General features: G+C 41.7%; 3 protein-coding genes across 3 annotated transcripts; 1 reads left to right on the top strand and 2 right to left on the bottom strand.

Moving 5' to 3' along the window:
* Positions 1-20,133: 20,133 nt before the first annotated feature.
* Positions 20,134-22,082, bottom strand: nrarpa (NOTCH regulated ankyrin repeat protein a). Its single transcript, XM_079551711.1, has 2 exons — positions 21,810-22,082; positions 20,134-21,618 (listed from the first exon to the last, which is right to left on the bottom strand). The coding sequence occupies exon 2, from the start codon at positions 21,271-21,273 to the stop codon at positions 20,935-20,937; it is 339 nt and encodes a 112-aa protein (XP_079407837.1). The 5' UTR covers positions 21,274-21,618; positions 21,810-22,082; the 3' UTR covers positions 20,134-20,934.
* A 5,485-nt stretch (positions 22,083-27,567) lies between these two features.
* exd3 (exonuclease 3'-5' domain containing 3) lies at positions 27,568-63,063 on the bottom strand. The gene is made up of 19 exons (XM_079582588.1): positions 63,001-63,063; positions 62,154-62,315; positions 60,929-61,114; positions 60,799-60,852; positions 60,246-60,385; positions 60,049-60,155; positions 59,895-59,968; positions 58,637-58,675; positions 58,396-58,562; positions 57,984-58,137; positions 57,670-57,868; positions 57,475-57,584; positions 57,071-57,254; positions 56,289-56,443; positions 55,371-55,589; positions 53,891-53,944; positions 53,681-53,812; positions 28,059-28,125; positions 27,568-27,985 (listed from the first exon to the last, which is right to left on the bottom strand). The coding sequence occupies exons 2-19, from the start codon at positions 62,307-62,309 to the stop codon at positions 27,636-27,638; spliced, it is 2,547 nt and encodes an 848-aa protein (XP_079438714.1). The 5' UTR covers positions 62,310-62,315; positions 63,001-63,063; the 3' UTR covers positions 27,568-27,635.
* Positions 63,064-67,167: 4,104 nt separating this feature from the next.
* Positions 67,168-71,706, top strand: cdc37l1 (cell division cycle 37-like 1). Its single transcript, XM_079551714.1, has 7 exons — positions 67,168-67,502; positions 68,006-68,308; positions 68,379-68,478; positions 69,029-69,144; positions 69,383-69,505; positions 69,590-69,745; positions 70,627-71,706. The coding sequence occupies exons 1-7, from the start codon at positions 67,413-67,415 to the stop codon at positions 70,729-70,731; spliced, it is 993 nt and encodes a 330-aa protein (XP_079407840.1). The 5' UTR covers positions 67,168-67,412; the 3' UTR covers positions 70,732-71,706.
* The last annotated feature ends 383 nt before the right edge of the window (positions 71,707-72,089 follow it).

Raw genomic sequence — 72,089 nt, 5'->3', positions numbered from 1 at the left:
AATAGCCTGTCTGTCCATGGGAGGTGGATCTCTCCTTCCATCTGCTACTGCACTGTTGACAGTTGATTTGGATATTTTATTTGTTTTGTTAGTCAATGCCAGTGCCGGTTTCCAAACAGTTCCTGTGAAATCAGAAGAATTTGAAGCAATGTAGTGAAGCAACTGCTGTTGTGAAATCGGGCTACAATACCTTGATGTGAATGGCAGAACATCCTGTTAGCCAAACAAGACGGATGAAGTTGAACACAAGTCGTGGTGTTTTCAAAGTCACCCTCAAGTCCTCATTGACATGCTACTTAAAAGTGGGATAAGATGTAGGTTAGGCTAGGTTATTTTATTTGTACCTGTAGGTAAATTTGTCTTGCAATTCTGAGAACTAGTCAAACATTAAAACACATTATACAAAGATAAAACATCACATACATGTTTAAATATAAAGCTTGTGCTCCAGATACTAACAGGATGTGTCTTTATAGATATGATAAGCCTTTACTGATCTCACAATGGAGAAATTCACCTGTTACAGCTGCTCTAAAGAAACACTCTGGGTGTGCAAAAAAGACAGGAAGTGTGCAAACATTACAGTAAATATATATATTTATATAAGGGCAAAAAATATAATTGATAAAATTATACAGAATATCAAAATGTCAGCATTGGCAGCGCATAGTTTACAGTCATGGAGCAGGTGATTGATGAAATGGCCCTGATACAGAGGTTATTGAATGTGGTACTTTACGTTGTACTGTCTGACAGCAGTGCAGATGAAGGACCTGCTGTAGCATAAGTGTAAATGGTTATTACACTTTTTTTTAAATGATAATAAGGCTAATTCTAACTCATGGCCCGAACCCAGTCTGTAAATTACCAGGAATCATAGTTAGTATTTTCTTGGTAATAATAAGAAACAGGGATGCAAAGTTCATTATCAGTTATTGTTCCTCACAGTTCAACAGTCCAGGCGCTGGTGCTGGAGGTGACAATCACATTCAAAATCTCCAAAGACTTGAAAAAAACTAAAAAGGTAGAAGCACTTTCAAAAAGTCTTCTTAATGAGACTTTTATAAGACATAGGGGAGATCGGGTATGGTTGTAATACACTTTGCTTCAGCACCTGGAACTCACTGAATTTTTGAGCTAGAGTTCTCAAACATTTATTCAAAGTACCCACATTTGTTAACTACAAATGGCACTAATTCAAACCTCTGCAAGAATATCACAGACCTTGTGAGTTGATGCCAAATACATGGTGGTCCTGTGTTACAACCTACCCCACTACCGGGGTAGGTTGTAACACATGATGGGGTAGGTTGCAACAGTTAAACAAAAAATGCAAAAACGGAGGCCACGCCATGTGGTCTGCTTCAAATAGAGGTTTATTTAACCCTTGTGTCATCTCTGGGGTCAATAATGACCCCAGGGCCACTTTGTCGATGCGTATCTCTGTCATATTTTTATCAAATGGTCTGAATTTTCGGATATGCGTTAACATCCATGACTTTTACCAGTAATTTTTTTTTTTACATTTTTTGATTAAGTGATTACAATGTTATGAGAAAGAGTTACACTCGTGGTCACCTGGGGTCATTTTTGACCCCATTTTGTTTCTCTAATATCTCAGCCATAAAATATAATTTTTCAATAAGTTTGGGTTCTATCTTTAGTGTAGCTTCAGACTAATGGCCTGATACAATTTTTTTTTTTTTTTTTTTTTTTCAGTGTGTAGGCCTCGTTTATGTAAAAAACAAAACAAATCCTGAACAAACAACAGTCAGAAAATATCTAATTTTTTATCAAAAGTCAAACTTTTGTGTTAATGCAATTTTTCTCATACATTGTCATACATTGTCATACATACACTGTCAAACTGCACTGAACATTTAATATTTTGATAAAAGTTCATGAATTAAGATGTAAACTCTGCTTTGAGCAGATTTTTTGATGAGAATATAGAGACTTTCCTGAAATAAGAGAGTGAGAATCACATTTTGGCAATATTTCGCAACTGGGTTATAGCACTGGTTTTTGGGTCCTAAAACTATGAAAAAATGACTGAATTCAAAATTTGTGGAGTGTATATTTAAAAAAGTTATGGATTTGGAGTTGAAATGAAGTATGAAAGGCAAAAGTCAAAAATATAGCTGGAATCACAGACATGTAGGACACTGCCATTGAAATGAATGGAGAGCTGCTGCTGTTTTCAGGCTTTAGGCCCTGTAACTATTGTAAAAATATGTGAGTTCAAAATCTGATGAATGTGCATGTCAAGGAGGTCCTCTGGGATGGATACATAATAATGGTTTCATATCTGAAGCACAAATGAAGTCGGTACAAAAGGTCAAAGACAGAAAACATGCAGGATCGGCTCATGTCCATTGAAATGAATGGGATTTTGCCGGGGTCATAAATGACCCCAGAGACCACGAGTGTAACTATTTGCTCTCATTCAAAAATGAAACATGTCCCACCGACCCAAAAAATAATAAAAACTGGTAAATTTACAATCAGTGCATTTTTATGAAGTCAAACTAAAGATAGAACCCACATTTATTTCAAAATGTTATTTTATGAGTGAAATATTAGGGAAACAAAATGGGGTCAAAAATGACCCCAGGTGACCACGAGTGTAACTATTTGTTCTCATTCAAATGTATGAGAAAATGCAAAAATTGCATTAACACAAAAGTTTGACTATTTCCACTTGGAAACTGACCAGATAGTCCGAGTTATCCTCAGAATTCGATTTTTGATATTTTCTGACTGTTGTTTGTTCAGGATTTGGTGTTTTTTTTTACATAAACGAGGCCCACACACTGAAAAAAAATAAAATACACATTTTTTTTGTATCAGGCCATTAGTCTGAAGCTACAATAAAGATAGAACCCAAACTTATTGAAAAAGGTTATTTTATGGCTGAAATATTAGAGAAACAAAATGGGGTCAAAAATGACCCCAGGTGACCAAGAGTGTAACTCTGCATTATGGGGCACACAAGGGTTAAATAAAAGAACAATCCAGAACAATGTCTCTCTCTCTCTCTCTAGCCTGTCATATGCTTAACCTCAGGTGCAGTCAGTCCATAATACAGGTCTGTGTCTGAGTCAAAGAGTGAGCCAACACTTCCTCCTGCACCTCAGAGAGAAGGCTGTTGATGCTTCAGTGTGACCTACACTGGGAAGATCACTGGACCCTGCTCTCTCAGCTTCTGCTGTGTTTTGCAGTATCTGCTCAGTTTTCCATGGCAGATCCCATGTGCCGTAGTACTTTTGCAACTGATCTGACTTGCCCTTCTTTCTGACCTCATCAGATGCTTTGCAGATGCACAAAACAGTCAGTCTTTCTTTTTATAAGCATTCTGTAAAAGTATTAAAATCAAGTAAGTGTTATTAACTGTAACTAGGGGATGATTGAACTTTTACTTTCTTACCTCAAAATATTTTTTTTTCTCTATAGAATCTAACCTGTTTACAACCTTGACAACCACCATGTGGGATCAGGGAGGAAGTGGGTAAACACTGACATGTTTACCCACGACTGTCTTATCCCTGAGTGGTGGAATTGGTGGTGTTACAACCCTCCCCATGGTAGAACCATACCTGGTCTCCCCTATCTGTGTGTTTTTGCTTCCCATATTTTTTTGTGAATAATGTATAAATACTGACAGTGGGTCATTATTACACATAATGTCTCAATTTTAGAATTATAAGCACAATTCCTCATCATTTAGTTTCATAACATCCTACATGATACAGATATCTTCTTTTTAGTCAGATAGAATTTGTTGTTTTCTAAAAGTCTTCTAAATAAATGAGTGCGCCTCATGGCATATACACAAAGGGCCAAAAGGGGGCACTGTTGCTCAAGTTTGTCTGTATGTTTTAATGTGAAGCTAACCTGACTTGAGAACACACTTAGAGAAATTGCACTGGCTGTTTTCAGAAGAATACCGCTTTCCCTTATTTAGTGAGTCTTCTCTCCTCTCCACAAACAATTGTTTCTGGGCAAAACAAAGAGGACTCACAGAGCTGTGTGGAAATCAGTAAATAGACATGCATGTTCTCTCTGGTTTGCTAAGGAGCCAGGCTTCCTGCTTTTAGTTCTCAGAGTTCCCCAAGCCCTGTTCCCGCGGCTGGCAGGAGAATGCTGGGAATATCCGTAAAGGAAGGGGAAGTGACATCACTGCAGTGACCTTCCGCACTGGGCCATATCACCTGGTGCTGTTGGGCCTGGGCCTCCGAGCTCAGACAGAGGGAGGGAGAGCTGGGATCAGGTTCCCATGAAGACAGAGAGGAAGTGATAACTGAGCTGCTCATGCAGAAAACTTTCCAATACCTTTCCAACAGACAGCCGAGGTAAACACCGCTCAACACAGCTGCTCCTCCAATCAGATAAAGAGCACTCTGCATCTAACAGACTCATGCTCAAATCAGCAATAAACCGGTAGTTCCCACAGCTTTAGGGAAGAGAAACATTCCTGAACATCAGACCCGGAACACGTCCTGACTTTTATGAAGTAATCATACTTTTACAGTTGTTAAGGATAACCACTAGTGAAAACATACAGTGATAGTGCCTCATTGTGTGACCTGTTGGCACTGCAGGCATTACTCTTTGTTTCACTTATATTAGGGATGGATGTAACGGTTCAGTTCACGGTGCAGGACCCACGCTTCAGTGCATCAGAGTGCAAGTATAATATATTAAAAAATCGGCAGTATTTACAGTCGTAGAATAAAATTGGCAATGTTTTCAAAGCTGAAAACACTTGGTGGTGCACTTGGTCATCTGGGAGAGAAAATATTACAAAGCGATGCTCATTTCATGTGTTTTTGGAGGACGTAACTTTACAGGTCTGGAGTGTGTACAGCCTTCAGTTTAGCGTGAGTGATGACCACACACACACACAAAATCTTGTACTGCTATCTTAGTGAGGACACTCATAGACATAATGTATTACCCAGACCCTAACCCTGAACCCTAAATCCCTAACCCTAACCTTAATCCTAGCCCTAATCTAAACCCAATTATAACCCTAACCCTAAAACCACATCCTGTCTCTCAAACAGTCCTTCAAATAAGCGAGGACCACCCAAAATGTCCTCACTTTGCAAAAATGTCCTCACAATGTCGTAATTACAAACACACAAACAAACAATAATCATTTGTGTGATCATTCAGAAAAACGACTTTCATCAACCCGTGTTTTCACTATTGTGCAAAATGCTCCTAAACTAAACTGAAATAATTGGATTTTGATTTTAGAAACACAGTAAATTCCAACTATTAACACAGTTTGCTCTGTAGCAGTCAGCATAACACTTTGGACTTCTGAGGAAAGACATGGAGTGAGTTGGGACGGCGCTGGAGGGAAAGAAGCAGAGTGTGTGGTTGGGACGTCATTGTAAGAGATGACAAAAGAATAAGGGATTCTCTGGTCAGCTGCTGCCGCTTCTGCCACTGTCTATTGTCCCGTCACCCCTGCACCCCCCTGCATGCACCCGAAGGCCGCCGCTTGCACTCTCTAATGTCGTGTTGGACATCACTTTCATTCCTTCTCCAAGTTCAACTCTGATTACATGGCTGACCAACTGGCAGCCCACTCCCCTTTCTCCTCCCGCGTGAGCCCAGCTGTGTCATCTGGGCTTTCACTGACTCTCATACGCAACAGATGTTTGGGCAAAACGATGATATTACTGACAAATGTATACATGCTGAAAAAATGTGTTGTTTCGTAAGGAATCTGTACTTGTTCCAGAGGAGGGGGTAGACTCGCAGTGCGATGAATAAAGCTCCATTCTTCCCTTTGTGAGCGCAGTCTATGTATTCGCCTCACGTAGTTGCCAAAGGTGCTGAGCTTTGCGTTATCCTGTGCCCCACTCTGTTTGTCATATTTGTCCCTCAGTTTACCATGTTTTTACAGCACATGTGCACTTTAGTCGTATAGTCCACTCCACACACACAAACAAGTACGTTTGCAGACGTGGGGTCAAATGATGACATTCGCTGCGTGCTGCAGAGTGTGTGTGACAGGCGTACTGCTCTCATTGACCTCTGAGTGACACACTGCACATATGACCACTCAGTGACACTTGCAGACAGACACTGTGAAAAGAGAGAGCACATTCCTTTCCCCAGGTGGCAGAAGCTGGGGTCAGATCAATGGCCTAATGGGCTCACACCAGTGACCAGCCATCATTGACCCCCAGCAAGTGTCAGCTCCTTGTGGAAGAGGCCTTTGTATGTTGGAATACAGAGTGCTGTCTCCCATGGAGCTGTTTAACCGCTGGTCCAGAGGTCTAACGCAGGGCAACATAGAGACGCTTGAAACATGTGTTTCTTGACCTGGGCAAGGAGGAAAGAGGACCATTGATCCTTACGCTTTGTACAGAGCAAACTTATACGGGCAGCGAATTGCAAAACCATAAAAGTGTAATAATTATCTTTACATCACATATCTGCAAGTTAATAAGGCAACCTAATATTTCATTTTACACTGTTCTACTTTGGAGAGCTGCTTTGGTGAGTAAATTGGTGAGTAAAGTGTTGCCCTTGTGAGTCTATCAACTGCTATCAGTTTTACACTAAAAGGTGAAAGGCCATAGGCAAGTGGTATCCGACATTTATCCTTCATGAGCCATAATTTACTGTGCATAACTTCAAATCATAACAACGCTGCCCAGGAAGTGACTTGTTTCAATCCAGCACGCCAAAATAAAAGCACACAGCTCGTCTCATTGATTACTTTAGAACTAATGAACTGCTGAACTAATGAATAAGCTTGTGCTTTTATTTTGGTGTGCTGGATCAAAACAGGAAGTCCCTTCTTGGGCGGCGTTGTTATGATTTGAAGGTATGCACAGAGTCAATTCTGAAGTAAGAATGGCAGTTGTGCTGATTCTTGTTAAGGGGCAAAGGCCAGGTACACCCAGGACATTTCAACAAAATGAAAGAGAATGACTTTAGTTTCCTCATATTTCTTTTCATTTACTGAAATATTTACAGATTGTCTTCGGAATTCCATAATTTGGTGGCCAAAGATAAAATGTTTCTATAAATGTGACTTGATATATGAGTCTGTTTATCAACATAACTCTGGTTTGAGTTTTCAAGCTTATATAGAAATGCTGTAATCCTTTGAGGAGCCACTTGGGCTGGAGAGCCACTAACGGCTCCCGAGCTACAGGTTGGACACTTCAGCAACAGAGAATATTGGCCCGAGCTCCTAGTGGAACCCTGAGGTTGTATTCTTTTCCTGATCACCTTCTCTTCCTCACTCCACCCCCACAGCTTGGATTCTCATTCAGGCCCAGGCTGCTCCAGGCCCTATGTGCTCCTACAGCTGTGTGTGCAGGACTAGTGCTGCGGGACAATGGCCGCTGAGGGGCTGCCTCAATGGGACCATTGAGTGTGCTCAGCCAAACAGAAAAGCATCTCCCATCTCACTTCAAAACTCGTAGTTTCACTGTGTACAACTAGGCCTTTATTCTCCATAATTACCCTTTACATGTACACACGTCTATATCTGTGATTCTTGAGAAACATATCCTCTGTATCAAACATTTGCATTAAAAGGATATCTGTATCCGGAAGCTGTTTACAAGCACAGATTTTTGTTTGGTCCCCGTTCATTTTTGTGTCCTGCGCAATGGTTTGGTTTTTCACCAGCTCAAAAAAGCAGCTGCTTTGAATGTCTGATCTGAGTAACTGGTAATGTATAATATCTTTATTGATCTCACTATGGAGAAACTCACTTTACCGTCAGTTCTCAAGAACAGTCAAGGGGTGCAAATAGTCAGTAAAATGTGCAATCAAAGAAGAACAGCATAATAACATCAATATATAACACTAATGAATGTAGCAGGCTTCTGAAAAATGTGTTGTCCCGCATAAATTAATGGTGGGTTTTGATTAATTTTACTTTCAGTTAGGACTCCATTGTTTCAGGTGGAGATTTATTAATAGATCGAGTAGTCTGAGCCTGTGCATCCAGCCGGTTAGCGTGTATGTGCCAAGATGATTGTGCCCTATATAGCTATTCTATTCATCAGTATAACACCTCTACCCAAAATCTGTCACTGTCACTCAGTACAATTAATTTACAATCCCATATAAACCTAATTCCAGGTCTGCAGTAGAAAATAACTGCACAGCTGCGTCACAATATGTGCTAACAACCTAATTCACAGTAAGCCTTAAATGGGTATTATGAAGAACAGAGCAGACAGCAGCAGTGTCAGCCACTGTGTGGTCAGTGTTACTCTGAGCCAGTTAAACAGCTCCAGCTCGTTAGCCTATATATCCTCAGCACACTGGAGCATTGTGCCTGCAGAGCCTAATCCACACAGGCCAGGCAGCAACTCTACACCATGGGCTCAGTACAGATGGATGCTCAGCGTGATACATCAAGCCATATGGTAGTAGAGTGCTGAAGAAGAAGAAGAAGAAGAAGAAGAAGAAGAAGAAGAAGAAGAAGAAGAAGAAGAAGAAGAAGAAGAAGAAGAAGAAGAAGAAGAAGAAGAAGAAGAAGAAGAAGAAGAAGAAGAAGAAGAAGAAGAAGAAGAAGAAGAAGAAGAATGTGCACTTGCTTTGATGATGGTGATGATGATGATGATGGTGATGATGGTGATGGTGATGATGGTGGTGCCTGCTTCCTTAAAAACGTTTAATAAGCTATATGTGTGTGTTAATTTGCCATTTTTCAATAAGCTAAAGCAAGAGTAATTTTGTCTCCTTTGGCTTATCAGGGCTTTGGTGTCCAAGCTGTCTACTGTTAAGTAAGATAAGATGAATAAGATTGGACTTTATTGATCTTGCAGTGGAGAAATTCACTTATTACAGCAAAAAATAAGATTACAACAGACTCCAAGGTGCAGATATTTAGAAAACAAGGTAAATGTGCACAAAAAAGCTATCAAAGTAACCTTGTTCAAGTGTATTGGAATGGCACAGAGTGAAACAAAGGCTACCGTCAGCAGGAGATATTAGTGTCAGGGTGGGGCTGATAAAAGCTGGGGGGCCTGAGCTCCATATGGGCACCCCACCCCTTGTATCCTGAAGCCTCCCCCTGCAAACAGGCAGATGTCAAATGGGACGTTCCTCCCTATGGGGCATAGGGTCACACTGCACAGCACAGCCAAATAACAGAACAGAGCTTCCTGCAAACAACACCTCCCCCAAAACACATGGATGCACACAACACAAACATGCCAACACACAGCGACACAAAACCTGTCCGCAATCATGCGAGATGTTCGCAAATCTGACACTGGAAAATCTGAGGAAATGAGGATTGATATTAGAGGCAGGTCAGAGAATGTTGAAAATGCTACAGGATCAAATTATGTTGATAAGTAAATACTTAATGCACAAGAAAAAAATCAAAAGTAAGGATGAGCTACTCCAACTTGTACAAGGTGCCCATGCTCAGCTACATCATATCAATATATAAATATGGCCTAATATGAAAAAATACCAACACTCAGTTTGCCCCCTGAAAGAACTCATTTTGATCCAATTATGAGGAATGTGTAGGCGATGTTGCAAACGTTTTGGAAAACATGCAGTCTCGATTAGTTTGATCCCATGGGGAGAGCTTTTGCACTTGTTCCCTCCTGCTCGCAAAGGACATTTGGATCAGCGCTGTCATGTAACAGGGACGCAACTGGTTCAGGAGAGATTCTGAAATCTGGGAGAGACTTTTCTGGTTGAATAAAATTAAATATAATAGGATGTGTCCACATCCTTCTATGATCCTATGATTCCAGGCAGAGGGCAGTGGCCAAAAAACATGACATATGTGCTGTTTACAAGTGAAACAACCTGCAAAATATGTTCATACTGTATATCCAGGTCAAAACATAACATTGCCAAAGTTGTATTATACCCTCAAACCCTTGGAGCAGTTCATAGCATAAGGTTGGAGTTCAGTTACGTCAACCTGTGGGTTTTCTTCTTTTTCATTGTCCCAATTTTAGCCCAAGTAAAGTAACTTTTCTACATTTCTGTGCTGGGGGAAATATTTGGCCTTTGGGCCTGAAGTTGTCAACCGACTAGTCCAACTACACTAAAGATTTAACTCTACATCACTTTTTTGAGACAAACCAGTCAAACCAATATTGTCTCAATCTACATGACAGCTATTTAATTAATTTATTATTTATTTATCTATAAGGGACGACTCAATCAACGTTGATACGATTCAAATTTGCAGCTGATGTGATTCATAAAGAGCTAGTGCTAATTTCAACTCAACTTAACTAAGCCGTGGATCTATTAAAATACGTGGACTGCATTTAGGAGCAGTGCAGCTCTTGGCCAGCAGGGGACTGATGACTTTGTGCACCGCTTCTGGTTCTGGCTGCCTTCATGTGCTCTGGTAAACATGATCCTTTCCAGTTGTGAAGTGGATTTTACAAGTGCGTTGTGTTCAAGTGCTTTTCTTTCGTCGCAAAGGGAAATTTAGATTATTTTTTTTAAATGGCGGGACGAGGCCTTTCTGTGCTGTGTTTGCATGATCTCCCCGTGTCTGCGTAGGTTTCCTCCGGGTACTCCTGTTTCCCCTACCACTAAAAACATGTACAATAGGCCAGGATGAATGCAGTGAGTGAGTGAGTGAGTGAGTGGTTGGTGGTGGTTGGAGGGGCCGATGGCACAGACTGGTTGCCTCACTTCCATCAGTCTACCCCAGGGCAGCTGTGGCTACATTAGTAGCTTACCACCGCTGAGTATGGAGTGATTGAATAATGACGACAGTGTAGCGCTTTGAGAAACTTGGTAATACAGGCTTGAAAAGTGCAAAACAAGTGTAAGCCACAATAATAATAACAATAATATGATCATGCACAAAAAGACATCCAGTAACCAAGGGTTCACATGACTTTTCTGTCTGTTCCACGTGTTGTTTTCTTTGTTCATTTTATGCACTTGGTAATGGTTTGAGGGATAAACAAATCATTAGTTATTAGACAAACTTGATTTAAAACTGTCCTTATATATTGCTAAATAAACCTAACCCAAACCATTTTCCTAACCTTAGCCATAACCTTAATTGTTTTCCTGTTTCTAAACTTAAGCGTTTTCCAACTCCTGGCCCAAACCTTTGTTGCATATTGTCCATATGAAACACATGTGACGGTGAAGTAGCCGGGAACCATCCAACGGCATGGTGGACTAGACACGTTTTTTTTTAAATGATAAGTGGATGTTAAAATGGAGTATTTAAATATCTAAATGCGTAGTGTAGGCTACCTAACAATCAGCTTACAGACTTTAAAAAACGTCTTATCGCTGCTCTCTGTTGCGTTGAAAGGCAAAACATTATCTCATCTCGGGAACTTGTTCATCAAAATGATTTCCCAGTTTCCCAGAAAATACACGATGAGGTGGCGTTCATGTGCAATTTTCCACTCGGCAAGTGGTATTTACTATAATTACATGAAGCCCAAGGTGCATTCAGACCGACCTGCTGTTTTGGAGCTATAACTAGTCCTTCTTTGCAAACTGCAATGTCCTACAGATCTTTAATGATACGCTCATGCTCTACACCAAGGTCTCCCCCCCAGGATTTAAGCTCAAAACTACAACTTGTTTTTATTGCACATCTCCGCTTTGATACGGTTTGTGAAATTTGAGACCTGTGTCCATTTTATTCATGTCTGTTATAAAATGTCAGCTAAAGACAATTCGGCCGAGCGTCATGAACTGATACTGGGATAAGATTACTGATGTATAACGCTGTGTACCTTTCTCATACGAGTATGTGCAGAATATGGACAGAGTATGTCACTATGACGCCAGAAATCAAGACATAATGTTCTGCAGTTTTGATTGTATACAGAGGACTATGACAATACATAAAAAAACATCTGTGTGCAGTGCAAATTTGGAACGCTAGTGAACAACTGCTGCCTCCTGGGTTCTGATTTCCAACTTGGACAGATTATAGACTGCTTTAAATAATATATGATAAGATAGGACTTTATTGATCTCACAGTGGAGAAATGTACTTGTTAACTCTCAAGAAACACAAATAGACAGGAAATGTGCAATCCAGTCATTGTAACCAGAGGTATCCTATATACAGCGGGAACCATATGTTTACATACACTTCATAAAAAGACACATTTTCTTTTCACTGTCTGACATGAAACCAGAATTAACCTTGCTTTTTTTTTTTTTAGGTCAATTAGAATTATAAAAAAAAAAAAAAAAAGTCAAATGCTAGAAGAATGAAAGATTGAATTTTCTACACATTTTTTGTATAACTTTTTACAAAACCAAAAGTTTACATACATTTCATTAAAGCGGTGCTAAGTTACTCTTGCCCCTAGAGGCCATAAGCTCAACTGCACGTGTCGTAGCAGGTTGAGAGTAAATACCACGCTGACAGAAAAGACACAGGGAGAGAGGGATATTGTATATCCAATTACACAACGGAAATATTTTTTTTCATTCAAACTTGGCTGTAAATACTGGTTAAGTGGCACATGCCTTTTCAGCTCTGCCCATACATTTTCAACTGGATTGCGATCAGGACTTTGTGATGACCACTTCAAAACATTGACTTTGTTTCCCTTAAGCCACTTTGTAACCAGTTTGGTTACAGTTTGCTTTGGGTCATTGTCCGTTTGGACCCATCTGTGCCCAAGCTTTACCTTCCTGGCTGTTGTTTGGAAATGTTGCTCCAATATTTCCACACAGTCTTCTTTCTTCATGATGGCATCTATTTTGTGAAGTGCACCAGTCCCTCCCGCAGCAAAACAGCCCCACAGCATGATGCTGCCACCCCCGTATTTCAAAGTTGGGATGGTGTTCTCAGGCTGCATGATTCATGGTCATTATGGCCCAAAAATATATATGCAATTTTTCTGTCAGGCCACAGAAATTAAAAAATGTAAGTCTTTATCCTTTTTTTAATTTGCAAACTCCAAACTGGCTTTTTGATCTTTCTTTTGGAGCAAGTTCTTCTTCCCTCACAGCCCATGTCGGTACAGGACTTGTTTCACTCTGGAAAATGAAACTCTTAACAGTTTCAGCATCTTCACCAGATCTTTTGCAATTGTTCTTGGGTTGATACGTTCATCTCTGGGACGTTCATCTCTGGGACAGAACCTGCCTTCTTTCTGATCTGTATGATGACTTGTCATTTCCATTATTGTTTGAACCACTAAACCGGGACCTTCAAGTATCTTGAAATTGCAATCAAGGATGAACCAGACTTGTGCTTCCAAGGTCATGACATCGTCATCGCCAAAATATTTAAAGGTATAGTAAACTTAGTGTATGTAAACTTCTGACTTTGTAAGTGCTAAAAAGAAGTGTAGAAAGTTCTTTCTCTCATTCTTCTGGAATATGACAAATAGAATTTTTTTTTTTTAATTCTAATTGACCTAAAAAAAAAAGAAAAGTTATTCTGGTTTCATGTCAGACAGTGTTTTATAAAGTGTATGTAAACTTATGGTTCCCGCCGTTGAAACCCCAATCAAACTTCTCGGGTTTACATGGGTTTTGGCAATTCTGCTCTCGTCAAACTAGGCAGGAGATTTGACTTTTCCCGTGTTCAACTGCAGAGAGTGAATCCAGGTGGAAGAATCTACATTTTGACATAAAATTCTACCATAATTCTGGTCAGTCTTCCATTTAAAATAGTGTCTCGCCTTTTTGGTTTGGATCTCAATCATCATAGAGATAAAGATCGAAAGCCTGTTGTACACTTGCAGTCTACAGTTGATCATGCTGGAAAGAGGAAGTGCTATGCCACTCTGGAACAGGTGTGACTTGTGTGTAGGTATGGGTCCCAAACAAGAATTGACACAAGGTGCTCTGTGTCAGTCATCCTCTGAATAGTGACGCCTGCGGGGCAGGCGTAGGGTTACTTTACATAGCCTACTGCACTTACAGCTCCCTTTACCATTGGGGTAAAAATTGAATTTAAATGTGAAAGAAGAAGGCCCTAGAAGAGGAACACCGGGGGAGGGGCCCTGGGGGTAGTCCCTTTGTGTAACAGGAGGTCTGCTGCTGCTCTGGCATGGACGAGGGGTCACTCTGCAACTATAGGCTGCCTGCTCTATCCATGCCTTCCTGATCATTAGCATAGCAGCTGCCTGATACAGAGCGGTGCAGGGTGGGGACTGGCCAGGTTGCTGCATGCATATGTGTGTGATGGAGCAGAGGGGGGATAGGGGGCTAAGGGTGCTGGTGCTGGGGGGGAGGAGGGGTGGGGGGAATCCAGTCAATGGCGGTCCGTCTGGCTGCTGAATAGCAAAAGCAGGCCCCAGAAGCCAGACAAAAGAAAGGTCTCTAAGGGAGGGGGCTGCGGGAAGAATGAGCCAGTGAATGGAGAGCCTTGTCACTAGTGCTATGGAAAAGCAGCAACGAATGAACTGGGAGAATGAAAGAGAAAAAAAAGTTCAAAAAGGAGCATAGGGCAAGGAGAAGACCGGCCCAACCACCTGTCTTTCTCTCACTTTCTACTCCCCTGCGCACACACACAGACGGACTGGGCAAGGCGGGGGTCCACAAGGGGTGGGGGGTAGCCACAGACATGTTGTTGTTTTCAGCGGCTGATGGATCCGAAGTGCAGTATCAGCAGGATTTAAAGCTCACTGTCACCCGGCTGTGACAGACTCTTCAGCGTGGACCCTAACTAGAGTGTTGTTTATGGTATTGCAACTAAAACTGCATTTAGGGGAAACTTTACAAATTGATGTCATTATATATTATAATTATTTAAGATAACGTTCCAGCTCTTTGAATAACCATTCCAATAGAGTACTTAGAATATAGAAAAGTTATGCTTGTTTTTGCCATATTTCTGAATGTAGCTATTGAGCATGTGAGCAGCACATCGGTGTATCTATATATTGAGGAAACCAGCCTCTGTGTGAAATTAAGAAGAAAGAGTTACTTTGTAGCTACATGTCTGCTAAAAGAAAGAATAAGAAAATGATAATTAGGTATGGAATTCACAGTGTGCAGACATCTTAGAAAACAGAAGTAAAGAAACATGGTTAGTGTTTCAATAGTAGAAAATAAATAACAGTTGTTATCTATGTTATCCATGCTCTTTCCATTCAACAACTACCATGTTATTACTTTGATGTAAAGTAAATGGTGCACAATACAAAACAAATTCAGGCAGCGTTCATGACGGGCACAAGATGTGCTTTTCTGTTCGGTTTGCTTTTTTGTTGCTTCTATCACATGTAAAGCACAAACAGGAATCAAAACTAGATGACTTTCAAAAAGTCAATTGTTGCCATACTATACAAAGCAATATACATATATATGTACATACATATTGCAGAAGGAGTATTTGAATGAAGCTGTCCTTCAGTCAAATACACAACGCTGATTATGACTCACAGTCTTTTCACGAAGCAGGACTTAAGAGGCTGTGTGTTGCTATTAAAATGTTATACTTGTTACTCAGGTAGTCAAAATAAATATATAATATTATTATTATATTATTAAAAAAATATACAACTTAACCAATAAAAATGTTCACCTATACAGCAAATGCAATGGCATGTTGTTGTATACACTGCAAAACAAAATTTAAAAAGTAAACAACATTTTCTCTTTCTATAATTGCAGGTTTACCCATTAAAATAAACACAAATTAAGACATACAGTAACATAATTAATAACAATGCTGTTGTGCAAAATACTGGGAATTTCTCTTGTTGACTTCTCAGCAAAATTCCTTTGTAAAATGCCTTGTGTTGCTGTGTGCCCAGCACCAGACCAGGACGAAAGGGGAAAGCCAAGCACATGAAGAACCTATTAGGGGCCTATAGCAGCCAGCAGCGACCCTGGGAGGCCAGCCAACTGAGTGTGTGAACAATAGGAACACAGCTCAACAAAAACATCCTGCACAAGTGAGAGAGGAGAGACAGAGAGAGAGACAGAGAGAGGGGGGAGGGAGAAAGAGAGAGAAGAGACTGAAAGAGAGAGAGAGGGGGGTGGAGGGAGGGAGACAGAGAGAGAGACAGACAGACAGAGAGAGAGAGAGAGAAGAGACTGAAAGAGAGAGAGAAGGGGGCGAGAGAGAGAAGGAGAGGGAGAGACAGAGAGAGAAAACGAGAGAGAGAGAGAGAAAGAGAGAGAGAGAGAGGAGAGCCAGAGAGAGGTGAGCCAGAGGGAGAGAGCGAGAGAGCGAGAGAGCGAGAGAGCGAGAGAGCGAGAGAGCGAGAGAGAGAGAGCGAGAGAGAGAGAGAGAGAGATGAGAAATCAGTATCGTAGTGGAAAAAGAAAAACACACGAAATAGATATTTATACCCTGATGATTTTGTGGATAACTTTTTTTTCACTCATGGTTGGTGCTTGTGTGAAGTCATTCATTGCAACTGTGTTTACTTCTTTCAAATCACAATGGCAACAGAAACTATCTGCTAAAAAATATCTGCCAGGGTACGTAAACTTATGGGACTGTGTATTTTATAATACACAGTGCATATAAAGTATATACAATATAGAGAATGAATTCAATCAATGATGGTTCAACTTTTAGAGTTTGTCTCCATACATACCAGTATCATACAGTATTTACTTTGATAGTACCAACATATTCACAACACAATATTGGTACACAATGGTCGTAGTTGTAGTAAGATAAGAAATAAGATATGACATGGAAGCTAATAGCGCTTTTCACATGACATAGTAACTTTCAGGGGTAAAGAACGTACTTCACCACAGATCTGAACTTTTTAGATATACAATTTCAATGTGTTATTATATAGTAATTGTACAATAGAATACAAAAGAAATGTGTTGAGACGAGCAGAATATTTATATTCACTTTATGATACGAATGCCAAATTTGACATTTGACATTTCTTAGCTGCTCCGTAAGCGCCATTTTCCAAGAGTGTTCCCGATGATAGGTTCAAATACGATGATGATATTTTTGTTTCCTTTTTTAAAATGTGATTCTTAGAGTTACTAGTTCATAAACTTTTCTCTGCCTTGTTTGGCCCAAAAACCTCTATTGTTGAGATGAAATCAATAACCTGAAATAACCATGTGAGGAAGAAAGCAATAATTCAATTACATGAATGAATCTGATGTTTTGTTTTTCCCAAACATTTTATCTGGGGGGAAAAAAGAAAAAAAAAACATTTAAAAAAGACAATGAAAATGTTGGCCAGTGTTCCTTTTGTGGTGGACTAACAGGCTTTTCTGAAATACTTAGGACTTAGAGAGAATTCATACCAATTGCAATTTCAGCACTACATCACTAATACTTTTTTTTTTTTTTGCCTGATTTAGTAGAAGTAAGAACCGTCTGAAACACTTTCTCACCCACTCTATGTCACAATTATCTGTCCGACAGCCAGTGACTGTTGCAACATGAACAGCTCCAACATGTAGAAAGATGCATTGTTGTGTCAGCTTTCCCACGACCCTCCCAGAGTCCTGCAATATCAGTAGCAATGCAGTACTTCCAGGAAACAGGACATGAACAGCTTTTGCAAAACAGGTGCTGGGAATTAAGAAAACTGGAGCCAAGACAGGGGCTTCCAGGCAGCAAGAAGGCTTTAAGTGAGCTGAAACCACGCTTTGGGTCACACGTGGCCTAGCAAAAGGTTCAAAGGCACTGGCATTTTGAAACGCTCCCTTTACAGCATCATTCAATAGTCGAGCAACTGTGTATTCAAATAGAAGCACATTTGTATTTGAGGCTTATTTTGTAGATTACATCTGCTCTAACACTGGAGTTAAAGTGGTGCTAATATTAATAGTCGTTGCTACGGTAACGTGATACTTCCCAGGCTAAACAGTAGTAGCAGCTGGAGCACTGATGCCAACCAAATACTCTCCATAAATGATGCATGTTTTGGACCATATAGTTATAAAACAATAATGAGTGAATTGCTCATATATAATGGTGTAAGTGTCCTGTAAAACTATTCCAACATTGAAATGTGCTGGAGCTAAAGAGACTTTTTTTTTTTTTAGAGGGGGCGAGAGTCCTGCAAAGCCTTTATCATTCGAAAGAGAACAAGAGGAGAGTGTTGGAAACTTTTTTGTGGTGGTAACATAAAACCAGCAACACATACAGGGGAGGGAGACTTCTTTAAAACCAAGCCTACCCAGAATGCATTGGGCTCTTTTATCCCGGCAGTGAAAGGATGAGGCCAGATGAATGACAAAGGGAGAGAATGGGGATCTGGGCTGGGCTCGGGTTTAGAAGAAGACAGGCAAACAGGGGGGTGTTGCCCAAACAGTCCCTTCTATGAAAAATGCACAAGGAGGGGGAGGGGTGGGGGCAGTTGCTCCACAAGAGAAATACTTAGCTCAGGAATATTTGAATAGTTGAAATATACATACAGGCAATTTCACCTGTCAACCTGAGGACTAAATCACTTAGACAATAGAGCCCTGATTTAGACAACAGCCATTAGAAGTTGAAAAAACATGCATAGACTGAAGGGTTGAGTTTAATGATTTCTTTACTGGCTTGTACACAAACGTACAAAAATAATACAGCACTCATCTCCACATGACATAACGTCATCATCACAGTGTTACAAACATAAAAAAGAAGAGGTCAAATTGTGATGGATCTGCTGTGTCTTCTTGCTTGTATTGAAGCAAGACCAGGAACACAATTTGGTCCCGAAAATAAAATAAGTCCACACCTTTTTTTCTCATTTAAAAAATAAAATAAAGAAAAATAGTCATCTCACTCATGTACACCAATCCGGTGGCAGGCTTTTTCATACGTCATAAATATTATGACCTTGAAAAGCCAAACAACCACACAACCGTGCAATTTTTATTCAATGATCTTACCATCAAATGTATTATTCCCCTTTCAACAATGACAGGAAGACAGCACTTCAAAAACAAAAGTGCCCAGAGATATCATCATCAGCGTCGATATATATATATATATATCCATATGTATATACATACACCCAATACACACATCTTTGTTAAAAAAAAAACACCATGTTTTTTCCACAAAGCAACACAAACATTAGGACAACATCACCTGGAGCATATAGTCATACAATAGTATCTTGTGTTTTTTTTTCTATTCAGAAAAAAAATTTAATTGACACATAAAGGCCAACTTTTAAACAACAGTCATCAGTGCAATATTCAAACGAAAAGAAAAAAAACATCAAGTTCAAGACGAGTGATGCATATTTCATGTTTGTTGCTTGATACCAATCTAGACCATGTTGTGGCTCTCACTTCACGTGTTTCCTCACCAGGTTTAAACATGTCAGTCTGGATGACTAGAACCACAGCTGCACAGGGCCTCACCAGAAACTTCACACTCACACATCCATTCACTCACACGGCTCCTTTCAAACATTTCTCAGGAGACAAACCTGTGCAGCTGCAAAGCTTTGACAAAACTGTTGGCCATTTGAGCATAAGGCTTAAAATAATAACTTTAAGACAAAAATCAAACATACAAGCAGCATTGATACAAATGTTAGGATTAGGTTTCATGACTTTTCAACAAACGCAGCAGGCAATTGATCAAATTCCAAAGTGATGTCCCACCATAGCCATGAGTCGAATTGTTGTTTTGTCCTTAAAGTCCAACAGCATGCGGGTCCTGCTCAGTAGTCGTATCTATTCCAAAAGCCTGCAAGCACCCCAGGCCAACACCAGGGGCTCACGAGGCTTCACCATTCCTGTGTGCAATAAAACTCCCTGCGTTACAAAGACACAATTCCACGTTTTGTCTGACTGAAAACAAAAACAACAAAAAAAATACAAAAAGATTTTTTTTTAAACGATGCCAGGTAGCACATTGGGAATGGCAGTGTACTTAGTGAAATGTTGAGAATTTGTTTGGTTGAAGTGAGAAAAAAAACAACAACAACAAAAAAACAAAACTACGCAGGACAAGCATGTGTGATTCCATACATGGGAGGCAAGGGTGAAAGGGAAAAACGGGAGAACACTATCAAGTCGAGGTAGCTGGCAACAGGCAACCAAAACAAACAGTGGGAGAGGGGGGGAAATCCACTTGTTGAGAAGGAGCAGTATAGGGATGCTTTATATGGAGTGTCCGTGTGGGACAGTACTACACGTCTGCAGCAGCTTGAGTCACCCTAGAAAAAAAAATTCTCAATGTACCTTCATAAATTAAACAAAAAGAAAAAAAAAAGAAAAAAAAAAGAAACCCAGCCTGCTTTCACAGTGATGATGTTAATAAAATACTGAAAGATTATAAAGTGATTTTCCAAATGATACATAGCAAAAGCAGCTGTATTTAGTAACACATTGACCATTGGCAAATTACACTGATGCTGGCCTGAAAGGATGGACGCCAGCAGAACTGTCTCTCTTTAGAAGACGCACAAAGTAAAGCTATTGTGTACAGTACTTCACAACAGTCAATTGTTCATGATTACAGGCTGAAAGCGATCAAATGTTTGAGTAAAAAGGACTGCCTCTTCTCCAAGTCATCCCTTTCAGATATTCCAGCATACAGCTTTAACATCAAGTGCCATGTTTCTTTACAATAACTTAAAAAGTTTCAATAATGAGGAGCCACAGGTCAAACCCACGTCCCCACAAAGACACTGTTCAACTGTGCTGAGGATGGAGAGAGAAACTGGGACATCCTGCTTTGCTCTTCGGCCAAATGTACAGCAGCAGCCTGTAGAGTGAACGACGCGATGTGGGGGACATTCAAGAGGAAAGCTTTAGTACCAAACATTTTGCTTTTGTAAAATGCTTTGTGTGACGCGCCACTGGCTGTGCGTTTGGCCCAGGAGTGCAGGAGCCCATTTGGTTACAGTGAGGACATTATTGCGCAGGCATTTATGTTCACTCTGATCATTTGGCCACTCTGATCATTTGGCACAACTGTGAAGTAAAGACCGTTTCTGCATCCCGTGTGCTGCAGTTTGTGATCTGCTGATGCTTGTTGCTTTTGCTTGTTGATTACCTGACAGCAGATCACCGGGTGCCAGACGAGTACTTGGCCTTGGTGATGAGGTATAGCACAATGTCCTGGTGACCCCCAAATGCGGCGATGTGTAACGCGCTCCATCCCTCCCTGTTGGCCAATCGTATGTCCGCCCCAAACTTGACCAGCAGTTTGACCAACTCCAAGTTGCCATCGATGACGGACTGATGCAGAGCCGTCTGACCTTCTGGTCCAAACGAGTTCACGTTGAATTCGCAGTTTGTCATGTTTTGCAGTAATGAATGCAACTCCTTGGTATTGCCTTTCTTCACGGCTTCTTGAAATACCCGCTGTGGCACGGAGCATGTAGAGACTTCCGCCTGGCTCATGGTTGCTGCTCGTAATCCTGCCTAAAGTTGTGTGCGAATGTGCTCACGGGACCACTGTCTGCAATAAGGCACTTAAAGCGGTCTTCAGTAAGAATAGACCACAGTGTATATCCCAAAAAGGACACGAGGAAAACACACGCAGTGTGCAAAAGATATATTTGATTCCAGAAAACTCATAAAGAGTGGTCCAGACTGAGTACGTGGACTATAATCCCCGCGGTGCAGTAGATCGTCTGGCGCAGGGGATGGAGAAGTCACCTCTGATAGTCCTCTCCGCGTGTCCACGCGCCTCCCTTAACTTCAACTGGTTCCTTTGCGTCCCCGGTGCCGCTATTCACGTGGCGTCTGATAAACACAAAACACAGATATTCCACATGAACCAAGACTAATCCAAAACTGCAATAATGCTAAACAAAGATCTGAACACTGCATTCCTTCACAGCCACATCTCCCTCGGGCAACTCGCACTTTTACGCACGCAGATAAACGTTTAAATGAGCCAACACAAAGCCAAAAGTGGTTGTCTTTGGGCTCACCTGTGATAGATGGACGGCTCCGCGGCGACGAAACGCTAGAAATCCAAGGTTCGTATCCTCTGTGCGTTCCGTGGGTGTCTGCCCTGTGCTCAGCTTTGGGGAAGGTTTTACGCGTCCTCAATTTGCATGACAATATGCACCCAAAGAAACAACTGTGGAGGAATGGGCGGAAACTCAGGGAGGTTATAGGCGGCCGGCTTTTGGAGGGGTGGGTCTACCACTCCATGAATGTGCTGAAAGGGGGCGCGGTCTGTAAAGGGAGCCAAAAGTTGTCGCTGTATTTGTACTGTATTACCCACTGACGAACTATATCTGTAGCCTACATTCGCTAAGCCCAGGCTGAGATATGAGTCAAAGCGAGGACCAACACTAGGCCAGGCTCTCACATTAAATGACTAATTGAAGTAGGCCTAAAGAGAGCTTCATAAAGTAGGAGAGGCTTCTTCTATTTCTTAAAAATGGAACTTGAACACAAACAGAAAAACAATCCAGCTTGATCTTCAGCCTATAGGCCTAAGTTAGAGTTACTTTGCAGGTAATGTAGGCTACCCGTAGACGATACAGATAAACTGGAATGTAATATTTGTGGAATATATGAGGATATATTTGGTACAAGACAGCTGCCTCATTAGCACCTAATGCTGCGTTTACACATAGGCACGATGCGTTACGAATGGCATTTTTTCGTCATTCGTGACGTTCGTAACATGACTTAACGCGTCTTAATGGGATTCTTAACAGAGCGCATCAGTTCGTGACATTCGTGATGTTCGTGGAGAAAGTTTTTGTATGTCAAAAAATCTTCCACGAATGTCACGAATCACCCTCTGTTCGTGGAGTTCGCAGTGGAGCGTGTCCTTTCGTGATGAGTAGTGGCGCTTCGTAATTCAGCGTGAGAGCATTCGTACAGCATTCGTAGAGCAGAATCACTGTTTTCACGCACAAAGTTGATGGAAACACACGCTACGCCGAAAAGTGCATTTTCGGACCTGCAGCAGCAAAAGAAAAGTCACACACACTCGGCCAGTCCGCGCCCCAGGCCCGGTGTAGCGATTTTAAACTACCCCCCCATTCACCTTACCCCCCGGTACTTTGAAATTGATTTCAGACTACCGGGGGGTAGTCTGAAATGGGGGGTAGTTTAAAATCTTTACACCGGGACAGCACCTGCCGCCGCCGCTCCTCAGGTGCTGAAGTTGTTCCACCGGCTTTTCCTCCTCCTGCGGTCGTTCCTCCTGATGTTTGGGAGCCAGTCCCTGTCACCCCTATTGCCCCCCCCGCTGGAGAACCCCACTGTTATATATTTGTCACGATTTTCCCCGCGTTTGTGGGGAAAAAAGGGACAGTAAGAAGTGCGCCTTTACCGCGGTCCCTGAATGCATCTCGCACGCTGCCTCCACTGACCAAAACAACAGCGCGTGGTTGCAGCAGCTACACCATGGAGAAGTTAAGGCTAATTTACAAACTTAGACACGTAAAGCAAGCGGCGATGGGCGCGAGGCAGGTGAAGACACGCGCCTGTGTTTGTGGATTATAAAGTTTTTTCAGCTGGAGCTGAGGACTGACCAGACGAGTGAGAATCATTGGATAAAGAGGTTTAAGAGCAGCAAGTTCGACGGATCCTCAGAAGATCGAGTGCACAGTGAGTGTAGTGTTTTTATGTGTATTCTGTGGAGTAAAGTCAGCCCAAATTGTGCGGCTGTTGCACGGACTTATCTGACATGAAGCGCGTGCGTTTGTTGTTTGCCCGTGTTACGCATTGACAGGAGCGGGGTTGAACTGGTGTGACTGTCCCATAGACTGGAAAAACTATTGTTATTCTTCAGTATATGGACAGGCCCACCGCTGAGCTGGTCTATTTGATTTTTGTTTAACCCGATTTTGCGAGAGCCCAACGAGTCAGGGGCGCACCGCGGAGCGAGACGTCCCTGCTCCGCCTCCGACCCGGTGTGCGCGGCAGGCGATCTTGTCCACATTCGCCCAATTCTTGACAGATTTTTGACAGAACGCGACAATTCCCAATAACTCGCAGCAGCGCGCAGCAGAACGCAACAGCGCGCAGCAGCTCGCAGCAGCGCGCAACAGCTCGCAACAGCACGCAGCAGTGCGGGACGCATATTCGTGACCGTGCGTAATACTTCGTGCCATTAATCGTAACACGCAGTAACAGGTCGCAACAGTTCGTGGCGGCGCGTGAAACCTCTGCCCCGAATCACTCACATTCGTGATCCTCGGCCACGAATGTGGATTCGTGGCATTCGTGACTTGTCGTCGTTATGTGTAAACGCAGCATAAACGCGCTAATGACACCCCACTCGCCAAGGAAGGTGGAGTTGTTGCGCGCTGTTGTTGGCGCTCACACTCTCTCCAGGCACAGGCCGACTGTTTTGTGTTGAGTTTTTTATATAGTATCATTAATGCTATAAACTCTCAAAAATATTCAGCCTTAGAGTGTCTATTGGAGCATATCTTCAAACTATGTGAAGGAGACAAGAATAATGATCAAAAGGCAACCATTGCAGCTGTAACTGCACATAAAACACTTGTGCGCAGGAGATTGTAGGGGGCCAAATCATAAACTGCGGATATATTCCAGTTGTTTTCAAATGAGAGTGGGATTTGACATAACAAAAGCTTCGCACCACTTCCTTTTTGCAAGTGAAAAGAGGTGACGCTTTGCGCAGATTGACACGGCGATCAGCCGCCCCCGCCACCACCGTGGGAACTGGGCGTCTGCGCGACTGTGAGAAAAGGTAGCAATAGCCCAGTGAGAAAGAGAGAAGACGGTATCGTAACAAATAAGTGTGTGAACTTGACGAAGGGGTATCCGTAACCAGAGAGAGAGACGGGACGCCACATCCGTGAACCATCTCCGGACCGTTTGCTGCGTTTGGTCGCCGTTAAGTGCAGCCTATCAAATGTGTAACACTCCATAAAACACTTTTTTCCTCTCGAGGTCGGCGGATTTAACACACACAAATGCTGCCTGCATTTGGCGAGTGTTTGTGGCTGCACCAGAGATGTTTTCTATGTAAAATGTTAAAGCAGTTCTTTTCATCTCTATAGATCTAACACTAAAAGCAAGCCATATAAAATGTTCAAATGATTGGCCAAAGTTGTTCCCGCAATGTATTAAGATCCATCAAGAAGAACTAAAACGCAATAGGCTAAAATAGAACCATATGATCTATAGGATATTGATTATAATCTTCCACAATAGACAATAAACAACAACAACAGCCCCATAATGCAATACAGTCAGAATATGAAAACACTGTTTGCATCCAGGCACAAATATTAATCTATTGGTGATTTTTCCCAGTGTAACAAATTGCTTATAAATTCTGACGTTTGTTTCCAATAACTCACACGTACACAGTCGAAAATGAAATGAAAATGACTGCATATTTGACTGAATAAGCTCAATAGCGGCACAAATTCTCACCGGTGTCTCTCTTGAGAGTGTACAATGAATGGTGCATAACATCTTCTGGAAAATCAGGAACATCTGTCCGCTATCAGCACTTTTGGCTGCACTGCGTCTGGACACTTGGAAAACATTTGCGGAGACCACAGCGGGAGCCAAGCGTTTCTCTGATTGGACGCGTTTTCTCCTCCAAACTCTGTGGCATTTGCTCCGGTCGCTCAGCCCCCACCACAAAGCTCCTCGCGCTGCTAGTAAAGTGAATGTGTGTGTGCGTGTGTGTGTGTGTGTGTGTGTGTGTGTGTGTGGGGAGGGAGGGGGGCAAAGTCAGACGAGTCCGTGCGTAAAAGCGCAAAGAGACAATATATAGCCTACCAACATGTGTGTCATTTTTTTAGTTAGGTGCACTTTACAATGAGAAATATCTAAGGTATTTTGGGTTTATGATATGAGCTAGTTTCCCTCGCTCGCGGACAGAAGAAGTGTGCGTGCGTAAATGTGTCTGTGTGTGTGTCTCTGTGTGTGAGAGAAAGCGCGCCGTGACGTCAGTTTAAAGGGAGGGGCATGTGAGTCTAATTCATTCTTGGGGACCACGTGTTCATGGAGCGTGGGAAAGAGGCGAGCTTTTCTTCCCAGCAAAGAAAGAGCAAGGATCAAATAACAGTGTGCTGCTGCGGCAGACAGCTCTCGCTCTGCGCAGAGGCTGCAGCGGCGACCACCCGGACAAGGACGGGACACAAGAGCGGGGCTTATTCTGGATCCTCCCGAGCCGCTCTCCGCTCAATTCAAACTGCAATAAAACTACAGAACGATGTGGTTAAAAAAAAAAGAGAAAAGAAAAGAAAAAAAAAGCATTACGACAGCAACAAGCCTCGGCAGGACGCAGACTGGAAGCGCAACGAGACCTGCCCCGAGTTAGAGGAGACTTTTATGACCCGTCTGGTGTAGTGTCTCCGAGAATCCCTGCATTTGGTTTTGTTTTAGTAAATTTGTTTTATTTTTGTTGCTCAGAGTTGTTCCCTCTGTCTGTCCAGAGATTGCAGATGGAAACTATGTCGATCTAGCTATAATCTAGTGCAATATACATCTCTGTCTATATGAGTGTAATGTCTCTGTACACTGTCCCTTAAATAAAGATGAATTAGTCAATTTAATCACATGCTTAATCATGACACGTTTTATTATTGTGAAATATAATTGGGATCAAACGTGAAACACGTTTTCTGCCTCTGGCCCATCATGCTTTATTCTTTCTGTCATTAGTCCTGCATTAAACTGAAGGCGACATTGACTATTATATGAGGAACAAGTGCCTCATAACAACAGTTTGAATGTCTGGATTTTACAGCATATGGGAAAATTATGCGTCATTCTCAACATACTGTACGCTCTCCTGAGAATGTTTAAAAGTGTTTAAAGTCACGTCTGGGGCTGTAATCCACATAATCTCACTGGACCTCGCTCTAGATTTTGAGATTCTCCACAAAAGTTTAAATGCTGAAATCGGACACTCCCCAACTCCTCAAATTGTTCTGGTGAATTTGTTCTTCAGAATACAACACTCAATATATCCGATAGTTTTGGGTTGGTGTGGGAAACCAGAGCACAAGAGCACGCAAACTGAAAAGGGCCTGCATTCAACACACTGTAAACAGTAGAAATAAGTCAAATGTTCTTGAAATAAATAAAATTGTCCTTATTTGAGTAAATCATTTCAAGAACTCAGTCCATGGGCAAATGTATATACACTTAAATTAAGAAAAAAACATCTATTTAGATCTTTTTATTTTCTTCATTAAAATGTACCAAAAACTTGCCCCATGGACAGATTTACTTATTTCTAGATTACTTTTGGAACCAAATCCGAGACCTTCTTGCTGTAAGGCAGGAGTGCTGATCCACTCAGCCACTGTGCAGCTGCTTTGCTTCCTCTCAATCAATGAATTAATCAGAATCTTAAGATGGCAAAGAAAAGACGTTTGGTTTATTTCACTTTATTATAACATGGCTGTGATTGGTGAAATATCTAACAGTGCAGAATCAGACAAAATTCAACTTGCACAGCTGGATAACAACGCAGGGATTACGTAAAGAAGAATAAAATAAACTCGAGGAAATTTAATAAAAAATGTAAACGTGTAAAAAGTGCATTGCATTACAAAAACACATTCTGAACTGATTGTTAAAATTATTTCTGGTATTTCCCCTTGAACTGATCATGTGAAACTAGCCATGTTTATGGTTTCTATTTTTCAGACTTTTTTTTCATTTTGAACTTCAAAAAAATCTTACGAAATCAGAAAAGAACTATTCAATTTATATCAAGTGAAAAACTTGGTCAAACACGATATAACGTGTCAATTATTTGAGCATATTTTAACTTGATATATTTTAAGGACACATTAATGATTAGCTAAAGCTGTCTCAGTGTCCTGTTCCTTTAAGTGAAAAACATCTTGAAACATAGACAGGACTCGCTCAAAGTGTGATCCGTCCCAGAAAACTTTCCCACATCTGGTGCACACATAGAAGACAGGGATCTTGGGCAGAAGACCAGGGGGCACCGTGTGGAGCTGGATGGGGGCCCCGCCAGGAAATGCCAGGCTGTCCGGGTCCAGCCCTGACAGCAAGGCCCAGCGACACTGGTGCGTGTACCTGGGGAGGGCAGGGGTCACGCTGGAGGTTGACGCCTCCTCATCCATCTTGTCCAAGACTTGCTCACTTAGGTCTATGTCCTGGTCCTGCAGGAAGCCTATCAATAAGGCAGTTCAGTATTTAGTTTCAGGAGAATTGAGTTAATTGTATGTCTTTTACTTTTGACAAACCTCTTTTTTTGAGCATATCGATCATTTCAGGTCTAGGCACTGCCACGTACTCATCACTGTTGCAAGCCTGAAAAACAAAAAACATACCAATGGTTACTCAAAAAGCGTGTCTTAATAATTGGTAATACCTGTAGTAGAAAGGTGGAAGCTCTGCACACCCGAGAAGGCGACAGGTGCGTAAAAGAATAAATTACTTAACTTGCACAGCTTTTTTTCAAGTTAAATATCTGTAGTAGGAAATTGGTGGCATATGTCAATACATACGTATAAGGGACTGCACTGAACAGGTTAGCTTTAAACTCAGATTAGGGCCAATTTCAGTAAAACATATGTTTTGCTTTGGGGAAAGAACTTCTGGGGAAGGAACTTGCATGTGCACAAGCTCACGTAGTCTTATTGTATTTTATTTGCCCTTTATTTAGCCAGGAAAGTCCCACTGAGATTAGAAATCTAATTTCCAGGGAGTCCTGGCCCCAGAGGGTAACCTATTGTACATATTTTTAATGGTAGGGGAAACCACGGGAGAACATGCAAACTCCACACAGAAAGGCCCCCTCCGGCCGGGGATCGAACCCGGGACCTTCTAGTCTTCTAGTTCTAGTTAAAGATCACACTATGTCTAAATGTGTCAACAGTTTAGTATGCAATAAAAAAATAAATAAACACATTTTACAAGTCGATTTAGTTTTTTCCTCAACAGTGTTATGCAGTTGCAAAATACAGTAATATAAACTATTTTTATTCTTCCTTTTGTATTTACAATGGTAACTAATGTAAGAATTTCTCCTGCCAGGAGCCAGGACTACATGCATCTCTTTCCAACAGCAAACATGTGGTTCCCAGGTTGTTGCTATGCTGTGAAAAGGGTTAAGTGCTACAGAACAACGCAGATCAGTGTGTGTGGAGACAGCGTTTACACCTCAATGGTGTTCACATGTCAGTGCCGCTCCATGGCAAAGGTCTGGCTGAGAGGACATTAGTGACCCCTTGTTTTCCGGCCCCCGACGTGCACACATAGCCTTGTCTGTCAGCCATCCTGCCAAGCATGTCAGTGCTAAAAACCTAGTTCATACACCTGAGACCCACCCAGCAAACAGTGCACCACTTAAGGCTGGCTCATAAATCACACGCCACAGAGCTCCCAACTGTGGAGCAAAGATTATTTAAGGCAATTTTATGCTATTTTAATAGTACAATAAGAACAATGGCGTAGTGAGAAAAGATGTGGGCTCTGAGGTTCTGAGTTCAAACTCCGGCTGGGACACTTTCTGTGATTTAAATTGCAGAAAAGTCTCTGGTAATACGTGACTACAGTCACGTGAAGCAATGCGTTTTCACCACAGAAATTGTTGTGTTTCAAATTCGGCTGTTATACAGTTATCGCAGACAGATGCAATGTCATCAGCTGAATATCTGGGGTGGCAGATGTGGGCAAGACACTTCACCCTACCTCCAGTGTCTGACACTGGTGTGTAAATGAGAGTGTGAATGGGTGAGTGGTTCCTTGCTGTAAAGCGCTTTGGGTAAAAAAAAGTGCTATATAAAATTGAGATCAAATTGAGACCATATAAATGTGACTATTTACATGTGACATAGACCAACGGCAATTTGCATATAGAGCAAACAGGTCAACAGCAGATGCCATTAACATCGCACTTTATGCCACTCTCGGTCACCTGTAGAATTCAGACTCATACGTAAGAATGCTCTCTCTGGATTTCACCACAGCACATGCAGATGAGTGGAGAACTTTCTCACCAACAGTCAGTAAGGCTGGGGTCTTATCACTCCCCAGTCCTAACGCTCAACACGGTGTCCCCCCAGGGGTGTGTGTTGAGCCCTTTACTTTACACCTTGTACACTCATGACTGCAGACCCACCCATCCCAGCAACATCATCATCTTAACAACCTAGTGCTTATCTCCTACAAAACTAAGGAGGTAGTAATGGACTTCAGGAAGATGACCCACCCCCACTCTTCATCCAGGGGGACCTGGTGGAGAGAGTTAGCCACTTTACATTTTTTGGCACTTTTTTCTCCCAGAACCTGACATGGACTTTCAACATCACGTCCCTTGTCAAAAAGGTGTAGCAGCGACTGTACTTGACCCTGAGGACAGCCAACCTGCCCCAACCACGTCTGCTGTATTTCTACAGGAGCTCCATAGAGCACATCCTGACGCACGACATACTGGTGTGGTTTAGCAGCTGCACTGTGTCAGACAAAAAGGCGCTGGACAGAGTGGTGAAGTCTGCTCAGAACATTATAAGGACTCCACTCCCCTCTCTCACAGACATTCACCAGACAAGATGCCTTCGTAGGGCAAAAGGAATAACACAGGACTCATCTCATCCAGCTTATTCCTTATTCACGTTGCTGCCCTCGGGGAGGTGTAATAGGACCGTGAAGCGCCACACTTCCAGACTGTGTAAAATAAAGTAAATTAAAGAGGGAAGGTTCCATAGAACTCCAACTTGATCCCATTGGAACAGGATGACTGCATTGGACTTGATATGAAAGTCTACCTCTTTGTATGCTACATCCTGTGCTCAAGGATCCATAATACCACAAAAAATATAAAATCAGAGAAAACCTTTTTCTGTGCAAAATCCATATAATTCAGAACTAATTTAATCAGGGTTTAGTCCAATTCTAGATTTACTTAAGTCCCAGTTTTATGTAGTGGATTTAGACCTGGTACTCAAATAGCCAAATATTTTCTCAGGTGACACTAAGTCTAAGTTGACTTAACCTAAAATTGTTGATGAGTGATGAGTTCTCGCAACATCTGTAATAAAACGTATTTCAGGTTCTTCTGTGAGCAATTATTATGCCTGTTACTTTCATTTTCAAAGTAGCAAAGGCAAATGACAGGTGAGTAATTAATGAGGTTGGGGAACTTATGAAAGACGAAGTACAGTTTTATCACAACTTACTTCAAGTGGAATAATATTAATTTGAATTGACAATGTATCGTTACCTAAGTATTTTTTGACTGATTTTGACTCAATAATGAAGTATGGCTAAGTCTCTGTGTTTGTGTTTGCTTGTGATTTGTGAGGTCAAGACGGGAGAGAGTGACTAGACTGTGGAGGTGTGGGAACAGCAGAGGTGTCATCTCCTGTCTTGTCTGGGAATTAAGCCCATCTTTCCCGAAAAAAAAAAAAAACCCTATCTGTCGACTTCTCTTGGGCAGTACTTTAAGCAGGCATGACAGAAGAGGCAGCAGAGAAATATCCAGACAAGCAGACAAAATAGCTCGCACGTCTCGACTAGACTATTGTATGCGGCAATGCAAGTGCAAATGCTCCCAGCGCATACACACGGCTCTCTAAATACAAGCACAGGAGCAGCCAGGAAAACAGACCCAGCTATTTGCTCAGCTCAAAGTTTTCCCAGAGCTGAGCAAGCCAGAACCCGCACTGAACTCTCAAGGCTTAGCAGCGCAGAGGCGAGCACACACGCACACCGTCTCCCATGCACGCAACCTGCATGGAAACAATTTAGTGTCTTATTTAATTGAAACAGGGCCAATTACAAGTGTACAGAAGCAAATAATTAAAGTAAATAAGCCCCTTGTAAGAAACACTATGGAGAATGTGTTTTCATGAGGGGCCCAGTTAACAGTAAGCTCCTCTTGACACAGGTGGAATATCTGCACCTCACTGGAGTCAAACTCAAATATGGTGCGTCTAAACTGTTGCATGATCATTTAAGAAAAAAAAACAGCGTGGCACAGTGTTACAGGGCTGGACTGAAATGCACTGCAATTTTGAAAATACAGTGCTGCTGTTCAACGTATCCTCTCTGATATGGGTAGGCTATAATACTTTCCTTTTCTCGATAGCTATTTGAACTTTTGATTTTGTTTTTTTCACCACACTTTGTAAAAAGTATTTCATCACCAATACCTGTGGTACACCTGGCAATCCCTCATGGCACACTGGTTAGAATTGCTGTTCCAGACACTGCAGTACAGATACAATGCTTTACACATTACTGTACCTTTTTCTTGGAGGCTAAACATACTCCCTTTACGTGTTTCCTTTCTGTTAAAGCATTACTGAGATGAACTCAGCCTATGTAAATGTATTCTATTAGGTTTTAACTATACAGTACATGACTTACTGTATATTTGTTACATCTGCATTTTCTAACTCTTTCTGCCCATTGTTCTTTGTGTTTTTAAGGGAACCTCCTGCATTCTCACACACTGTGTGGCCATGCCAGAGAAAGAATGCTCCTTGCCGTGACAACAAAGGCTATCTAAAGTGTGATACTGCGTTTCAAAGGATGGGAGGTAGTGGAAAGAGAAGAGAAAGGGGCGAGTTGAGAGGAGCGAGGAAAAAAGAGGGAGGGGACACAGGGAACATGCTCACACACTCACACAAATGCTCACAGTGTACCTCGCTGTAGGCAGCTCCCATGGGAAAATCCTAGTCCAGTCTGAAAAGGCGGGGCTTTTCGGACGGCAGTGGGTCACGTGGGCAAACCTGCCAATAGGCCACAAGTGATGTGGTTCAAATTGTGGTAAGTCAGGTAAAGGGCAGCGTGGGAAACTGAGTTGTGTGCAACCGAGGTGAAAGAAAACCCCAAGCTGTCCCTTCAAAATGATCTTTTTGTTGCAAATCAGAACTGTGAGCTTATTTGTGTAACTGTCTGGTGTGGCTGTGGTCTTAGACATACATACAGCCTCTAAGAATATAGGAGCGCTTTCCAAGAAAAGAAAGCATACATTCTACAATGCTTTTGTCTGCTACCATTGTCCCATGAAGGCAGTGTCTTCTCTGACTGGCTCCCTATGATTGTGTTTGAGCAGATGTCAAATCCTGCCTGAGTGAAACAAGCTTCTGAAATCATGGACCGGTGCACTGGAAAAAACTGCTTCATTTAATGCCTTATACAGATCACTGTCACAATGATAGGAGAAGCTGTGAAGCTCCAAACAGCTCAGCTTTTCTGTGTTTTCTCACAGAGGCCCACGGTCAGCCTAGGTGATGTTCACTGTTTCCAACACTGATCTGAATCTCATAGCACCAGATTCAGCCTGATGGAAACAACCTGTGTAACCAGGAACTGATTTATTTTCTTTGGATGGCCAAAAGTGGAGACATAGCAGAAACAGCGTGCATAATCAAGCCAGTTTTCACAAAACAAAATCAACTCATGTGCCATTAGACAGGCGATACATACGTTTTACAGCAAACTATATTACACTGTTATTATCTATAGGCACATACAGTGGGAACCAGATATCTAAAATACACAATATAAAAAGACACAATTGCATTTTTTGTGTCTGGCATGAAACAACTTTTCCTTTTTTTTACTCAATTAAAAAGAAAAAAAAAAGTTTTTGTTTTTGTTACTTCCTACAAAGTCAGAAGTTCACATACACTAACAGTACAACACTTTTAAATAATTTGAATAAGCCCAGTTGACAATGGCATGTCCTTGGAAGCCTGGTTCATCCTTGGGTGCAATTTCAAGATGCTTGAAGGTGCCACGTTCAAACAATTATACGCAATTATAAAAAAGATGGAAATGTCCAGCCATCGTACAGATCAGAAAGGAGGCGGGTTCTGTGTCCCATGATGAACGTGCTGTGGTCTGAAATGTGAATATCAAATGCAAAAGACCTGGTGAAGATGCTGAAACTGGTAAGAGTTTGTCATTATCCAGAGTGAAACAAGTCCTGTGCCTAAATGGGTTGTGAGGGAACTCTGCAGAAAGAAGCTCTTACTCCAAAAGGAACATAAAAAGCCAGAGTGGAGTTTACAAATGCACACAAGGATCAATACTTTAATTTTTGGAGACATGTCCTGTGGTCTCACGGGAAAAAATGGAATTGTTGGTTGTTGTTGGTCAAAATGACCATTGTCGCATTTAGAGAAAAAAGGGTGAATCTTGCAAGCCTGAGAACACCATCCCAACTTTGAAATACGGGGGTGGCAGCATCATGCTGTGGGGTTGTGTTGCTGCGGGAGGGACTGGTGCACTTCACAAAATAGATGACATCATGAAGAAAGAAAACTGTGTGGAAATATTGGAGCAACATCTCAAGACATCAGCCAGGAAGTTAAAGCTTGGGCACAGATGGGTCCAAATGGACAATGATCCAAAGCAAACTGCCAGAATGGTTACAACGGGAAAGGCAAAGGGAAAGAGGGATATTGTACATCCAATTATACAATGGAAATATTGTTTTTCACTCAAACTTTGCTGTAAATATTGTTTAAAGTGACGCTAGCCCTCAGTTAGCTTTGCACGTTAGCCTGTTAGCTTCTTCTTCATGATTCCATAAGTGTGTATTGGTTGCTCTGGTCCGATGGCAGACAAGTTACAATCATGGTTTTCTGGCCAGAGACACCAGGGGAAGATGAAAGACCCTTCAATCATCCCATCAACACTTGTATTACCCCCACAGGGACTACGAAAAGGATTTATTAAGGTAAACACGTTACTTAGTACTGCTTTAACAAAGAAAAAAAAAAAAAAGAGGGAACAGGGTATGTCCTGACGTCTGGGTGTGTTTACTTAAAAAAAAATGGCTGTGGCATTTTGCAACAATTGAAGACAACAAAGACAGGACTGGGAACTACAAAATAAAGGCACTGCAACATCTAGTGTCTTGCTGTGAGAAAATGGGGCACACAATTGTAAACTGCTCGCACTTTCCCACAGTGTCCCGGCCGGCATCTGGCCACTGTCACCGGCCGACAAGTCTGAGGTGATTACCGGTTCTGTTAACTAACCAATACCACCTGACAGCGGCAGCCTGAACTTGGACCGCAGAGAAGCCTGTCGGGGCTTGAGATCACTCACGCCTTCCCTCTGACTCACACGCACAAGCACGCGCAAACACACTGCACTACAGGCATGCAAAAGATGTACCAAGTCAACTTAAGCGCACACACGCCCTTCTTGAGTCACCTCGCACCCACTCATTTCACCTGCAAAAAAACACAAATCACTCGAGACACGTTCTATTATATGCTTCCCCGTTTTCCCAGGCCTGTCAAACATGTACTTGAGTTTTAAGAGACGCAAAGTCGAATGTGAAAACCTGTTGTTAGGGATGTCAGTACCCGCCACTGAAAATGTCTATGTAAGCCGCAGTGTTTATGGCTTGCCTTTATCCCCTTACCTCATCCACATTTTGTATGTTTTCATTGGCACTGTTGGAAGCTCCAACTCTAGCCATTGGAGGTTAGTTGAGGAACACATCAATGGGGGTAGTATTTCTTCATCATACACCAGACGAGAGCCGGGGTTATCACACTTTTCACACACCTCATCAAACGTTTGCCCTTCCAAAAACTGCCTCATAGTATATTTAACTTTTCAAGCACCACCGGGCCTATCTCAAGATCAAATCAGGATTAAACCAGGTCTAAATAGGCTTTAAAATTGGCCCGAAACTGAAGAAGCCCAGGTTCAAGTAGTTACATGAATCCCTTCACTGAAGCATTTACCCTGTAAGAACTGTAAGAACTTTTATTATATCAATCAACTACACAAGGAAGTGCAACCCAATGATGGAAAATTCCCACACAGTGCCTAACTCGCAAGAGTAACTATTGAACAACATTTCGCCACTAAAGGCTTCATTTGCCTGATTAAAGCCATAGGCTCAAAACGTTGTTGATGCCTGAAAAAGTTAATTTAGCGAGTTCGGCGGAGTGCATGAATTAATGTAATGAGTGAATGAATAATGTCTTCCAAGGAAAAGAAAGTAAAGATTGAGAGGCTGGGATAGGCCGGATTTGCAATTGGCAGGCATCAGTGAGAACTGCTCAAGACTCAGCTGATGCACTACGTAAAAATGCGAGTGACAGTTTTGTAAATCATCAACAGATTTGAGGAAATACAGATCTGAGTCCTTCGGCAGAAGAATGAACAGGATTACTGCATGGTTGAAGTCAAACACTACTCCTGGTATGTTTGATGAGGAAAGAACAAGCTCAAAAAGTTGATTTTTACGCAATAAATCTCCATTAATGGAGCTCTGTCCCCTTGAGAGCGTTAATATCCAGGAACACAGCTTTGACAGCCAAGCAAAATATCTTCACCTGCCAATTTAAAGTGAAATGTATCTAGGCCAGACAAAATTGACAGAGATAAAAAATTTATGGCATAATTAAACTTTTGTTTAGTGACAGCAGTAGCATGCTTGTACAGGTGAAATATGTTTAATGATAAAAGATGGCCAGACAAGCTTTCCTCGTCTTAGAGCATAATGGGAAACTCTTGCTGAATGCATTTGTCTAAGTCAGCTTTGTTTTCAACTATTTTCTCACCCACATTTTGGCCTCTGCCTGACTGCCTCTCCCCCACTCGCTCCTTTACCCTGTCAACCCCTCTTCACCGGGAGCTGTCTAAAAGAAGTAATGAAGAAGATAATAGTGTAGGGTCTAGCAGATAACGAGTCTCGCCATCACACAAGCACGCCTTATGCTTTCCCCCGAGGTTGGCACAGTCACTTCATTCGGTCTTGTTACCCACTCAACCTTCAACCCAATGCTCCATAGCTCCCCCGCTGTCCAATTCAACCTATGTCTTCTCCTGTGCTGTGCTGATCACCCCCTTCCAGAGTCCCCCCTTCGGTCTCTCATGCCTCACCTCTAACCTCTCTTTATTTCCCTGCTTCTCCAAGCACTTTTTATGCACCCTTGTCTCTTCAGATGCCGGATAGCTGGGGCCGCTCTAAGCCAAACGACTCAGGAAAACAACGTGCTGAAAAGGTCTGTGGACAATGCGGCTCGCCAGGCAGCAAGTCTTGAAGAGGGATAAAAACAGCTCATCTCGCCGATATAAAAAAAAAAGCTGAATTAAGCCTCCAGACAACCTCCGCTGTGGGGTTTAAGTCTAGTTTTTCATGTTGGAATGCTCATGGTATCTATCTTCAGTGGCACTATAGCAGCAGTAAGCAGCACACCAACTTTAGATGGATGGATACAAGATAAATGAATACTTTAGTCATCCTCAAAGGGAAATTCAAGTGTCTCAAGTAGCTCTCACATTCATCAGAGACATAAAAAGTAAGAAGCTACAAACAAATGAGGGTGGACTAATTTTAAAACCCAGGGATCTGGCATTTCAGGCTGTAGCCCCTGTACCACCATGACTCAAAAATATGAGCAAGAAATGCTTACGTACAACACTGAAAACAAACTACTGAGCCGACAAGATGGGAGTGTTATAAAGAAAACTCGGAACAAATGGTGCGTTTCATGCTCACGCCACATGTCGCTGTAGGTGCAACTGTTAGTTTCACATTTGTCTTCATTAAGTGCGCTGGCTCCAAAATGCTCTCACATTTGTCCGTCTACAATGTGCGACACTCAAGTTATAAAACACTCGCACTCCTTCAGACCCATTCAACCTGTTGGTGGTGTTACGACATCCTCAGATCTCCAAACTGTCACTACACCCACACACTCAAAACTCATGACATCTCGGCCGTCATGGGAGAGCCACCAGCGGATCAGAGTGTTCAACGCTTATCGCTGCTGGCGCATAGTCCCCCCCCCACACCCCACGCTCGTCCCTCTGTTCTCTCCCGATGCAGAGGCTCGCAGGCATGCAGGGAATGTTATTGTAATGCAGAGTGATTCATCCACGACTGTAAATATTGACAGTGCTGGTGGTGGCAGCTCCAGGCTACAAGTTAAAGGAGCGGACCGACTGCCTGCCAAAAAAAGTTTACTTTATAAAGAAGGACAGGACGATTTCACAATGGAAAATTGTCTAGGTGTGACTTTTCTGACAGGTTTTGTCACTGTGATTACTGTGGAAATGTATGTTTTAAACTCATACCAGTTTAAAAATCCAATTTAAAATCTAAACTTGCTCAGGAGTGTCATCAATGATTAATAAGAAAACTGCAATAAATTCCAAGTAATACAAGAAAAACCTAAATGTAACATAATGTTTGTAGATGTCTTAAACCACAGGGTTAGCAGCTTTTAAACAAAACCCCATGGAGGCAGGATATTTTGTTGTTTGCAAAGGATACTACAATAACTAATTGCAGTGTTTGTCTGTTGCAATCATTTTTAATTATTTGATCCCACTGTGATTGATGAGACAAGAGGATGAAATGGAAAATGGAAGAGATAACATCATACAACTTTCCAACTTACATAAATTCCTGAATAATTTATCATGCCAGCAGCCAGGTAAGGGTGCTGTATAAACAATGTTAAGTGAATCCAAGACAAAAGACAGTGACTGCCTTTAAAATGTAAACTGTAAGTGTAATAGGGCCACAAATGCCCCACAGGTTTATGGGACAGTAAAGTGACATTACCACCCGGAGGTTCTACACGCTTCATGGCTTACAGGGCTATCTAGAATATTTGAACTTAGTTACTTATTTATGAGAACAGTGCATATTAACATAACAGTGCAACTGGAAAATATGACAGTTAGCAAAAGGCTGGTTTATCAGTGGTCTGTTGAAAGTTACATGTCAGTCCTGGCACAAATAACAATGAAAACCATGACTCAAGAAATAATAAATAATAAACCTGCATAGGTCTCAAAGAGGTATGGTTTCACGGTATCAGAAAGCAGGTATCGGGAGGGTAGTGGTCGCTACCTTCACTTGGCAGTGGTACCTAAAGTGCGTCAAGGAAACATTCACATACACTTCTCTAGGGTCACCATTCTCAGACTGTGGCCTAGAGACCCGTTAGGTTCCCTGATTCACTAAAAGTCATTATAAGATATTTTGAAAGATCTTACCTCAAACCTTAAAGCAGTACCAAGTAACTCATGCCCCTAGAGGCCATAAGCGCCAATGCAGGTGTCATAGCACATTGCGTTTTTTTTACTCATTAATTGTTCGTGAGAGTAAATACTACACTGACAGAAAAGACAAAGGGAGAGAGGGATATTGTAGATCCAATTACACAATGGAGATCATTTTTTTCCACTCAAACCTGGCTGTAAATACTGTTTAAGTTGGCACTAGGCTGCAGTTATCTTCTTCTTCGTAATTCCATTGGTGTGTTGGGGCCTCCGACCCATAGGTAGCAAAGTTGCAATTGTGGTTTTCTGGCCAGAGACGCCAGGGGGAGATGAAAGACCCCCCAATCATCCCATTAACACTCGTATTACTCCCAGAGGGACTACAAAGGATTTATTAAGGTAAACAAGTTACTTAGTCGTGCTTTAAGATTTGTCTATGTAAACAACTGTGGCAAAACATTTTCCTCATTTTTCCATTTACCATTTACCATTACATTTAAATCTCATATAAATTTGATGTGTAGTTTTGAACCTAAATGAATCTTATGTCACACTGATTGGGACGTTCAGAGTCCTTGGGATGTTTTTTGTTCAATAAGGGATCCTTGTTCCCAAGAACTTTGTGAACCCCTGCACAATAGTACGTACTGTAAGGGCAAGAAATACAGTATGCTATGAGAAGGCTTTGGGAGTTTACAGAAAAACAAGGCTCCACACATCTCAGATTAAAGCGGTCCTTCTAACTAGCATGAAATTAGCTGCTGGCAATGCGTTTTTATTAAATATTTGATTTTCTGGTGCTGATTCACAACTACTTGCTTTATTAATGTGTCTCGCTCCATAAACATAGACGTTTTCCCACCGCTTTTGCAGTTCTTAATGCTTTATAAATACCACTTTGTGATGGGGAGAGCTGGGATACTGGGAGAACTGTTTCAAAAACATAGGGCACAATGACAGCACAAGTACATGACACCCAAGCTGGGATTTATCTACCAACTCGTTTACTTGTGACATTCAATAACTTGTAACGGAAAATAATCAACACTACTCAGACCTACTAGTCAGCCACTTTATACAGTATTCTTGCATTATAAAGTATCAATAATGCAATGTGAAAGGTCTTTGAGTGCCCAGAAATGTGCTACATAAAACAAATGCTTTATTATCAAAGCAGGGGTTGCATGCTTTTTTACATAGTTGGTGATCATTTAAAACGCATCTTCATCACCCTCTTACATTTTGTTTGTAATTCAAAGCTCATTTGGCTTGATTTAAATTTTTTCTTGGCCAATCTACCACTTCAACATGAGCTGCAATCATCCCTTTGAGACGCTCTTCTTCTTTGCATCACAACAGGCTGCAGTATGTTGTTTTGTAGTAGCCAAGCTCCAGAGGATGTTTTTGCCTGTCTGTACTCTATGGTGGAGATATGAGCTTACTACAATTAACAGTTGCAAATCTCTATAATGTTTTCTGACTTTATAACCTGAGGACATAGTTGTACATAAGGCACAGTTTGCAGTGCAGCAGCGTGTAGGGTGAGATAAAAGCAAATAAAAGAGTCAAAGGGCTAAGGGTTAAGAGGCAATAATGATGCAGGATGGGACATAAAGTGTGTTGGAGATCAAGCGCACATCAAAGTCCTTCTGGGAGCCTTGTTCATGTCAACAGGACACGCAGGAGATGAGCGCAGCATTGGAACCCCAGCGACGTGCAGAGGAGGTTAAAAAAGTGGGGGTGTTGGGTGTAAAAAGGAAGCGCTACACCATGGTGAACAAAGGTTGCGGGGATGAGGGGGGTTGGGGGGCCTGCGGAGCTTGAGCAGAAGTGGGTCGTAGGTGAGAGGGGTAGATGGAGGGGCACCCCAAAGCGGTTTATGGAAGTTCATTCATCCAGGATTGGGCTGATTTACAAGGTTTTTTTCCTATTACAAATGACTCAGACCTGGACGTCACTCTAGAGAGTTGGAAGGTGTTTGTTCATTGTTGTGATCTGTTGTGTTGTGGTCTTGTTCTCTCGGGCACATTTCTTATTTTATTCCTTTTTTGTTTGGAACCAACACATTTGGGCAGCTGCAAAATGAGAGACCGCATTTGTTGAGAAGAATTCTACTTTTTTAATAGTGTGCAACACTTGAAAATAACAATTGTAAGTAAACCAATGTGAAATAAAATATGATAAAAAATTATTAAAAGGGAGCTTTATCAACATACTTTTCTACAATATTTTTTTCATAAATGCTATATATGCTATATATATTAATTTGTGCATTTCTTACACATTGTATATAATCTTCACTAAAATATGACAATGGGCACTGTACACCTGTCACATTGAAGCAAATTCAGAGGTAGGACGTGCCTGAGACTGAGTTCTTACGGCGCACACCATCTTTAATTTCACCACTCTGTCCCACTCCCCCTCCCTTCACTGTCGCTCCCTCTCACCGACCAGCGCAGGCAAATTCCCCAGGGCCAGGGGCAGTCCCCTTTCAGTCTCCAGTGACACAGTAATTAGAAGTGTGGGAACTGAATCCATCCCTCTTTTGGAGCCCGGCGCCCCTCCCCTTGCTGTAGCTTGGCCATCGCTGGCCCTTGCCCCCCAACCCAGCTCTGGGGTCCAGACCTTTTCCCTCTGAACTTCCTCTACCACCTTCTTTGGAGTGGTTTGCCCAGCAAACACTGTACATCAAAGTCAGTGGAATGTCAGATTGTTATCTACAGATTGATACAACAAACGTTTGAAATCACCACTGACCTGCACACCTGCTGCAAGATTATATGAAACAGATTATCACTCATTATGTTTCAAAATCTCAAATTAGCGCTCAGTTAAATTTATAATTGAGTAAATAATGTGTGGTCATGCAAAAAGTGGGTCACATATATGAAAAAGATTAAACATTATATACAGTTGAAAATGTTAACTTTTAAAATGTAAGTAGCAATATAATCATCAATGTCCCACAACTGGACCATGGGGCACCCCGACATCTAAAGACTGTAATGAATGTGCAAAAGCCCAACATGACATGACTGACTGGCATATCCAATTAACTTTATCTGCTTTGAAATTGCCCCAATCCTCATGGGCCACCTGTGATGTTCATGGGAGCTACGCATCAGCAACACTCTCAACCCCATACCCTCCGCGCCCCTCACCCCCTTCCACCCCCCCCCGACCCCCGCTACAGCCACAGTCCCCTATCTCTTCGAACAGAGCAACGCTGTCTCTCCCGCTCTCTGTCAAACCCCCCTACCCCCCCCTCACCACCACCACCACTGCCCCCCCCCATGCGCTATCTCCGCGGCGATAACCATGGGAACGGCAGCACTGTGGGAACGGGCCACCAGTTGACCAAAATAGACAGGAGGAAAATGGGGGGAAAGAAAGAGAGAAAGGCGTCCCAAGGAGGGCTGTATACGTTTGAGTAGGAGGTCCATGGGATCAAGCGGACAGGCAGGTACTCAGGACTCCAGCCACCTCTGGGCTGTAACAAAGGGGAATGCTGGGTGGCTTCTGTTCATTAATGCCCACTGGAGATGGTGGGACATGCAGAGGCTTTATGTTCTCAGACTCTTTTGTAAAAATTTGCATCAGCGGTTATTCGAGATAGTGAGACGCGGGTCTATGCCTTGACACACCCAATGACACCTCGACATCTGACAGTTCAAACAGCATGTCAGCGAACACTGGAATGACTGGAATTCAATCGCAAAAAATGACAAAGTGTCTTAAAGTGATAAAGCCGTCAGGTACCGTACTCAAAGCCAAGATGTTAAAAGATGATGAGTTCCATTTTGACTTTGAGATGAGTTCAAGAACCACAGTGTTTTCTCTTCATTGCACAGATTTTGAGCTTAATTTTATAGCACAGTCAAATTTATAAGACTGATGTTTTTCACTAACTGAAATGTTGCCATAGATTAAATGTTTTTTTTTTTTTTCTGAGTGTCTCCTCATTTTCCAATCCATTTTCAGATTGCCCCCCTACTTCCATCTAACTTCCTGCATACTTCGGATCCATAACTGCCACGTCAAACAGATTTTGTCATCGCGCAGCCCTTGTTCTCTAGAGACCACAAACAAAAAGCTCTGCATGTAAACATGATCCTCCGACTACATGGCACAAGTTGAATGGGCGGAGATGTTCCTATGAGAAACGCCGGACAGGAGGCGGAGGAGGAAGTCAGGAAAGACGTAAGCGGAGCATCATCGATTTTTTTTTAGCCTCAACATTGAATCTAATTTTCCATTCCATTTTTACTCTCCGCAGTTTTAAGCAGGCACTCGCAGATTTTTGTTGCATCTTATCATTTATATCTCCCTCGCTTTGCAAATATATGCACCGCTCTTGATCAACGTCACTATTTGCAACTCATTTAAGAAATATCTGAATCCATCTCCACCGTTCTATCTATCCAGAGAGCTCAGCTATTGCCTATTTCCCAGGCCAAGCCGGCTGACCTCTGAAGCCTGCTACCTCTTTCTCCCCGGGGGAGGGAGGCGGGGTGTGGGGACTCTGCTCGCCCATAGTCATTCCCATGCTGCACGACTTTCACTTTAATCTGACTCAGAGTAATGAAGGAGAAGCCCAGAACAAAACAGAGAACTTTGCGTGTGTCCCAGCCAAGTTCCCCAAGCAGCCTGATAGCATCTCATCGCACAGACTTTGGGAAGAGTCACAGCGAGACCTGAAACGTTTTCTCAAATTACCAAAGCCAAGCACAAGCGTGTGCCAGCAGTAAACCATTAGCAATCTGAAAAATGCTTGCCGAACGCACTGGTCGTAATGTAAATTAATATTTGCCATATTATTGTTATTGCAGTATTAGGTGACACAGTTACTGCAAGAAGCAATATTGCACAATCCAATATATTGCACAATCACTGAGCTCTACCACCGTGTTGAAACAGTCTAGTAAAAGATTGCAATAATATCCTCATCCAGGGTTTCTACACTAAAATGGCAATAAATAATGCCTACATAAATCCTATATTTTTAATAGGGCCAGACCGATATGGATTTTTGGGGCCCGATACCGATATGAAGGGGGTTGGTCCATAGCTGATATACAGGCTGATATAGGCCCTAATTTTGAATGCTGCAAGTGATAATAATGTTGTCTTGGGAAATGTTGCCGCAAAACACTGTGAATTTGTTTTAGAGTGTGTGTTTTTAATGAATGTATGCAGTATGCAGTATAAATAGTTGAGCAATGTCACTGAGTGGGTTCTGTCTCAAGGGGAAATAATAACCAAAAGACAATCCGAGCACTGATTTTTACAGGAATAGCTTCATAGACCACAGTGCTTTGAGAGGGGGCCTACCATCTAAGATCTCCGTCTCCATGAGGCTTAAATTTAATTGTTCACACGACTCATTCTGGGAAGCAGTGCGCACATAGGTTTGCACAGACACAGGTGCAGCAAAAGAGCAGCGCGAGCCTTTAATGGATGAGGTTATTGTTGGGACGTTATGTAGGTCAGTGATTTGGAGTTTACAGCCAGTTCAGCTCATTAACCACTCTCTCAAGTCTCTGGAAACAATTCACCACCAGTTAGACTTTCCCAAAAAAGTTCGATGATGACTAATGTTTATTTCACACGACAAAAGGCCACTTCACTGGTGTAAAACGATGTCAGCTACAAACATGGGACTCTCTTGCTACTGATTAAGCTTATAAGTTTTATTGGTGATTTAAATTATACTGTATTTAATGCTTCATAAGTTGCCCATTCCCCAAAAACAAAGGGAGAAAAAAAAAAGGTTAACATGGGTTTTATTGTCGTGTGAAACGTGATGTGTGGATTGAGCTCAGATGTGTTCTGCGTTGCCCAGAGCAGAGTGTGGGAGAATGATCTACGATTTACTGAGCTGCGAGGACCGAAGATCACATTTCACCAGCGCAAGGGAAACCATTATACCATGACCGCTAACACAAAGACAGCCATAGCAGCACAATCTGTGATATGAAAACACAAATGGAAGTGCCGGTTCTCACAACATTTTTCTAAGGTTACCAACTACATTTCCATAGCAGCAGTGAGAGAAACCCAACACCTTGGAATGCTTCTGATACAAATGCCGGAGTCTTTTTAGTGCCTTAATCTTTGACCTATTTGAAGTATAGTCGCATTCACTCGTGCTCACATATATTCTGTGTGGTGCTGTTGCCATTAGTTGACCTATGCTTTGTTATTATACTGCAAAGAATTTAGTGCCCCGTAGGATACAATTTTGAAGCCAAAAGCAATCGCTCACAGCAGCGACCGTGCAGCTACTGTGCTTTGCAAAACATGAGAAACTTCCTTTTTCTGTGCACACACTGAAGGAGGAAGGCATCAGTAAGTAGTTCCCTTTGCGGCAGGAGAAAGTAGACCCTCTCAAGTGCCTCTCGGCTTCCCCACCTCCCCCATGAGCCAATAATGCACTAAGAGCGAGCCACACATACACACAGTGTGGTTTCTTCTCTGAAGGGGAACATAAACAGGGCTGTCTGTCTGCGAGCACACAGCTAGTTCTCATGACATCACCACCCAGCAGGAATGCAGCGCTCAGCCCCATCAAAACCTTGTGCAGCGGTCTGAAACTCATATTACAGAAAACTGTGCAGCTTGTACAGACACTGAAGTGCTTTATTTGGCAACATAATCTATTTTCTCAGAAGTGACAAATGTGGATTAAAAGCAATTACTATCTCGCATAGCAAATGTATTATCTCTAGATGTCATGCAGTGTACTGATAGCGTTTCATCTGCCTTTTTGCTAACTTCTCTTGCAGCCCTTATCACTAGCAGCACTGTTTAGGTCATTTTTCCCCCCATCATTTCTCATGCGCTTGTCTCTGTCCTGCCCTCGGCCATCTACAGGGTCAGACCACACAGAGCAGCGAGGACAAGCGCATGAGGAGAACCAGCTCAACCTAAAGAGTCAAGCCGGATCACCTATGAGAAACATTTCTGTTGATGGGTGTGGAGACATGGGAAATTACGCACGACTGCATTATTTTGGTGTTTGTCGGAAAGGTCCTATTGAAGCGCTCTCTACTTCCTTCTCACTACTCTCACATCCTGTTTTCATCCCTCCATCACAGCCGGGACTATCATGGCCATCTTAATCACTGTCTCTTCCTCCTCCAGTTTATGTCATGCCTTGCACCATCACAATCTGTCATTGCACAATCTACCCTTCCTACCCGACCCAGCGTTTCTCCCAGGCCTGCTGAGGAAAGGAGCCGGGGGGACAGGAAGCAGCTTGGCTCTTAGACAATGGAACACATCAAAAAGCAGCACCAGCCTCACCAGCTTCACACACACAGAGCAAGACAAACAGGACATTCCAGCTGCCGGCTGCACCGGATTCCTCGCCTTGGCTAATCTGAAACGGAGAGTGAGAATGGGAGTGGAGCGTAGCGGGGCAGCCGGGGAGAGGGTCAGGGAGATGTGGTAGAGTCACAGAAAGGGTGAGAGAGAAACTGATAGGAGGATTTAGAGAGCTTCAACTGGACGGGAAGCAGGAAGGGGAAAGTGGGAAGCTTGGATAAACATGCTGTAGGTAGAAAATATATGTGCTGGAAGTGATGAAACACAATATGCCTTCAATCATGGCCTCAGTGTGTTGATTTCAAATTGGAGGCAGTACAGCGCACTTTGTTGTTATCATATTGTCAGCAGGGTCAGACAATAGTATTATAATTTGATTGATAAAACAGGTTTCCAAGGACAGATAATTCATTATCTATGAAGACATCTTTAAAGGTCCTATTATGCATTTTTGCAATCTCAACTTGAACCAATCTCCAATATTGTTTTTTGATAGTCAGGTCGACAGCCAATTCTGAGGCAGCATTATTTTGTGTGTTAAATGATACTGGAGTGGAAAGCATGAATTTAGTGTCGAGTTTATTTGTTTTTTTTTATATAAAAAATATAACAGAATCAAAAATCTAGATTGCTCAAAAACAAACACAAGTGATTATTTGCTTATACCATACCGTCCAGCAGTATATCTCCATTCATATGTTTGCAGTAAAATTACGCAAGCCTCACAGCAAGAATGTCCCAAGTTCAATTCCTGGACCGTGGTGGCCTTTTTATTAGTCTGGCTCCACATGTGGAGATGGGCCCCGCTTCTTTCTGGTTGCCCCAGTAAGAAACAAATTTGAGTCCAGTTATGTATGTTGACAAGTAAATGCACCCCCTAAAGCTCACACCGCTAAGCCAAGTGGCACCGCTAATGCAGAAAAAAATTATGTTTTTATGGAAAATGAGCCAAGGGACGGATTATATTCCTTGGTGGGCCGGACTTGGCCTATGGGCCGCAGTTTTACAACTTCTGCATTATAACATAGTTTAAAGTTAAAAAAAAATGACATAAGCCATGTAAAACAAGTATTCATCCTCTGAACGTGTTGATGTTCACTGTCCAGATTACAAAAGTGGCAGCAGGATTATACCATTTGCAGACAAATAGGTCTGAACTTGCTCGAACTCCGCTCTTTCTAAGAACTTTACAATGCAGCACACACGCACAAAGTGATAGACATGTGTGCACAATGCAGGTGTCATGGCGTTGCTATGCAGTCCTGAGGCCAAACAAAACGTGGGAATAGAGTAAGAATGATTTTTCAAAACCAGATGCTTGGTGAGTTATTGCTTTAACATTTAACTCTATACATTTGTGCTATTGCCTCTCCTCAGAGGAACATCAGTATGTTGTACTAAAAAAGCAAATTCTAGATATGTTTAAGATAACCTACTGTTTCATTTAATTGTGTTATATTGCCTGTATATCTATAGCTAAGATTTCCAACACGGGGGTAGCCAAAACGTCAGAGTCCGTCCCAGGCCAATTAAAAACAAAAGAAACAGTGGTCACAGTACCACAACCAGCACATATCAATCCTGCCATTCTTGGGTAAAGTCCTGGAGATAGTTGTATATCAACAGCTCACTTACTTTCTGCTGTCTAACACTGTGTTTCCAGTCAGGCTTTAGGCCCCACCACAGCACTGAGACAGCTCTGAACAAGGTGACAAATGAAATCCACCTGGGCATCGATGCAGTTTTGGTTCTGCTGGACCTGAGCTTTGGACTTTGTTGAAATTGGGAACTGTGTCTCAGAGTGTGTTTACATGTGCTCGAGTGTTATTAGGCATATCCTGGTTATGACAGTAATCTGGATATGATGTTTACCTGCGTCTGAGAAACCAGGACACGCAGTGCAAGAAATTTAAGCGGTAAACCGTGGCTTCTAAAATTCTTACGGTTAACCTCCCCCCATACCTCACCTCTCTGTTAAACATCCATAACTTCGCTCCAGTAGTTACTCAAACCTCTCTGTTCCCAAAGTTCGCACATCCTTTGGTCAATTCTCATTTCAGTTCTGCTTCTAACGACTGGAATCATTTACAGCAAACTTTAAACTCACTTCATTTGTGTGAATTTCATCTTTCAAAAAAGAAATGTCTACAATGTTCCAGGATCAGTGCACCAGCTCCAATTTAAATAAACAACTTGGAATAAACAACTTGGTGTTTATTCCAAACCACTTTGTCAAACCTTTTGGAATAAACAACTTGACTAGACCAAAGAAACAAAGAGAAAGTGTTATCAGTCACCTAGAGTCTCCATCTCTCAAACCAAAAGATCAGATTAAAAACCTAGGAGTAATCATGGACTCGGACCTGAACTCAAACAGCCACATCAAAATAATTACTCCAGCAGTTTTTTACCATCTAAAAGCATTGCTAAGTTCAGAGGTATACTCTCTAAACCAGACTTTGAGCGACTAATCCATGCTGACAAGAACCAGGAAATACGACCATATTAGTCCAGTGCTCCGGTCTCTGCACTGGCTTCCTGTCACTCAGAGAATAGAATTTAAAACAGCTCTGCAACAAGTCTTTTCATGGTTAGGCACCAAAGTACATCTCTGACATATTAGGGCCATATGAACTGTCTAGGGTCCTGAGAACTTCCGGGGGTGGCCTCATGGTGGTTCCCAGAGTCAATAATAAACATGGTAAATGCCTTCTGTGAAGCACTTTCAATTGCCTTGTGTATGAATTGTGCTCTACAAATAAACTTGTGTTACTTTGGTCCCAACAAGTTGACAGAATTATAATGGAGTAATGGCAATTAAAATGTATTGTTCTAGAAAATGTTTAAAGAATGGTGTTTGGATCCCCACAGGTGAAATAAGGGTCAATGAGATAATTCAGTTTCAGAGCGGGAAAACTGTACAGGAGCATGGGAATTTCATGGTCATGATGTACTTGCAGAGTCCTTCACAAACAGTGGTGTGAAACAATGACAATAGCCTTTCCTGATGGGGCTCCCCAGACAACTGCTACAGAGACAGCATGTCGCCTGCCAATGGAAAAACAGCAGAGAGATGAACAAGCAAACCACAACTAGTCGTAGACAAGTGAAGACATGGTTCAGACAGCACTTCCAAGCATCAAGTTCACTTTCTCAAGCCAACTTTTCGTGCATAACAGGAGACGCAGAACCCTCACCGCACACAGTGGGAAATATTTGGAATGGTTTTCCTAGGAATGTCTTGGCGTGCCTGAGGAATGCCCCCCTCCCGGCCATGTCCCCCTTTCCCCTTTCTCTGTGTCGCTTCTAGTCATATCTGCAGACCCAGGAGAAAAAGGAAAACAGCGGGAGGCACAAAGTGGACTCTTTATTTGTCAGTGTGGTGAATAGTAGTAGAAGAGCATGAGCCAAATACAGCTGTGGGAACAATTTTGAAATGTAAAATAAAGCATCCAATAAATACTGATGTACGATGATGTGCGTTGGTTTTGAGTCCTGTTTTGTAGCATATAGATAAGGGTAACTTTAAGTGTCTGAGCCCTTTCACAATATTGATATATGGTGTTGAATTCTTATTATTAGATCATGTGAAACAACCCCCCACCCCCCACACACAAAAACACCCCTCCCTCTCACGGTGTGGCAGTTCCTGTTGCTCTTGTTTTCACTTCCCCAGTAGTCTGGTGCGTGGGAACCAGCGATTTTGCTGCAATAGTGTCTAAGTCTAAACCGGAGTGTGCGTGCCTGTTACCCTATCCGGAGGGGGACAGAGACAGATATAACAAAGAAGTTTTGAGTTGTAAAGTAATGGTCTATTCTAGGGAAAGTGTGGATGGTAAATATACAGTCAAAGCAGATCAGATTGCATCACCATCAGTAAATCTTCCCACATGCATTATGTCAATTATAATGATAAACAAACAGGTTACACAGACAATATTTAACTTTTTTACTTAAAGCTGGTGAGCCGGATTTTATGTTTTGGCCCAAATTAGTTTCTAGCTCTCACAATCCCTCCTGCACCACAATTACATGCACGTTCATTCTCCTGTACAGCTTTGAGTGGTGGCAAAGTGAAAAATGGTGGACCACCCCCAAAATAAAATGTGCTAATTTAGATTCTACTTCTATTCTTCTTTCATTGCTCAATAAAAATGCTGGTAAAGACAATGCAAGAAGATTTGTTTTTTTGCTGTGTAAACAGCATACTCTGTGGTGGCGGAAGGCGGGAGTGGTTCAAGATGGATTCTCATGTTTGTAAACTCACAAATAACGTGAGAATTCAGCTTGCTCGCAAGGTAACAAAAATACATTTGCTACAACAACAAAAAGGCAGTTTCTAGCCTAAACCTGGAATATTGTTGTGCTGGTATGAAATAATAGAGTATACTGAACACTTAATCTGATCATTGAATCATATGAAAACTAAAAGGAGGAATACTTTATTTTCCGCAACCTCACAACAAAGCATATCACGAGGCACAACAGCCTAGGGTCAAACACGCATACTAAACTAGTTCTCAACTGTATCATTTACCTACAGTAGCTGCAAGTGACAAAACTGCATGTGTGATTTGACACGGCTGCTCTATATTTTCAAACCTGGTGTTACCTTTGGCATAAATACTTTCTGGTTTCAAACATGCAGCATAAATCAGTACTATCTCCTAATCCAGAGGTTCTCAAACTTTAAATCAAAAGGTCAGAAAAATCAAATTCACAGAAGTCAAAGGTCCAAAAAATGCATCCTGTGCTCATTTCACTAAAACTGTAAACATTTTAAACATTTTAATTAAATGATAAGAGTGCATTTTAACATTTTAACAGCAAAAAGATGCACAATATTGGATTTTGTTTTCTCATGAGAGACATGGCACTGTTTGTTCCTCCTGAAGCCCCTGCAGATCCAGGATGTGCCCATTGGACTGATTTCTACATCACTCTGACGCTGAACATTCACTGTTGAGAATGCACATTCACTATGACTAGGTTTTGGATTTGTTTTTTTCAAAAATAACCTTTTCTTTATATTTCCATTTAGATTTAACCAGATCACTGCTATATTTTCTCACCAGTTTCAAATTTGAAAAGCTTCCAATTATTCTCAAACAAAACATCCTGCTGAGCTTTATGTCAGTGAAATTGGAGTAGTCTGTCGATATTACATCACTAGATTTCAAAAGAGAGCTATTCATTAGCAGTAAAACAGCTCTATGATCAGTCAAGGGTGGTCGATTATATATAAATTATAATACTACCTTTTCGCAATAATTTTAAGTCAATAATCTCGACGGGACATTAAGAGCTTATTGTTAGCTTATTGTGTTTAAAGGGAGCGGCCGCTACTTATGCCTGCAATTCCTGCAGACTGTGCACCTCTCTATACGCTGCCCCTACAGGCTAAAGCTGCAACTGCACTTATGGTAACGCAACAAGCTCTGCAATGGCAATAAAATCCCCAGCGCAGAGGTGCCACCAGGGTCCAGACCAAATAACCTTGAGGTCCACATCCAGACCCAAGTCCTGAGTTTGAAAAGGTCTGTCCTAATCGAAAATATTTTCAGCCGGATTGGCGTTAAAAAAACGAAACTAAGTATGCAAGTATGCAGAAGCAGAAGACTGACAAACAGGGGGCCCTTCTACAGTTCGCTTCCCGCTTGGGGTGTCCGCGGTGGAGACACATTCCTAAGCTTCCAAAATCTGTGTGGCCTATTGATTCGCAGACACAAATATTAACCCCTTCCCTCTGCGGTCCTTACACAAACGTCTCCGGTTTATCACCTCTGCTCTTGTCTTTTGCTACTTCTCTTTCCTCATGCGTTCACTGTGAGCATGAACTTACCCATCCAATGCGAATCAGAGAGCTTTACAATCCAATAACAAAGGGGTTAACTTCGCCTGGGTGGGCCACAGAACTGCCCCCAGGGTGAGACTCCTCTTTCCCCAGGCACTCAAACACAAATCAGGCCAATTCAACTTTTAGTATTATTTACCTGAGCTGGAAACCTACCACTACACTCACTCACATGAAACTATGGTTTGCCAAGACGTTGGTGATCTATTCATCACCTACACACAGAGATGGCTGTCAACAAAGAGCGGCCACACTCAAGGAATTGTGCCATAAACCAATTAAGGGCTATTCTATGTTGACGGAAACAAAAATAACTGCACTCTCAGTCATATTTTGTGATATGTTGTGGCTTCCTGTGATACAGATATTGAGCTATAACGAGTCTTCCCAAAAAGAATTGGTGACGTGCAAATCTACACTCAATTATTTACAACAATTTCAGTTTTTAACACTTCAAGAATTGCATAAACAAAACAGCAAATACATTGTTTATTTCTTTTCCCATAATATTTAACACAGCACCTTTAAAGTTAACCGAAAGTGGATAATAAACGGTCACTACCATTTGGTTATTGGTCATTGGGGAATGCGTCCCTCATCCTTCTCATGAGACAGGATACAAGGTGGTCCAAATGAGATGGCATTTTGTTTCAAGAGACAAATGGACCTAGTCTTGACACTACTGAGCCTCCCCACTCCTCCCTCTCAAGAGGGAGCAGAACAGAACACCCAAGTTTGAAACTGTCCCGGAAGAGAGAAACCCCTTTTCCCTCCACTGCCACACACAAAAACTAACAGGCCATTGGAGCACACACAGGTTTCTCTAAACAGCCACCCATGGTGAAATGCACAGGTCAGGCCACTGTAAATTCTGCACTGATGGATACCCAGCAAACAAGTGCTCAAAATTCACACGTCTCACTAAGTAGGACTGTGATGAATGCAGCAGCGCTCCTTTAGAGAGTATCTTAGAGCCAGACAAGAGTTTGTGTCATTGAGGAAATGGTACTTGTTAAAAAAGGTGCTTTCACTCCAGCTTCTATAGAACTTAGTTTCAAAGAACTATGAGAGCAATGAGGTCATCAGACTATTTTTAAAAACCTTACTCTGTGAGAAGTAAATGCAAGAGTAGCTGTATCTACAGTATGCAAAGAAATTTCTTGTACAAAAAAACAATACATGTAAATGGTTATGCGTTTCTGTTTTTGTCCTTAGTGGAACTGTCATTTAGAGATGAAAGGTTCCTGCTTGCAGGTATGAGAATTTTACCAATGTTCATCTCATGAGGCATGTTTCATGCTCCATAATTTTAGAGTCTCAGTTTTTCTCAGGATTCTAAAGTGATAGCTATCTTTAAAAAGCCCCACTCATTTCTTCCCCTTTTTATTGCTTCTCACACAATGCTCTACAGTGACCACAATCCTGTTTCTCATGATGTAAATATTCAATCAACTCAGCAGTGTTTTCAAACCACAGAATTATTGCCTGCAGCGCTTATTGTTGTCAGTTCTTACAAATAGAGAAACTGAAGTGGTTTCCGTTTTCACACACACAGCAATCATTTTACTTCTCCATTTTTTGACAATTATTTCCTGCATGTTTTGTTGTGACAGACTTCAAACTTTTGTGTTGATTTTCCTAAGGTTTTCTATTCAGAAAAATAACAATACCAAGTACCGGTACCTGACAGCGGCTGAATACATCACTGGGGGTGGGCCTGACATTGAAGTGTCGGAGGATTCGAACAGCCTGGTCTCTTGCCTTCTCCGTACAGTCCATTAAGAGACAGCGACCCTCGCCCACCTGCGACCGCAACTAAGAAAGAATAAAAAGCTTTGTAAAAACATTGTTTTTAGAAGTCAAGATGGATGATAATGCTGAACATGTACTTACACTTTGGTAAGGTTGTCCACAAGTGAGTATGACACGGCTTTCCTGATGTGCTAACTGATACACATAAATGGAAAAAAAAGAAATTCAAAGAAATATAATTTGCATACATTTTCTCCACATATTCAATCCAAAAATATGAATACAGAATTATCCATCCATCCATCCATCCATTTATTTTCTCAAACTTCCCTATACATGCACACCTCCTCCAGCTGTTCTGGGGGATCCCAAGGCATTTGCAGGCTCATGAACAAGACTCCGAGATACTTGAACTCCTACTCCTACTTCTTCTTCCGGTGGAGAACCATGGCCTCGGATTTGAATGTGCTGATCCTCATTCCGGCCGCTTAACACTCTGCTAAAAACCGCCCCAGTGCACACTGAAGGTCCTGATTTGATGAAGCCAACAGAACAACATCATCTGCAAATAGCAGAGATGAGATCCTGAGGTTCCCAAACCGGACACCCTCAAGCCCCAGGCTGCGGCTAAAAATTCTGTCCATAAAAATAATGAACAGAACTGGTGACAAAGGGCAGCCCTGGCGGAGACCAACACGCACTGGGAACAGGTCTGACTTGCGGCCAGCAAGTGTCCGAAATATATATATATATATATACATACATACAGTATATTTACTTTCAACAATTTAGGGGGACCAGATTACATGGCCTGAAATTTCAGGACAGGGTCCGAGGTGGGGGGAATTGTACACCGCGACGACGAGCATGTACATTCTTGCCGCCCATCTACATAAAGCGAGGTGCATCATAGCTCTTTTAAAGCCTTTAACATGAGTAGGAGTGTTTTAAGTGTATTTTCTTCTAATCACCAATACAATATATCGTAGGGTTTATTTTTACTTATTTATATAAGATGGGACAGTGCATATTAATTCACATGAGTCCTTAAAGTCCACAATGTAAATATGCCAGAGATAGCCACAATAGCTAATTTCCATCAGTAGTCCCATGGCAGGTTGATGTTCAGGACAGGAAAGGCCACACAACAACGAGCACAATGAGTAAAGTACCAAGACAGAAACTCAGAGCGGCTGAGAGAAGGAGAGATAACTTCCAGCACTGCCACATTTGGAGTTCTTTCTTGCCTCTTTACTGCTGCTCTCGTCTTTGTCCTCAAAGTACTGCAATATCTATCAGTCACAGTCCTGGATCAAAAAGCCTGTATTGTGTATCTGCAGATATGGCTCATGCCGTGTTCGTAGCCCATAGGACAGGTTTGCAGACCGAGATGCAGGGCAAAGCGTCACTGTGCGCCAGTGAGTGCTCCTTAACTACTGCTGATCTGGGACTGCGATCATTTTTGGAACAGTTTGAGCTAGATTTGGGATCCGGGAAGAAATCCTTTAATTCAAGACTGTCCCACATTTTTAAGGACATATGGTCAGCCTAAATATATTATAATTGTCCTGTGTCTAAAATATTTAGTTATTTATTTTAGCTATTTCTCGCATTTACAAACCTCTGCTGCTTTCTTATGGTCATCAGTGTTCTCCAGGATAACCACATCTACTCCTAAGCAGCGCAGGTACCTCCCAAGCCCCTGAAGCATGTTGTCACACACGACCCGTAACTGTTGCGGGGGCACAGGGGGGAGGTCTTCACAGGGCTGCTCACCACACAGGAGGCCTTTCTCCATCGCAGGACTGGGGGAGCTGACCTTTTGAGCCCCATGACATTCCTAAATGGAGAGAGACAATAATGCGATACTTAAGTGATCCCCACAGGGGGATTTTCTTTTCACTGGCACCGTAGTGAAGGGAGGTCAAAGCAAAGGGGGATCTACACAACAGCAGCACCCTGGAGCTAAAGGCATTGCTGAGGAGTCTTGGTCAAATGCATATCAGGTCTTTATTTCCAGGCTTTCAGCTTATCACAAATCTGAATACGGAACCTGAAAGTTAATGCGTCAACACACATAAAATGTTGCCTCCAGAAAGAAAATAATTGGATATTTTTGAGATTCACACTTAAGGCAGTAAATTGTGCTGAGGTATGGTCAACATTACAAACAGTGCATGTTGGTTTTAAAGGAACAGGTCACCGTTTTTTCCATACTGAGATATGATCTTACCTGAGCTTAGACGAGTTGATATTGGTACCTGTCTGGTCTTTGTGTGTGCTCGTGGAAGAGCGTGGTCACTTCTAACTTCACCCAGTTTGGGGCCAAAGGAATACATTAGGAGAGGCCAAATGCTAAAGACATCTTTGGTCATTTTGCGTGAGTGAGGGCACGCACAAAGACCAGACAGGTACGCATCAACTCGTCTAAGCTCAGGTAAGAACATATCTCAATATGGAAAAAACAGTGGCCTGTTCCTTTATTGCACTATATTGCCTATGAAATAAACTATAGTATATACTTGCAGTAGTTATTGACCTCTTTGCTGCAGTCTTGTTTATTCTTTTGTTTCTTCTCTTTGACCTTCTCTGTCTGACTTGCAGAGATGCTGAGTAAGTCTGCTGGTAGCCCAAATTCTGCTGGCCTGCTCGAGAGGACATAGTATACATCTAGCAGACAGTAAGCATCAGCCACTAAAGGGACAAGAGGGATAAGAGAGCGTGATACAAATTATAGTGCACTTTTGTCCAGGATGAGAAAGTTCTAAAGGCTTAATGCTGGGGTACCTGATTTTTTCTTTTCAAACAGTGACATTTTTGGTTTTGTTCCAAACCTGTTTCTAGCTCTCACAATCCCCCAAATAAAAAATAATTTAGATTCTACTTCTATCTTCCATCGCTAAGTAAAACCTGACCTTGCAACAAGGTCTGTGTTTTGCTGTGTTTATTACATACTCTGAGGTGGCCAAAATAAATCTACTCTACAACAACAAAAAGTCAGGTACCCCAGCTTTAACACAGAAGTGAGAAGTCCAGATACCAGCTGTCATGCGGTCACTGTATGACAGAGCATACATTAAAAGAAGAACTTTATTCACAAAGTGCTTTACATGAGACAATTGTACATTCACTCCACACCGGTGTTCAGTTTCCCCTAGGGGAGACTGACAGAAACGCTGTCGTGACTGCACACATCTGCACCAACGGTCCCTCTGACCACCTCCATGCATTCACACACACATCATTCATCCTGGCCTATTGTACATGTTTTTAGTGGTAGGGGAAACCGTAGTGCCTGGAGGAAACCTACGCAGGACTCACCTGCATATCTAATTTGGTTAACACGTAGTGGCCGTTTCTCCCAGTTGGACATCTGTTCCGTCTTGTCCAGAGGATGTCCCAGAACCTGCTGCACGAGCAGACTGAGGCCCTTCTCAGGTGAGTTCTCTCCCACCAGCACCTCTTTAGGGCCATTCTGTATCCGCTTAGTCTTACTACGCTGGATCTGCCCATGTCATTAAAAACAGAATAAATGTTCCCATTTCTTATATATTCAAAGTTACATTTTAAATGGGCAGATGCTGTTTAAATAAAAAGTGTCAACTCACTCAGCACATTACTATTTTCATCATCATTGTTATTTGAACTGTATATTATAACGACATTCTACTTACTTACTAACTTCAAATCACTTTGTAATGGAGCACAGTCTGGGTGGTTGTTACCTTTTGGTGAACATTGAGAAGATCCAACACCCCTCTCATTTTAAGCGGCTCATCTATTAACTGCTGCCAGGTGGCAAAGAGACACTTGAGGTCCCCTGACATACCATACGCTGAAAGGCAATAGACAAAAGACAGAAGCATCATTGGTAAAGCCAGTTACATACAATTTGGCTTTTGTAAACTTGCAGGTCTTACCTAGTTTAAGAACATTTGGTTGAGAAAAAAGCGTCCTAATAAAATTGATGGTGTCTGGATGCTGACAAAAACTTTTTACACAAAGGTCTATTAAGAAAACTTGTTCAGAAACTGCAAGCTGAATCAGGGCAACTTGCTGAGATGAGACACAACCGAATGTTGGTTGCCACTCCATATCCACTCCCACTACAGCGCCTTCCTGGAGGTTTCAGAAGACAGAGAAAAATGTATATATATAATAATAAATCCACTATAATTATCAAGGAGTAAGGAGTCTCTGCACACACTTCCAATCTCCTTGCTCTGCTTTGTACCTTTAATAATATAGTCTGGCATCTTTGCAGAGCGTCTTGGGTGTCTACGAACAGAACCTTGTCTCTGGTGAGGGGGACCTGGTAAAACCTTTCACAATGAGAAGGAGATGGCACCCAGTCTTCATTTGGGGTTGGGTCGTTGAGGAGTTCCTGACTGGAAGATGGTACATAAAGGGGAAACAATAATATATTTTGCCTTGACAGAGCAAGATGGATTCAATTTGTTGATTATTTTGAAATTCTCTATATTGAAAAGACAAATATTATCTTGGGACCCCCAGCTCAGTGCCTTGTGACCCCCTGGTTGGTACCTACCCTCATTTGAGAACCAATGTTCCTCATCAAATGTAGCTAAAACATGCAGACTGTGTTTTGCCCATAACTACATTTGGTGTAGAAAGAGAAAACTCACTGTAGATGTTGAGGTAGTGTCTGCTGAGTTGCCCAAACAGCGCAGGGTAACCGCGCCCGAGGGATGTTGTATCTCATGGACCACTGAGCTGCTTTGCGAAGACTACTATATCTCACCAACATCTCCACCAACTGAATCTGAAGCTCCAAGTTATCTCCAATGACAAACTTAAGAAACCACCACACATATCACAATTAAGAGGTTTCCAATATTAACAAATTAATGCAGTACTAAACCTTACCTGCACATGATCCCTCCAGTTCTCCTCTGTCATACCATTCTGGAAGAAAATGGTTTTCTTAAGAGATGGTTTTCTTACTTACTAAATAAGGTGACTTTTATGGGTTGGATTGGTTCAAAACATCCATGATTTTCGCAACGCATCAATACAGCTAACTAAAAAGGTTTTACAATTTGTTTAAGGTTTGTAATTTAGAGATGAATGCTATTTTTGTGTATTTTAGAAGGTAATGATATTGATGGATTTTTATAGTGTGTTATTAAGAAACATTATTGCATGCACTGTATTCAGAGCTGTTTATTTCCTATATGCAAACGGTTTCACTTATTAAACAACACGTTGTTACGGCGACAGGTTCTCTCACAGCGCTCACTCACTCTCCGCCTACTTTGCCGCATATAACACCAAAACGGAGGACTCTGGTGAAGTGGATGAGCAGGAGCGACCTACTGCCTTCCCCATGTCACTCCCAAGGCACGAGTGCTTCTCCCCTTCGCGTCCCGCTTGGCTGTCTGTCTCGCCTCACCTCCTTCGCGGCTGCATGTCTCCCAGGCGCTGTTCTCATGTTTTCTCTGTGCGGACTCAGAGCTGTATCAGCCACACTCTCATTTAAACTATCTTATTATTGTCTCTAACGGAGAATCAGGACAGTAGTTTGGCGAATAGACTTGAGTTAAGCCGTTCTACGTGGCCTTTTTGTCTCAGAGGGGTTGAATCCACATGGTTCTGATGGGTGCAGTTACTTACAGTAACTCCGGTTCTCTGCATGTGCACAGTCTAAATCGAATTACTGTCAGGCTTATTCTCAGTGGTAAGACAGAAATAATCGTCAGGTGCAGGTTTTAGTTAGCTTTAAATCAGCGGTTCCCAAGCTGTGGGTCAGGGACCAGAGGTGAGAGAATGTGAACCATTTGCCATTTACCATTTTAAAAAGTGGGGGAAATAGACTCCTAAATCCAAGTCTGACAGTGGCTTAGTGGTTAGTGGTTCTCTCACATAGGGGCAGGGCCTGAATTGAGGTCATTATGTTCCACTTCTGCCCTGCACTACTGCACAGTGGAACTGTTTTTGACCATAAATGAGTTCTTCCTCGAATAGCCATGGGATGTGTACTGTAGGGGCCCCGTGTGGATTTTTGCTTAGGGCACCAGAAGGGCCAGCACCGGCTCTGACTCTATTGATGAATAGGATAACTGTATCAAACAGTGTGCATGCCAGCCTAAGAACTGCAGTTGGAAATTAGCTTGTGATCATTTACCTCGACATACGCCTTGTACATTAGGTACCGTAAAGAGTCCAGCTTCCTCTTGTATAAAGCATTAGGACACAGTGCTGTATAAATAAATAAAATATAAAATGAATGATATATTTTTTGCTTTCATAGTTCGTGTAACCAGGAGAAACACACTCACCTTGATCAACATTGTACTTCTCCACAAGTCTTAAGACATGTTTTGTCAACATCTTGGGTTGAATTGCTCCCATGTGATGTCTGGAGATTGAGAGCCGAGGAAACTGCCTGAATCAACGGACAAGTGGTGATAACCAGGAAACACATTTGTCAGAAATGATGATAGCATTATGTGACAAATTCACACTTGGACTGTACTTGTTTATTTGGTACACGTCAAAGTTGGGGTGGCACCAGGAGTCCAGCAGAGTGACAAGAGCCTGTTCGAGGTGTTTATGGCCTTGGACGTAAGACTCTGCCAGCGACAACTTGTCTTGCAAGATGAGAGGTATGCACATCTATTAAAAGACGATGGGACAATACAGTTACACTGATAGAGATACAGTAGGTTAGAGAAGAATTCATGCCTCTCTATTTATTCCTATCATGTTGAAGTCTGATTATTAGTATATACAGCGACTAATAATATACATCATTCATACACAGATCCAAACTGTTATGAAAGTTCAAAAACAATAATGTTTGAGAACAATGGACTGGGTCTGTGGTTGTATGGTATGAAAATGTGCTTTTTCCTTTCTCCATTTTGTTTTCAAAACTTCTCAAATTTCTGTTTTGAATGCATAATTGTTGGGTAATTAATAGTAGTATGATTTTGGTATGAGAATGCAATAATGGTTAAAAATATAAAAATAAAAAGAGGTGACTACATGTCTAAACCCGCCATAGAAAACTTACAGGTTGACCTTACCTCCTCCATACTTAGCTCATTCTGCAACATCAGTTTAATAGCAATAGCAGCCGCCTTTGAACGACACAATTGGGTTGGATTAGTTTTATAATTGTCTAATCAACTTTCTAGTGGAATCCCACACAATCACCTCTTTGTGGCTGTTGAGCGCTTGCAGCCGAATAATCTGGAGTCGGAGTATTGATGGATCCACAGAGCTGAGCTGGTAAATGGTGATAAGAGCTTCCATGAACTTAGGCTGTGTTTCTGTAAGCAGGCTCAATGCGCGCCGCTGCAGGGACAGTGCTTGTTGCTCAGGCAGGGAACTCAAGCTCACCTGGAGAGAGAGAAATATACAGTTTTTTCAGGGTTTTTTGGACATCTTGATTGTGTAGCTGTCTAATATTTAAGGACAGGGTAGGAATCACTTTTTGGCAAATAGTTCATAAACATTACCATATATTTGTGTCTCCAGGTGAGGAACACATGTTCAAATGATGTTGGTTCTACTAATATTTATTCTCAATTACAAAAGGTTTTTACATGATGGAAAAGTTGTTTGTGTTTACATTTTTTGGGGGTTCTCAGGACAATGAGCCCTATAAAGTAGGTTGTTAGATCCTAAGGCTAAAATGAGCTTAGAAATGAATGTAAAGGGACTCTTCTCCCACAATCCCAGCACATTTGGTCCTAATGTGTGACATAAAGTCAAGTTCAGTCGTAGCTGTGTGGGGCCTTTTTCAATCACTAAGGGAGTCATCTAGACACTAAATAGCAAGTGTAATCTACAATAGCGAGTGCCTCTACAACTCTCCAGGATCAATTGTTTTGTAGGTTTTCTGGTGAAAGAGTCTGTCAGCAGTGAAAACCAGAAACTTTAAAAACTATTGATCCTGGGGCGTTATAGTAGCCACTATAATGGAAAGAAAATGCACCATGCAAACCACTCATTCAGGCGCTAGGTCACTGAAAGGTCAACTACGCACCAATTAAACCTTTTTTTCCCCTCACGTGAAAAGTTCCACAATGCATCTTAAAATAAAGAAAGAAATGAATGAAGATAAGATGATCCCCTTTTGCACGTGCTGCTCGTCTTGCACATGAGCAAAGGCTTGGTAAATGAACCTCCAAGAGCGTGTCCAAAAGCCATTACCTTTGAATCATAAATTTACATACAATACATAAAAAACAGATAAACTGAAAATTGAAAAGGAAAACTTTACAGTGGCAAAAGGTACTCAGACCCCATAGAACCCCATTGCTCTGAATCTTAGCTCGCTGTTGATTCAAACAACTTCTTATTCTTTCAAATCCATGGTGTGGTTTCAATTCATCAATGAATTAGTTTTGTCAATGGACAGCGTTTGAGTGTCTACCTGAGGATGTTCTTTCATCCATATCTGGAATTCCATCAGGATCTGCATTCCAAGGGTGAGGCTCCTGCCTTTTTGTTTGCCAGGACAGCTCTCCAGGATGGTTAGGACAGCCTCCAGGGCATTGTCGAGTTTTGAAAATCCCTGAAGCGCAGCCATATGTAGCTGTGTGGGGCAGAGAGCAAAAAATTAAATGTCTTGGGAATGTTGATTGAAGGTGTACCAGAGAATATGAAGTAAAAATAGTAAATGATTAACAACTGCAAGTAATATTTGAATGAAAAATATTCTGTTATCTTAAAATTACAGAATATTGTACTCGTTTTATTGCAAAGGTCATCAAATGGTGGCTCTAGACACAAAATTGTGTCAAAGTGGCAATACAACAAAAGGGACAAACTGCCATATGTCTGACAGTGGCTTTTTATAATTGGTTTGAAGGTGGCTTCCAGAGCAGCACCAGATGAACACACCATTAGAAACACTATCATGCTGTGACATTTCTGGAGCCCACCAAATGTATACCAAAAACTGGACAAATTTGAAACTTCCTACACCATAAAATAAAATCTGTGTGAGAACGCGCCGTGCCTTGATTCGCAAAACAGATGTCGTCCACCGAATATCCTCCTCACATAGATCTCAAGTTCATTCAGTGCAGCACAAATTCCTTCCTTCCTACGGACAGACACTCTGGTTTCCTCATTAGCAGACACGCAGACTCACACACATACGCACACTTTTTAACATGCTGGTATCCAGGTTCCTGTTCTCTTGGATACACCACCTCTCTCCATCTTAGGCACACACAAGGTAGTATGAGGAACCGAGGTGTAAAAGTGACTCTCACCGTCGTCAGATCTTTCTGGGTCCATAGCTCAAACAGTTGGTCCTTCAGCGCGGCGGGGTCAAGACCTGCGCGCACAGATGAGGCAGGGTTTCAATCTGAACTTTGAACTCTACAAACCTGTCGAGCAATCAAACACTTCACCACCTCTCTGTGACCGGTCTTACTACAGAAATAAATTCAGAGAGGAAATAAAATTAAGTTTCCTGAACCTCTCAATCTTCTCATCAATTTGACACACATGAGCAGATGATTATTTCTCAATAGCTTAAGTGGCAGAGCGGCGCAGCCAACATACAGGGATAGTCATAATACTGCTAATAATAATGTTTTGTCTAGTGGTTCCCAATCTTTTTTGTCTCACGTACCCCTTGAGTTGTTAATTTTTACCCCCATACCCCAACCAGGAGTACCTTTCCAGACACTCAAAGTCATTTTACAATTTATTATTATTCATTCACTCCATAGCTGGTGATGGTAAGCTAGCCACAGCAGCAATGGGGTAGACTGACTGAAGAGAGGCTGCCAATTTGTGACATCAGCCAACAGGGAACTCCGCATTAGTGCTGCATAAAATATAGTTGTTGTTTTCTTTTATTGTTTTTTTTACATGGAGGGCTTTAGAGGCTACATTTACAGACTTTAATACCTAGGTACATGCCCTTGGGTTTCACTGACTAATCATCAAAGCTAATGCATGTGGAGGGAGTTTCATGTATCAGCCCCCCATCTATCCACCCTCCCCTCCTTCCCAGGGCTAGTTTTCCTGTTCTTCTCACCCTCCCGGCAGCAGCCTCTGTCAATTCTGTCTCGGATTTCCTCAGGAAAGGACTATGTGGTGGTCATGGTGTAAAAAAAAAAAAAAAAAAAAAAACAGCCTTCCTGACGCATAGTCTGGGAAAGTAGACCAAAAGGCCTTTCCCTCTCTTGGCATTGGTGACTTGAATTGTATTGTGTGATTTTCCTTTACATTGTCCGACTGACTTTTTTTCTTTTTTTTAGCAGTAAGACTAAAAAAATGTACAATCTATGCCATAATTAGTAAGTGAATTTACAAAAAAAAAAAAGAGAGAGGTTGATTATTCTGAGTTTTTTTTTTTCTGAACTGGAGTTGTTCCTTTGCCAAGAAGGACGGTTTAAGGACATGGGACGCTTAGGGACAATTATCCACCAGCTGCTGGACTGTCTGTTTGTCTGTTTGTCTGTTTCATTTTAGTCTTATTTTTTATTTCCAAATTATTATTCTGTTTAATATTCAATATTTGGAAAGCACTCTGAAGTTAAAATTGGGCTTTACAAGAAGTATAGATCCCTCTCTAAAATATACACATACAATTTGCGCAATGGTACAACAAAATACACATACAACAAGCCAAAAAACTTCTCCACTTTTTGAGTCTAGTCTAGTCTAGTTTCTTAGTGGTCTAATGAAGAAAGTTAAAATACTACAGTATAAACAACTAGATCTTAGTCTGTAAAATGACGAACTGAAAACAGTTTTCATTACAATGGGAATCGAAGTAATGCTCCAGCAAAACTTGCGATACACTTAAACAGCATTCCCCAGTCACGTTCATTTTCTGTAAATTTCAACAAAGATTAGATCAAGGGGCAGGTCTAACAGCTCGTTGCCAGGCAGCTGCTAAAATAAAAGAAACACAAAGATCAAGTGTCTAAATAGGGCATTTGGTGTCACTACAGCCACCGGAGAAGTTTGGCAGTGCTTGTGAAAGTAGCTCAACTGCACTAGAAAAATGCCCCCACATTCCACAAACACTTTAGTCCATGGGCCAGACCAGATATTGGTACCACCCAAGGTGGTAAAGGCAATCAATGATTTTTAAGTAGGTTCATATCTGAGCTTTATATTTTGGTATGATAGCTTTTCAGAGTTACAGCTTTATTATAGCTTTCAGCTCTTGAAGTGTACCACCCCATGTTGAAAAAGTCACTTTTGACACTGGTCCATATTTTGGTTTCCGGTCCATTAGATCATGATTTACACCACTGTATTTGGTATCACTGTTAAGAAGATTTTCATGTTTAGTTTGAGCTCAAATTTACTACTCTGTGACAAATGCCGTGCTCCTCAGACTCAAACATGAGGACATTTTTTCACACCTGCAGCACAATGGAGGCATCACAAGAGGAAAGTAGGAAGGGACAAACAAGAAGAAGATGGTGAAAGACTGTTGTGGGGCGGAGGGAGCTGCGCAGGAGGAAATAAAAGGAGGAGGTGGCGGAGCTGACCAGTGCAGGACGCCACGCTCTGAAACATGGACAAACCCAGGAGGCGGGGCACAGTTTCAGAGGATCAGAGGAGACTCAAGGCAGCTAGCCAGGTTTCCTCCGGGAGCTACGGTTTCCCTTACCTCCAAAAACATGCAGGTCAGGTTGGCCCATGATGGTGGCGCACTCAGTTGCAGTGGCTCAGGACAAACAACTGCACCCAATTTCGGTGTTGTACAATGACAAATAAAGACCTTACTTACTCACTTATCTGATGGACTGGAAATGGCATAAACCAAAATATGGACCAGTGTCAAAAGTGACTTTTTCAACATGAGGGTGGTACACCTCAAGAGCTGAAAACTATGATCATACCAAAATATAAAGCTCAGCTATGGAGCTACTTAAAAGTCATTGATAGCCTTGCCACCTTGGGTGGTACCAATATGCCAGATTTTGGGGTTTGGCCCATGAACTACTTCTCTCCTTTTATAATTCAGTGAAGATGTATATCCATTATAGCCACTTCGAAGGTGTATTTGTGTTTGAGGAAAACTGTGCTTTGTGAACAACATAGTCTAAAGTCAAAATGTGAAAATTACTGTATATAGAACAAACCTGCTGCATCCAAATGGGCACGGCTCATTCTTCATTCGCTAGTAGCTGCTCTTAGGTCTGTTGAATGAGTAAGTACAAAAGTAAATACAAAAACTTAACTGGGTGCATAGTAGTAAGAGTCATTTGTCCAAACGTTAAAATGGTTTGACTGACCAGATCGTCACCAGCCAAAAATGTGGGACATGAAGCGTTTCTACGTGGAACTTTTAAGTAGCCTGGAACATTTTACTTTTTGAAGATGCGCAGAATTTAATCTCCTAAATCCATGTAAAAACTACTGTTTCTTTACCCGGAGGGTTGACAGTCTCTACCAACATCCATGGTCAGTACTTCTGTACCTAAAAGATGGTACTACATCCCCCTCACGCGGTGACTTAATGTGACCACCAGAGTAAAAACAAAACACAAACCAGACTATTCTGACTTCTTTTAATACACATTGCCAACACCATGGTTAAGACCATTTAGAAGCTCGCTAACTGCACGTAGCTGTCACGTCAAAAGCTACCTACGTACGATAACCATAAACTCATAAGCAAGAGCCTCAGAATTTAAAGAAAACGCAATACTGCGTCGTTATTGTGTTTGTTTCCACATTCATTTAAGTGTTTTATCAAGACATTATTCCAACCAAAAACGAATATATATTATAATAGGTCCATGCGAATAACTTACCAACTTTCAAGACATTTAACGTTACGACAATAGGCAACAACATGGGTAACCACTGCCGGGATTGTTAGGCTAAATTTTCCCTTTGTAAAATCTCCAAAACACACAGTGTCTCTCTACAAGCTCATCACACACTAATGGTAGGTTTAAGACTCAAACACCTATTCCCGATTTGAATTCGAGAGAGAACCTACATAACATTATTGACAGTTAATATTATAAATACTGATGAATACTACATGTGACTGAACCGACACAACCGCCATTGCGCCTGCAAGACAGTACTGTGGGATTATTGAGCCAATAGGTTCTGACGTTCTGACCAGTCGTGTAGCGACAAAGCTAAATTGAAGAAGAAGAAAAAAACATTAAAAACACTAAACCTTAGGTTTCATGATGTGGAGGTTCATAAGCTTCACCTTTTCTTGTCTTTGCACTGAGCTGTTGACATCGGTTTAGCTTTTTAGTAACTACTTTCTGTAAACACTCATTTGATTTTGGTAAGGCACTGAGAAGTACATGGATTAAATAGTACTAATATAAAAACAGTCACACAAAAGAAATATCCAGAATTTTCGTGCACAAACGACCTCCTAGGAAATCACGTGGCCAACTGGCCATTGGCTAAAGTTGGGTGTACCACGTGGTTCGTATGTCATCTCTTAAAAAAAGCCCTAAGTCTCTTTGGGACATGTTTTGATAACCAATGCCATGCTATTTACGGGGCTAGACTCATTAGAGTCTAGAACATGTCCATGTGAGTTGTTCAAATGTTACATCTGTACCTATAAAAGAACGGCTTACAGTTTTCCCAGTCGGTTGCTAGTGTTGTAGATTATGATTGTAGCCTAGCGTTGGCACAAGCTAACTAGCTGCTAGTTGCCACAACAGCAGTAATGGAGTGGGTAGGCAAAGGACGTCCAGTTTTTCCAGAGGAAGAATCGTCTGCCACAGATGGATTAAACCATGCCCAGGGTAGTCAGCAGGTAAACTCTGTTGTTTTCATATAAACAGAAAAGCTAAGTCGAGTGCATGCTCTCATGTTATGTTATCAGTGAGAAAAGAGATTTGTTTAGCTAGAATCTATCATACAGGTCCTGATAATTGAAGTCCCGAATTTGCTCGGACCACCCGACCATAAACTTCACTGTTTTTTTCATGTTGGAGTCGGTGACTGGATATAATGGATCTGTGCATGGATTTAGCAACATGATTCTCAGGATAACAGCAACTGTTTTCTGTTCTTGTTCATTCCTGTGTCTTGTTGAAATAGATTATTATTATAATTAGCCCTTTGCTATAATGCGTTTTGTCTCTCATGTGTTGATCAATCTGCTGCCCCACCAACATTTTTATAAAGATGACGATATGATGATAATAATCAGTCATAATAATAGTCAGAGTAATAATAAACATTATTATGAGGATAAAACAATATAATATTTATAATGTTATAACAGAATATCTTTCTTTTATCTTCATTCAACAGCAGTCACAAACCTCGCACCTAGTGGACAGTGCTATGACATCACTTTGCCAGAACCAGCAGCACTGTATGAAGGCCTCCATCTTGTCTGGCTGGCGACTGGCTGAGGCCCAAGATCAACTGGGTTCTCTAGGTGTCCACAGCTCAGAGTCTTTAGAGCAGGAAAGAGCTCGAACTTCAGCCTGTCCAAGTGAGCTCTCACACACGGAGCAGGAATGGCAGCGTAAGGAGAGCATGTTGGGGGGTCTTGAGCCCACCTGTAGCCCCGTCTTAGGAGTGTCTGCAAGCTGGGATGTTTTTGATAAGGTGAGTGACATGTTTTAAATGTGTTGGAATCCACTTATTTTTAGCACATTATGTTTTCTTTTCTCCCCAGAGCATTATTAATGTCCAACATCCAATTCGAAATGTTGAGAAGGAGCAGGAGAACAGCGAAACGTTTGTCCAAAAGTACGAACAGGAGGTTAAACATTTTGGTGAGAGAAACTTTAGGGATTATGATTATTATTATTTTATTACAAGGCATTGTGGGTAGTGTGGTATAAAACAGTGTGGGTGCATCATTCTGAAACATGGAACAATATAAAAGTAGAGATTTTCAAAGATCATCGACTGGACCCTCCACTTCTTCATTATTATTATTATCCTTTATTTTTACAGGTTTGTCTCTTGAGACTCTGTGTCTCATTTGCAAGACAGACCTTTTTGAACTATTTGGCAAATTCAGCAAAGCACATAGTACAAAACGACAACATAAACATTCAATTAAAACAATGACAACAGAATAACTCATCCATCCGTCAGCTCGACGCATTTCACAGACCCTGCCTGAGAAACATTATCTGCATCCGGTGGTTTCATCATGTAACAAATTATGAAATCTGTGCTCAAGCAGGCTGAGGACCACTTATCAACCCTGTCCAGTCGATGATATTTTAGAATCTCTACTACAGTGGAATATTCCTGGGTGACTGAGAGCCTACACAAACATGGAACAATGACTTAAGTGGTGTCCTTTGTTTTTAGGTATGTTGCGGAGATGGGACGATAGCCAACGTTTTCTTTCAGACATGCCTCAGCTTATTTGTGAAGAAACTGCAAACTTTTTGATTCTGTGGTGTATCACATTACAACAGGATGGGGTAACGATTTCACTTTTATTTTTACTTTTCTAGTTGTTTCATTATAAACTAAACATGGTTTGGCTCTTGATAATTCTAACATTGACATTTCTAAACGTTCTAACACAGTTTTTGTCTTACCTTAATGCTCTTTGCATTAACACACACTGCACTGTATATTTTTGGTGTTAACTCCTTTTAAGTTTTTAGTTTATGAAAATTCAAACTTTTAAGTTATCAATATCCCTTCGTTCTATAGAAAGAAGCACTAATGGAGCAGGTGGCCCACCAAGCTGTGGTCATGCAGTTTATCCTGGAGATGGCTTCAAACTATCAGCAGGATCCTCGGGGCTGCTTTAGGCAGTTTTTTCATAAAGCCAAAGTATGACAGTTGAGATGTTTTAACCAAATCTTACAAGTTAATCAGTTGAATACAATGAATGATTCGCATGAATTTGTTACACAGGAAGGAAGTCACATCTATCAGGAAGTCTTCCATTCTGAATTAGAGGCCTTTAAACTACGAATTCAGGATTATGCTGTCAAGTGTAAGGAAAACTCCCAAAATAATGTTGAACAGCAGAGAAGTGACTCCAAAGAATTTGTGAACTCTTTACAGTCGGTAAGTCGTGTTTGATTGTTTTTCATTAATCTTTGTGGTTATTAGTTTGATTAGAGCAGCATTGCGTTACTTGGTCATTCTGAAATTACGTTTGCTGCTACTCATTGTAGTGAAGCTTAAAGCTGTGGTAATCAAATTATTTGTGTTGTAGTAGAGCAAACTTATTTTGGGACCATAGATCTACAGTACATAATAAACGCATTTTCCTCCAGCGCAAACCAGGAAGTCAAAGGCTAGAATTAGCACGTTGTTAGCATTGACGGTCAGACATGTTCACGTCTCGACTCTGTGTCGCTATAAACTCCGGCTGAGACGAGCGTTTGATTAACTCATGTGAACAATCGGGATGTGGAAGGGTCTGTGATAGATAGAAATGCATTTAGGCAACAGCTGAGAGATTGTACTCAACCACCTTCGACTTTCACGGTTTGAAAGTCGGAGGTGGTTGATACTACAGCTTTAAGTCGTTGACTGGACTGGGTTTGGTTGAGTTGAGGACGTTTCACTTCTATTCACTGAAGCTTCTTCTGAATGTCACATTCTGATCACAAGAGCTTCACTACGATTAATACTTTCTCATCCTTGTCCCTCCAATGCATATCATGAAACCTCTTTCCGCTTCCTGAGGACAAGATTTATAGTATGTCCTCAGTTTTTTCCCTCTGCTTAAAGAAAGCCGTCAAAACACATTTGGTAATCTTGAATTTGTCAAGGGCAGTGTAAGAATGCAACTGAGCCTGCTCTCTTTCTCATGTTTGGCTTCATAGTCATCACCTGAATGTTGTCATTAAGTCTAAAACGAAGCATCTTTTCTATTATTCAGTTTCTATTTATTTGTTTAAAATACTTGTGTGTGCTTTTGTGTGTTTTTCTTTGATCAGGTGGCAGAGTGCTCAATGAAACATGGACTATGGACAAATTCAGTCAAATGGACAATGGAGGACAATGCTGAAACAGAGGATATACTCATGATGGAAACGTCCTAGTACTTATAGAGTCGTCTTCTTCTACAGCATCTCCAACTTCAGAAGAGAGGGTTTATAATGTCAAACACATCTTTATCACTATCTTACTCTTTGTTGGTTAGAAAATACAATACTGATATAAAACAAAATATCAAACTATTTCACTTCCTGATCCCCCACACAAGCTTTTCATAAGCCCCTCTCCCCATACCTCCTCCTCTTGCTCTACTTTGCTGTTTCAATAAAGAAAAAGAAATGCGCTGCTCGGCTTTAGTAGCTGTAGTGAAGTGATGTTGAGAGGTAAGAAATCAAGAGGAAAGCATTTCCTAGATACTTCGAACCTCAGGAGGAGGTTTTTGAGAAGAGGAGGAGGTTTTTGGGAGTGGTCGTCACACAGCAAAGAATAGCCACCGCGGAAGATTCAAAAGATTACTCAAAAGATGTGCGAGTGGCTCAAAACATAGCTCCGGGCATGTTTTTGTTGAGAGAACATCGTTGGACCGCAGGAAAGAGCTGTAAAAGTTTATTTTGCATAATTCCTCCTTTTATCCAATGCCTTGTTCACATAGGCCAGGAAAATGAATCGCGTGATTGGCTGTAGTTACAACTGACAGACGAGCTGTGCTGTTTTTGTGTCAGGTTAGTCCCTGAATCCAACACTAGCTTTGAGATGCATGGGATGTGCCATGAACACCGGTATGAATATTATTTGCCTTTTTACTTGAAGCCGAAACCATCTTTAACATTTCCTACCTGTCAACATTAACGAGGAATATAACAAAAACAATTGTAACAAATCTTGCTTAATGATATTTGTCCAGTTTTGTAATAATAATTCCAACCACTGAGTTTGCCGTGTTTGCTGTTGCTGCAACTGTCTGTGCAAGTTGTGGACATGGACAGTGTTCATATGTCAGAATGTTCACGTGGTTATGATTGGCCCTGTTGACAAAGTTGTCTGACAATCAATATTTTCATATTGAATTCATCAGCTTTGGTTTAAAAATGTAACGTCTAAGAAAGTTGAACTATTCTTAGTTCTTCTTTAGACTTCACTTTTAAACTGATCATTCTGACAACACTTTAGTTTTAAGATAGAACAGCCCATAAGTGCTTTAAAGGCGATACTGTAGTGTATAATGCAGGACATCTCAGTGTGACACAGGATGAAGAAAGGTTTTGCTTCACATGGCGATATCGGTCACTCTTAGGGTGATCCATAACAGCAGTGGTTTCCCACCTGGGATGTGCATGACATTGCAGGGGGTCCCTTTATTTGAGCAAATTGTTATAAATGATCAAACGAAAATGGCGTACAAGTGCAGAATATACTCCAATCTCTGCTTATCTGTTGTATCTAAATACTTATTGGCCATTGT

Source organism: Gobius niger, assembly GCF_951799975.1.
Source record: "Gobius niger genome assembly, chromosome: 2".
NCBI lineage: Eukaryota > Metazoa > Chordata > Actinopteri > Gobiiformes > Gobiidae > Gobius > Gobius niger.
Note: the sequence above shows the minus strand (reverse complement) of the source record. Positions and strands in the feature narration are given on the sequence as shown.

What these genes read in the sequence shown, in the direction of transcription:
- exd3 (XM_079582588.1), bottom strand. Translation starts at nt 62,309, where the DNA reads ATGGCTGCGCTTCAGGGATTTTCAAAACTCGACAATGCCCTGGAGGCT. An exon ending in GCCAGACTATATTATTAAAG is followed by an intron (nt 57,869 to 57,983) that starts GTACAAAGCAGA and finishes TGAAACCTCCAG; the next exon opens with GAAGGCGCTGTAGTGGGAGT. An exon ending in AACAAGACTGCAGCAAAGAG is followed by an intron (nt 55,590 to 56,288) that starts GTCAATAACTAC and finishes CTCTCCATTTAG; the next exon opens with GAATGTCATGGGGCTCAAAA.
- nrarpa (XM_079551711.1), bottom strand. Translation starts at nt 21,273, where the DNA reads ATGAGCCAGGCGGAAGTCTCTACATGCTCCGTGCCACAGCGGGTATTT.
- cdc37l1 (XM_079551714.1), top strand. Translation starts at nt 67,413, where the DNA reads ATGGAGTGGGTAGGCAAAGGACGTCCAGTTTTTCCAGAGGAAGAATCG. An exon ending in TCACATTACAACAGGATGGG is followed by an intron (nt 69,145 to 69,382) that starts GTAACGATTTCA and finishes TTCGTTCTATAG; the next exon opens with AAAGAAGCACTAATGGAGCA. An exon ending in AGTTTTTTCATAAAGCCAAA is followed by an intron (nt 69,506 to 69,589) that starts GTATGACAGTTG and finishes TTTGTTACACAG; the next exon opens with GAAGGAAGTCACATCTATCA.